At 39.9% G+C, this 72,089-nt stretch overlaps 3 protein-coding genes across 3 annotated transcripts; 1 reads left to right on the top strand and 2 right to left on the bottom strand.

Annotated features, from left to right (window-relative positions):
• Window positions 1-5,718: 5,718 nt before the first annotated feature.
• KPNA4 (karyopherin subunit alpha 4) lies at window positions 5,719-35,016 on the bottom strand. Its single transcript, XM_082487041.1, has 17 exons — window positions 34,705-35,016; window positions 25,249-25,293; window positions 24,246-24,335; window positions 24,125-24,154; window positions 23,988-24,040; window positions 21,649-21,744; window positions 21,436-21,521; window positions 17,957-18,043; window positions 16,109-16,278; window positions 15,969-16,013; window positions 14,640-14,771; window positions 14,281-14,409; window positions 12,552-12,656; window positions 10,875-10,946; window positions 10,000-10,162; window positions 8,749-8,843; window positions 5,719-7,637 (listed from the first exon to the last, which is right to left on the bottom strand). The coding sequence occupies exons 1-17, from the start codon at window positions 34,771-34,773 to the stop codon at window positions 7,539-7,541; spliced, it is 1,566 nt and encodes a 521-aa protein (XP_082343167.1). The 5' UTR covers window positions 34,774-35,016; the 3' UTR covers window positions 5,719-7,538.
• A 21,908-nt stretch (window positions 35,017-56,924) lies between these two features.
• ARL14 (ARF like GTPase 14) lies at window positions 56,925-57,509 on the bottom strand (the record flags this gene model as incomplete). The annotated part of the gene is made up of 1 exon (XM_082487028.1): window positions 56,925-57,509. One exon carries the CDS (start codon window positions 57,507-57,509, stop codon window positions 56,925-56,927), a length of 585 nt encoding a protein of 194 aa, XP_082343154.1.
• A 6,790-nt stretch (window positions 57,510-64,299) lies between these two features.
• B3GALNT1 (beta-1,3-N-acetylgalactosaminyltransferase 1 (Globoside blood group)) lies at window positions 64,300-68,391 on the top strand. The gene has a single exon (XM_082487363.1). It carries the CDS (start codon window positions 64,384-64,386, stop codon window positions 65,344-65,346), a length of 963 nt encoding a protein of 320 aa, XP_082343489.1. The 5' UTR covers window positions 64,300-64,383; the 3' UTR covers window positions 65,347-68,391.
• Window positions 68,392-72,089: the final 3,698 nt, after the last annotated feature.

Genomic DNA, 72,089 nt, shown 5'->3' on the forward strand with positions numbered 1-72,089 from the left:
AGGAGCTTCAGCCCTTGGACCTCTCCTCGGCTTTTGGTTCAAGCTGCTCCTTCAGCATCCTTGAGTGCGCCCTTGCAACTGGCTGGAGCTGCACTGCCTTGGCACAGGTCAAACCTGCTGTGGCCCTTTGCCTTGCCAGAATCAAGCAGCAAAAGACAAACCCCTGCCCTACAGATGAGTGAGATGGCACTAGCAACGTCGCTGGCTTTCCTTCCCCACTGTAAGAGGAGACTGGACTACCCAAGGCGACGTGTGCCACCTTCCTCTAGGGGGGAGCTGAACACCAGATAGAGGAACATCTGCCCTTCAAGCAAGCAGCAGCTGAACCCCAAGCAGAGGAAGGTGTCGAACTTCATCTGTAAGGAGACTGACCTTGCAACAGAGAAAGATCTTTCTCCCAAGCAAAGAGATACAAGCTCGAATGTCACTGACTCTCCTTATCACACAGAAGACAGCTGACTCCAAAATGGAAGAGGGATATTCCTTCAGAACAGGGAAGACAGCAAGAAGAAGTTTCCCCATGAATAAAGGAAAAGGCTGTGACACAGGGTAGAGTGCTTCCCAGAGGTACTGACCACATTCATGGCCTTGGGAGGCTTGCTCAGGCAACTATCCACACACCACACAGCGAGAGATTTATCCAGAAAACCTTATAAATTAGAAAGTTTCAGTAAAATTCTCATTTTGCCATAAAAGGGACTTAAGATACCGAAAAACAAATCCTTCCTAAAAAACATGGTTTGGAGAAACATTAGGTCATTCCTAACTTGAGAGCAGGATTTGTGTCTTTAAAATGTTCTTCTAAAAGAAGGTAACATCCTTTCCAGAAGAGATGCAGTAGCAAAGTGAGAAAAAAAGTCCAAATACTTCCGTAATTCTAAAATTTGAGATAATTTCATTCTAAAATTAATTCCCAAATAATAGATATGGTGCTTTACATAACCAATTTCAGTTTAGGTTGTTCTTAGATTTGTGGAACCTAAAACCAGTTAATAGAGATTAAAACAACTTCTTACTCTGGCTTTACTTCCATGCTGGGACAATTCTGTGTATTGGTAACAGCAGGATGGAGAGTACTTTATATATTTGTATATACAAGTCTTCATATTCAGTTTATTCTGCTTTTGTGCCCAGTTTGTGGAAGAGGCTGCAACCACATGGATGTTCCATTGTTAGCATTACTGCACTACAGCAGCAAATCTTTGCAAATGAAATTTTGGGAATAAGTATATTGTACCAGAATTCTGCATCTGGCAGAAATTGCAATAGGCAAGATAATGGGTCTGTGTTCAATCTGCACAGCTGACAGTCTGTAAAGTACTAATGCCAGAGCTGTTCTGAAAACATTGGCTTAAGAGACAGCCCCCTTTTAACTGCATTCACAGGGTCTGCTGCAGTAATAACCTGCTAAAAGGTGTTTCTGCAATTTAAGTCAGGTGAAATATGAAAATCACAAACAAGAACTATGTTTTGAAGATGCTTAGCTAGTGCAAAATAGGTATCCCACAAGTCTACTAACATAAACCAGAAATAGCAATATCGGTGTCATTTGTCTCTCAATACAAATCAAGTAATCTGGAACACACTTCAGAGGTTCACCCCACTAAAAAGAAAATCTGCATTTCTGTATTTATACAATTCTGGAAAGCTTAGAAAACTATCATGTGGCAAAACACACAGAAACTTGCAGCAGCTAAAAACCAGAAATGCCAGATAGCGAAGATAAATCCATAAGCAGGTCAAGGTTTGTAACTGAGCATATTATTAGAACAAGTGATACAGTTAGAGAAAAGACAACATTTTAGGTGAGGAAAGCCTTCTTCAGGTCCACAGTACAACCAACCTGCAAACTAAGGCTTTGTTTCCACCACACTCCTCTTAATTGCTGGCTGCACATTTCTGGTTCATTATACTACCTTGTCAAAGGTAGTAAAAAAATGAGTATGAACTGCATAGTGCGAGCGAAGGAGTCCAAATCTGTGACAGATTCCAAACAGCTTAAATGAGAAAGAGGTAAATTGGGTATGTAGTTAAGGAAAAAAACCAAAAAGCTTGTAAGGAGGGAAGTGACACAGTAGGACAGAGTAAGATTTTACTGTCATAATATTGCTCAGGTAAAGGTTTTACCCATGATAGCCATGCACAGAACTTCACAGGTTGGATGGGCAGCCACTTAAGAAAAAACTGAGGCTGACAAAGCACTCAGATTTTTGCCTGAATTTCAATGCTGGGCCATTTCCTATGGTTATAATTTCTTCTCATTTTAATGTATTTGAGAGAACTGCATTTTTCAGACTACGAGTCTGTAGCTGTCCATGGTATCGCACTACTCCCCTCCCTCCCCTACCCCAAGCTCACCAACATCTAATCTGTTTCAGGATTCTCAAAAGACACTTCTCCAGCTCATCAAGACTCTAATTTTTGTGGTGGAGGACTGATACTTTACTCCAGGATCTATACCAAGTACACGGCAACAAGAGATAAGATCCAGTAAACCACAGTGCCCAAAAGAGTCCAAAAGGCACAGGCACTCAGCCTGAGAGTAGTTTTGTTTCTGGGGTACATGCACTACATAATACAGAATAAAAATTGTTATAATCCTTTCCCCTCTACTACTCCCCCTCAACACACCAGGAAAGTCTCAAGGAAAAAGCTACAGAAGCAGAACAGGAACTTTTGACAATGATTTACAATATAAATAAATTATGTTCAGAGTAATAATTCTTTTTTATACCCAGTTTATTTTTATGTACTTAAAAGAATCAAGAATTCAAGATGAAGCAACATTTAATCTGAAAAATTGCCGTTCTAGGAATGACATACTTGCTTCATACCATGATTCGATGTTGTCGATATGAAGTCTGACTACTGACCATCTGCCTTTCCATTAAATTACAAAGCTACTGTAACACATCTACTAATAGCTAGCATTTAAAGTTTCCTACATTTGTTGTTTTCCAGTAATAGTAGCTTTCAGTATTGTTTTCTAGAAATATAAAGTATATCAAAAGTATTTATGTATGACAGCTTTAGTGACAGCTTGAAGAAAACTTTTCCTTAGCTTTGGAGCACACCAAACCAGCAGAATAAACACAGGACCCTCATCTCAAGGAATTTACAAGAAAAAAAAAAGGGGGGGGGGGGGGGGAATTTAATGGAAATTAAGTTTCCAGACACTTTTCTGCAGGTATTGAAGCAATATTAACTCTTTCAATTAATTTTGTGTACCTTCTGAGTTCTACTCTGGCAGTAGCTAAAACTTACTTATTGGGAAGAGTTTGTAAACTTTACACATTTTCTGCTACTGAGTTTCCTTTCATAAAGTCTATTTGATCCAGATGCAGGACTTCTGTAATTGTTTCCAGCCTCATGACCAGCATTCCTGCCAGTAATTTGGTGACATGCAGAGTTGAGGAAACATTTATAGTTAAAAGTGGCAAAGAGTCTACAAGTAATATGAAGACATTCTTAATTATAAAGCAGCAATTTATGCAACATACTGTATGATAGGATGAGTGAACAAATACATACAGGTTTTTTTGCTTTCAAGCAGAAAGTCACCCCTCCTTTCTTCATGGCACATCCACTGTTTTCCTTAGGCTTTTGAGATGTTTTAAGAGCAGAGCCCTGATTACTCAGAAGTCATCAGGTTTTCTTGCTCAGGGCTGGCCGAGCTGCCTTAGCCAGAATTTCATTGTACTCAAAACCCTTTTAAGTTGGTTGGTGTCTTAACACACTATCCAGAGATTATATTTTTTAAACAGTCAGACCACTTCGTTCTGCCACCAAAAGAGCAGAAGTAGATAACTTACTGGGAATGCTTGTGGTCCACCTGAAGATACTGTTCTGAGAAGAAAGATGAAAGGTATGTCCCTGTTCAAGGCTCCACACATCCTGCAAACGGCTCTCCTAGGCTGAAAGGCCCCACACGATCAGTGGCTCTAGTCCGCTTCCAGTAGCGGGAGAGAAAGAAACAGGGTCAACTTCTCTCAAGCTCTCCCTTTCAATTCAGCATACTATTCTTCCCTCCGTAGAACTACTCCTCCTAGCAAAATCAGCTAATGCAACCCCAAGATCCTAAAATTTCAATTTGGCCCAACAATGCTGCTCCTTGGAATAAAAATCCTATCTGGAATAGTTTATACTATGGATTAACTTTTGTGCTTTCAATATTTTTTGAAATTGAAAAGAATTTGAAAAGAAAAAAAGGTATTTTTTCTAGGTATCTGCTACCCTAAGTTTGACTGATAAGCTAGTTCTCTACTTCAAAATAGAAAGAGAATAGATTAAGATACAACCTGAGAATAGATTAAGATACAACCTGAGAATAGATTAAGATACAACCTGAGAATAGATTAAGATACAACCTGAGAATAGATTAAGATACAACCTGAGAATAGATTAAGATACAACCTGAGAATAGATTAAGATACAACCTGAGAATAGATTAAGATACAACCTCACCTCCACATCTTTGGTTTTTATTAGGATTGAAGAACAGTGACCAAAGCGTTACCATCTGCGTGGGTACAGACAATCTAAATATCACAGAGCAGAGTTCTGCTACTGAACAGCTTGAGAAGTACACTCGATGTCACAGCTTTAATATTAAAAGGGAAACATCTGAGTTGCTTCTGTTGATGACCTAATTCCACTGCTCAATAAAGTCAGAGGCTAAAATTTATTGGTCTTCACACGTAGGCAGAAAATCGGGCTGTGACTTCCATTGCAGCAATGTAAGGTTCTACTCATAAGTAACTCTGCCTTTTGACTTTCCAAAGTCTTAATAATCTGGTTAGTACTCCTAAAGTAAATCCTTATATTATTTCCCGCTTGTATCCCAAGCCTCCCAAACAACTCCCCTTCCCCCCAAAATGTAATTAATTACATTACCTCAAACCGCAGCTTTTGGAGAAAAAATGCATTGGACAAACTGGCTTCAGTTTTGCTCCTCAAGAACTCTGAACACTGCCACCCTGTGGATGCTGAAATGTTTAAGCTTTCCATATTTTGGTAAACAGTGACAGGATCTGCTGTGAAGCAGGTGAAAAGAATTTTCCACTTAAAAAACATACCAAAAACAACAAAACACCACCCCTGACCACATAAGAAAGTCCAGGTTGCAGCTAGAACAGCACCAGCTTAAGGTAATTCTCCAAGTGTGTCACATCAGGGGACATACCAAAAAAAAGATATTTATGGCAGTAAACACAAACCTTGCCATGGTGGTTTTTGGTTGTGGGTTGGTTTTTTTTTTAAATATAAAAGTTGCTAAAAACATCTCCTCTTAACCCTAAGAAAGGATTTCAACAATAACACAATTTTCTACAGTACATCCTTCAAAAAGATATTTTTGTGAAGTTACTAATAGTTTTATTTATGGCATTGCAACTCCCTTAAAAACACCAGTTTAAGTGTTTTACCTCCTCTAAGGGTTCCCTACATTTTACATGAAAACAGCCCTCATTTATTTAGTGTAGACATACTATGCAATTAGGTAAATTAGTTATTTCTTAATAATTATACCAAAATAGTTATTTACCTCAACCCTTCACAACATACCACACGGCACACTGACATTTGGCAGGGGGGAAAAAAAAAGGCAAACCTCAGACAAAAGAGATTCAGAAATTTCACTGTAACTGTCTTCAAATGATGTTCTTCAGGCTTTGATGAAAACTGAAGCGTATATACAAAAAACCACCAAATACAACACTGTTGCAAGTTTAATGTTTATTTCCCCAAGACAGCCTAGCCTGCACTCTACTTGGATAAATTTCACAAGCTAGTTTCCGCTGCTTCTAGTTTTAAACTTTAACCATGTTTCTGATGACAAGGAATGCTGCAAAAATACTCTAGTCCAACAAAGAGTTATGATCACAAAATAATCTTTATCCATTCTACAGTGTTTCAGAATTACCAGTTGATTTTAAAACACAAGGTAGATATAGATGCTAATGGTGGCTAATCTGGTATGTTTTATTATAGCAAACTGTTGTTCATGCAACACTTGTGCTCAAAGGGGAAGGCACAGCATTTCCTACAATGAGCCACCTTATAAAGAGTTCATTTTGTACAAATTTGTAACATCACCTTTAATTTAGTGTGCAGAACCTCAAAACTGAGGTATTATTCCAATTATAAAAACACTTGCATCCTTTTTGTGCAAGTTTTAAAAATACAAAGTTTTCTCTCTAAAGTGGCTCAAAATAGATTGTTCATGGCTGCCTACATCTAAGATAAAAAGAGTCTAAAACAATTGGATTAGGCATATTAAAGGTGTTCAAACCATGACTTGATTTGTACATCTATTCACACCTCTTTTTCGGTCTTTATTCGGCAGTACATATGCACCAAATTTCATTTTTAGAAGTTTCCATATCATTTTCATAGAAAACAAAGTTTGAAAACAAGTAACATTGAAACACAGCACGGTATTCTACCACAACGGAAACATTTGGTTACAGGACTCAACAAAATCTAAAAATGAACTATGCTGTAGATTACCACATGCAAAGGTCTTCATGTTATCTTTGAAAATGAAAAGGATGAGATTTTATTACCACATTTTACTGCTTTCTACTATTATGGCAACTTGTGTACTGCAACACAGTCTATTTGAAGGGAAATGTATGATTTTTGCATGCAAAAATCTACAAATTAGTTTTGATGATATGGAAAGCTTTTCATAACATCAAACATTCATCTGGTGCAAATGCACAGGGAAGCCTTCCTGAAATTCTGACTTTACAAACAACTAATAAGCCATACAGGAAAGAAATTAAAAATAACTAAAAGAAAAAAATAAGAGGGAGAAAAAAAAACAAAAACAAAAAAGAAACACAGGCTGCAGGAGTAAACCAGAGTCTGCTGCTAAACCGGTCTTTGTTTTTGTGTCCAGTGTAAGTTAACACTTATGAACTCATTTTGATGATTTACTAGGTTTATTATCAGCCCCCTGAAGGCGAATCAAGCTTGCATGCGTTCACATACAGCATCACAACCATACTCTCGTACACACGCCACTCCAGGACTAGGAGCCTGCTTCAGGACTGAAGAGCCCCCTGTTTGAAACGTGAGCCTGGCTCCACAGCATTGAGTCCAGACATTCATTCAATGTTGTCCATTCACACGGTGCTTCATAGCAAGGCCTGGGCTCATTCTCCTTGGACTTATATGGGCATCCTATTCTCTTATGCTTACAAGGCTTGATGATGATAGTACTGCATTTCCCCCCAATTGCTCTAGTAAGTCATTGTTCCTTCTCAGGCACTGAAGATCTTTGACCTGTAGCCCTTTTTCTTTGAACAATCTAAATAAGCATTCAGTGTGAAGTTTTTCATTACATTTTGCCACTCATTCTCACTCGCACCCACTCGCCATCTTGACTTCATTTGGGCTTTTCTGTGATTCCAAATGAAATCTTCACATTTTCTTTCCCGATTTAATGCAGCAGCGGATCCCATGAGCCAAGATTGATGGATCAAACCTTTTTTTTTATTCAGTGCTGCATTGTACCTAACTTCCAAAATACCACTCTAAAACTGGAACCCTTCTGCTGGTACGTTGGCAGATGAATTGAAACCAAATGTTCCGCCTTGTATTGCTTCTGGAACAAGGCTAGGATCTTCATCAATCTGTAACATAACGAGAACATCATGAGTAGGAATGGAAAAGACAAAAGCCTCACTAAGCAGCGGCCAGATAATCCTAAAGAGCATCTACTGTTCAGCTAATCTACTTCCTTGCATCAAGTCTTGCCATTCTTCTCCCCCATTTTATTAAGAGCACTATAATGACAAAGTAATTTAGGCCAAAATGTTTTAGCTTGTATTCTGCAGGTAAGCTACATGGCATTCAATAGTCTCTCTTGTTTAGAGAGTTTTCACTCTTGGAAAGTACTGTCAGTCATGCCTCATCCTTATTGCCAGTTTATAAACTGTCACAGTTCTTAAGAGAAGACCAATACCATTGAATGAAGTAAGGATTGTGCCGAAACTGCAATTCCAGTTTAAACAGGTAGTATACAGGTTACCAAATTGACATTAGATTAAATTCCAAAGTCCTGCTGTATTAGCAACACAAATTTTGCATAACAAGACTTGTGTCTTATTGTTCATATAAAAGTGGAACTCTAGCACAAAATAAACTTCCATGTGGACAGTAGGGCATGAACGCAACTGAGCTCTACCACTGTTTCAGTAATCTGCTCCCAGAAGTTCTTCAATCAAGTAGAAAACCCTCTCACTTCGTGACACACACACAATTACGTTTCCATTATATGCACAACTAACTTTTATGTTTTAAAGTGCGTACAAATCTAAAACCTTACTTTGCTTTACGTTACACTTTTAAACTGAAAACAACATTGTGGATCAGCACATCCTACCTCTGAAATATTCAAAATAGTTTGCTTCTTAAGAAGCAGAATCTCAGATGTGGTACTCAAGTCAGCAGGGAGCTTATCAAATGTGAAATGTCAAGCTTAGTCAGAAGCTGACAGTTAAGAGAACTACTCAAAGCCTAGTATTTTAGTCCCTAGAGATGAGACTTAAATTAGGCATTAGACCTCTAGATACTTCATGAAGAATGGTTAGATATGCAACAGGTTCAAATAAGGGCTCATTCTTCACTGAAACACCAAACAAATGTCACAGAGCAGGCCTTACAGCTGTTGCCTTTATCTTGAACCATATTTATGAATATAAACAATTACAAAAGCAGATTGCAGAGCTATTACACACTTACATCATCTGAAGAGAAGAACTGATCAATGATCTCATAAGCCAATTTGTAGATGTCTTCATTTTCATGATTCTGTAGCTGTTCAATTTTCTCCAGGCCTACAGTAAGCACACAAGAAATGCAATAGTTAAAATACTAAGTTTGGGCAAAACAACCTCTGTCTCCTTAAGGCATCATCATACAAAGTACTAACAAACAAATCTAGGAATAGAGTGACTATGAATAAGATGCTGTTAAACTCATTTTAAACACTTAAAGCATAAAAGCTTCTTTGAGATTTGTGGAACTATATTAGATTGAGGAATACATACCAGGACAAAAAAAAAAACTGTATAAAAAGCCAATTCCAGCAGTGATAGTACTTCCCTTTGCTCCTTGCTAAGAGTGGTTAAGCTAATCTGTGGAAATATGGCAAGCAAGGGCCAATCACTAGGACATACTCCCTTTTCACAAAACCACTTCTTCAGCACCTGGTGAGATAGCCCCAAGCTGTGACATTCCAAATCCACATACTGTTGGTGGCACTCATGCTATCAGTTACTGACCCGTAGCTTGATTATATAGCAAGTAGCTCCAGTACAGTTTAAGTTATTGGCAGACGTGAGTAGAGCATATATATAAACATTTTTGAAGTTCTGACAAGGAGAGCTTCAGGCATGAACACCTCTTTCCTCCCTGCCCTGCCATCACCGATCAACTAAGCTCCCCATCCCCTCAAGATTTTGTATTTTAAAGACTATGCAACTCCATGTTAATAAAATAACCACAGTTTTTTACCTGTGCCCAAATTTAATATCACTGCTCTTTCATCCTTGAATATTTCAGTCAACTTAAATAGCAACCAATAAAAAGTCTGAAAGCCATTTGGAAATTAAAGCTATCATATTTCTGCAACCCTTGTATCTAAAATTTTATTTTTTCCCCAAATTCACCTGGACATGACTTGTGCGTGATTAAGGTAAGCGTATCATCCCTATATTAACAGAAATTGATTTGTCCAGTACACCAGACTGTCAGAAAATTGGCACCTAATAAACTTTATTGCCACTATCCAGCTCCTCCACATTTTACTTGATCATGAACCTAATCAGTTAGGAAGTGCATTCACCTGACAGGCATGAAAAGTTCACTTTTAAAAAAAGGTTTGCTTAAAACATCTGTGCCAAAACACAATAAAGCCAACAGCATATACACACAGTAGGAAGCCAAACTACCAATTTCAGGAAAAATAGTACCAAATATTAAGCATCATACCTCCACACTCTTCTATAAGATTGGCTATGGTTTCTGCTTCATCTTCAGCCATTTTTAATATATTACTTAGTCCATCCAGAACCACTTGCACAACTTGCGCATCTTTTACTGTCAGCAAATTGCAAAAGGGAGGAATTACATTTTGTTGAATTAAGTATGCCACCTAAGGGGAAAAAAGCAAATAGTTAGATCAGGAACATGGCAGAATTAAACAATGCACCAGAAGCACACATGCAGACAAGCTGAATAATGTCAAAAATACTCAGAGTTCCCCAACAAGGTAAGAGCATTCTGCAGCAGTCACTTTCAGAAATTGTTTTAGACCATAAAAAGGTAACATTTATGAGTTATGTTACACATATATTTCAAGTCTAGAACACACAAGTAGCAGATACCGTGAATTTTTCAGTATTAGAAAAGGAGTTTCAACCTCATCTTTGAAGAATGACACCACCACCCCAACACTGCCACAAATGTAATACTCTGGGCTTACAAGAAACTAGCATATTTCTACTCAATGACTATTATCATTATAATTATCAGACTCTTATCCATAAAGGATAAGAAGTAGAAAGACAGATGTCGAATGATCAAGAGTCTCATCAGAGCCTAAATGCAGTCTTTCATAGCTACTAGGCCATCCTAACAGAACAGCTTCCATCCAAATCCCCATTGATACTCTTAATCACAGGTCATTCCAGAAACGACAACTCAAGTCCACTCTTAAATCCCTTGTGGAAGCGGGAGGAGTTACTGAACAGGGGAGGAACCCAGACATTCGTAATCCTGGCACAGAAGTCTAAACCAGTCAGCTGATGTACTCTCTCAAATGTACCCGAGAACAATAATGGACCTTTTTTTAAGGTTTGACTCACTTGGTCTTTTCTTCCACTGATCGTTAAGTTGCTTATTGCCCAAGCAGCTTCTTTCTGAGTACCAAAGTCGCCCTAGAACACAACCATAAAAATTGGAATGATTGTTTCTATTTATGTTATATAGAAGCTTTTACTGGACTATACTATTTGTTACAGTCCATTCTGCACAGTATCACCATATCAGTTTTCAGTAAGTAGGGAAAGTAACTAACAAATCCAGTAGATGTTTGAGTCTACTCACTGAGTGTTCATCCCTTCCCTGCAGATATGTTTTTAAATTCACCTTCCAGAGGAATGGAAATTTGTTTGCAAAGTAAATAAGAACCATAGTACTCCACTTTCTCACGTTCCTTATCAACAGCTGTCATACATTACAGTGAGTGATAAGCAGTAAGTGTCGATTTTGATAAACCACTGTACATACTGTAACTGCATCTGCCTCTGAAGTCAGTCAACATAAGTCTGCTTACTAAATTTAAAGAGAAAGGTTTCCAACTGTGTTCTCAGTGATCAATAAACTGTCAGTTACCAGAACTATTTGTGAACAGCTGTATGTTACTTAGGGGAAGAGACAAAGTGTTTCTTCAGTCTCAACCCCAGCCTCTACACTGACGCAAGACACTGCATCTTTGTCGTGGCTGAACACATCATAAGGTTGGTATTTCTGGCTTCCTTCCACACTTCAGGAAAGAAAAATCAAGTAATGAATAAAGAAAAAAGTAGGAAGTGTTTGAAAGACAGAAGTGTCATACTGTTCCCATTTAAAAACATGCTTTTAGCTACCCTTCTCTCAAGACAGCAGATCCTCGGGAGCACAACATGGTTTGGAAACTAATGTTTTAAAAAACACTAATGTCCAACAACTAAAAAGAAAAACAGGTATTTGAAGTCTCAATCTCTAGTAGTCAAAGAGCATAAGAAAAGCATTCAGAAGTGTTTGCAAGCAACTATGACTTTACTATTTAATAAAAAAAGGCAATAAAAGCATTCATCTCAAGTTTCATCTATTACTGAGAAGTATGCATGCATACAGCGTGTTGATTTTCTACGGCAAAAAACTCTGAACACGCAAAAAGCTCTGATTATTTTCTATGGCCACCTATTTTTTTGTTGATGCTGTTTCACTTGTTTAAAAAAAAGCAATAAACGGAACAATCCCGGTCCATAATCTAGTGTCACAGGATCATTACTTGGATTATTCTCAGACTAGATAAATGCAGTACCACAAACAGGTTAATAAATGGCACTGTTGAGCACTTCCTTATGTTTCCAGATAACTCAGGGGGCGAAAAAAGATGAAGTCCTTAAGCTCTGGCAAAACGCCAGGAACTCACTCAATGCTGTTCCCACTCAAACCTCTGCACGCTACATACGAGCGTAAAGAATTATATCCCCATTGTTTACAAAGTAAGAAAATGAATTTAAATGAGTTCTAGAAGGACCTGAGAAGGAGCTTCACCTGATCTGCTTCCTTTCCCCAATACATCTGGCACTCATCATATTCTTTTGTGAAGTGCTGGGACATCAACAGTTACATATTTTATCTTGCAACATATGAAAAAATGCTCAATGTAGTTTACCCCTGCCCCCCACATTTACAGTATGATGTAAAACATGAAGGAATTCAATGTCACTTTCCCCAATTAAGGAAAAAACGTTAAATCCTTGTTATCTAACCTTATCTAGAAGATGTATTATCATTGGAACAAGGTTTGCATCTATTACTGCCTGAACTTGCTGCTGATTTCCTGCAGTGATGTTAGATAGGAACCACACTGCTTCCTGCAAAATAAATGGATGTGAGAAATCATTAATTCAGATAGTCTTCTATATCATATTTTATTTCTACTACAAGGTTTTATACAATCACATTTTTAGATCTGCAATTCATAAACTAGTCAATCTTAAATACAATCAAGTACTGTATTGGTTTGATTGTATATAGCCGAATTCCTAGTAAGGAGACTAGGCATACAGACAACAAAGCGGACAGTCTCGCCTTAGGAGACTCCATGAGACTCTTCAGTCTTTTGTTGTTACCAAGTTACAACCAAATACTCCAAACCCAGAAACTAAAACAAAAAATTATTTGGAGACAAAAAAGTCACAAGGCTACAAATGAGCACTCATAACCGCTTCCGTTACTGAGAATGAATGCTATAGCAGTCCAAAATGCATTACAGCATCACGTTTTCCAGACATGAGCAGTAGAAGACAATATGTTCTTTACCTACTTCATAATGTTTCTCTTAGCATCACTCATCAAGAAAATGCAACACCTGTTACTTAAATGCTTGCTTTTCAAGAGTACTCTAAAGTTATATGACCCCTTATGGTCATTCTGTCCATAAGCCCAGGGCACTCTCCTTCCAGCGAGAACCAACAGCAGGGGCCGAGGAAAGTGTTTAAGAGGAGATCTTCTCCACAGTAGGCCCTCCTGGTCCTGCACAGCTGAAATTCTGAAGTAAGCCAAAGACTGTACCTGGATTCTTATCTTAAAGAAGGATTGAGCGCCCCCCACCCTCTTTTTAAATGGGAATCTATATTTTAGTCAAGAAATAACACATGCAGGTCCACATAAAATTTTCAGTATATTCAGAGTATCATCTATTTTTAATCTTACAGTTGATAAATTTCTCCCATCTTAGAAACCTTCCATCACTCCTCAATTCCCTTCTCTCAACTTATCTGGCATGACAACTTTTTAGACAAGTATTTCTCTCAACGCGAGATTCAGAAATTCTCACATTTCATTCAACTGAGTCTCTTGGATCAGATCACAGGATCACTTTCATCAATGAACCTGTTAGAGATTTAGGATGCCTAGGCTTGTCTTGGTGGGCTTGTTTTGGGCTTTAATCATCGGCAATGTTGTCATGTCACACCCTAGAACTTAACAACATGCCTCAGATGCACTCCGGAATCAGCACTGCATTATCAGTGCCCCCGTTTGAAGCCTCTTCTACACATGCGCACACGCACACACACTCCCCACCTCCCACCCCCCCTTGGCTTAAATTCCATTTATCACACGCATCCCATTCAAAGAGACATCCAGTGATCTCTATTTCATCACTTCCAAGAGGGTCAGTTTAACTAAAGTGACAGTTCACACATTCAAGAACTCTAACTTTTAAGTCAACAGCCAGAACGATAAGATAAAGCTTTAATTTCATAAATATCCAATTAGAAGAACCAGGAAACATTCCTGCCAAGTACAAGTTTGCAGCTCTTAGAAATGATGCTACCTTCAAGAAAAATTTCAGCACCTTGCCCGCTCTTGCCATAAACTGGTATAATTAGTCAATTACTCAGAACTCTACCACACTATGCCATGTGGAATCCGAAACAGCTAACCCAAATATAAAAATGTTATCAATCAGGTGCAATCTCTGCAGTTACTTACCTTATTAATTTTTTCTTTGGGATGTGTCAGAAGTGCTGGAAAATGTGAAAGAGCTTCACAATTCAGAACTACCTGCGTCTGTTCATCGGTACCAGTGACAATGTTTCCTACAGCCCTCAGTGCAGCAGTCTGAAACAAAACACTTTCTGTTAAGTTTTTAAAGATTTTTCTAGTTGAGCACATTCTGAGCATATACTTTCAAGCATAACAGTTACAAAAGCAAAAGGTTTTATGCAAATACTGTCCCACAAAGGAAAAAGTAATCTTTCAACTTCAATATGAACTACAAAAAGAAATCAGCTACTTTCTCTAGTATTACATTTTGAGCAACACCTCCTTAAAGTTATCCAAAAACTTACTTGCACTTTAACTTCTTGATGACTGAGAAGAGGAACCAAATGAGGGACTATTCCAGAGTCTATCACCATCTGGATCTGTTCATTGCCAGCATCCGTTAGATATGAGAGTGCCCAGACCGTATCTACCAATATCTAACAGTAAAAACATTTATTTGTAATTAGTACAGAAGTATCAAAGTAATACAAAAAATTAATATAAATTAAAATATAAAACTATTATCATTGTGAAGCCAGAATTGATGCAATACAGCAAAATCCCACTTTGTTTTACAAGCATGATACATTCCACTCTTCGGAAGTCTGAAATACAACCGTTGTTCAACCTGTTCTAGTTCCAAAAAATACACAGAGATTAAAAAACAGCTAAACAACAGCTAAACTGCTAGCTACAGTTTACATAATAAGAGTAAATCAATTATATCTGCTTTTTTCATGATGTACTGGTGGACAATGAGAGATATGAAAGACTCAGCCCTGAAAGGAAGATAAAGCCCTAGTAAATATTAAACAATGGACATTTGACACTCTCAAGCCACTGAGCTGTACATCATATGGCATCAAGTTATTTTTTTCTTGACATTCCCCCACAAAATTTAAGAAAAGCTTAGACTTTTTTTTTTTTTTTTAAATCTGGTGCAGCAGCACTTAGACTGTATTCACACACAGAAAAGCCGATGTAAATAGCAGTAAATCTGAACATTTCAAGTGACAGCTTACAACAAAAATTGACTGAGCATTGTTTCAGCTGATAACTCCTGACTGATTCACAAATATAGCCATTTCAAGAAATTCAAATAACCAAAGAAGTAGCCTTAGACAATTCTGACTTATGTTTAGGCAAAAAGCTGACCTATTCCATAATTTCAGTGAAGTCTCCCTCACTTTCTTCACTATTAAAATAACATAATGTTCATATTTAACACCTTACAGTTACACCTAAAGCTAACATTTTATATATGCAGACATTAATTTTTCTTTCATAAAGCTGATTTTTGTTACAACCTCCAACTTCAATGAGAGTCAAAAAAATCCTGTATTTATCTGTAAATGAATGTTCACAGCAATACAACTGAAACTGCATTTATTTTTAAGTGTAGGGAAAGAACATGCAAATAAGCACTTGCAAAGATACAGAGAAATACCAGGTAAAATTCAAAACGGATACTTAAAAATAAGCAGTTAAAGATATCAAAGTTTGCCATAATGAAAGCAAACATCAGATTTAAATGTGGGTTTTTTTGTTAGAAAAAAGTTAATTATGACAAGCTTTATACTTCAGCTAAAAATCTATACCAGAACACAAACCCAGCTCTAAGTGGTGTTACTTACATTTACATCTGTGTGGTGAATTAAAACACAGAGCGCTGGAAGGATCTATGGAGGAAAAGAAGCATCTGACAGTTATTTTTAAGGCAGACAGATACTCAACTTCAATCTAGTTACACTGAACAGTGAGTTCATTCAGTCACCTCCTGAATGGTTTCCATCGGCGGAGGAGGATCTTTGTGACGGCACAAGTTGACCATGACCCAAGTAACATTTCTTAAGAAAGTTATGGGAATAGATGGGCTGATGAAGGACAGCAGTGGTTTCACTACTCCAAGACTAATAACGTAATCTCTACACTGGGGTCCATCACCTGTTTAAGACAAAGAATGATGCAGACAAAGATCACCCCATGCCATTCACAAGAAGTCTAACTTCTACACACTTAAAACTTCAGTTATTTAAAACACATACAAAGGTAAAGAACATGGGCCTTGGCAAGATGCATATAAACATATGGAGAGAGATAAGTATCTCCATAGATACGTCTATCAAAGACACTTGTATAAAGCTTTAGTAGGACCTGGGGCTGCCTGCCTAATTGCTTCATTTGGAATTACTCATTAAAAACAGTTAAACTCTTAGCAGAAAAGCATTCCATGATTTATAGCAGATGTATGGGCTGGGGTGGTGGTGGGCAAGGAAAAAGGGGCAGTAGACAATACCAAACCACCAGGAACAGTTGATAGCCCAATGTATTCCTGAAGATGCCTTCACAAAGTTTATAATCAATACTAAGAACATTCCAACAGTGGTTCAAAATTGCCTGAAAACAGATATTGTCATCTTCGTATCTGAAAGATAATCACTCTTTTCATCACTACCCAGGTATCACTACAGTTGTCTCAAAAGCAGCACCCGACTTGTGCTGCACATATATATCACTAACAGCTTCTGGCAGTGACAATACTGCACGTTTTGTTAGTTTGCTCCTTAAGAAGGACTAGGCATTTCTAAAATATCAGACTGTAGAAATCTCAGTGTATCAGAACCAGTATTAGTCCTCAAGCACTACAGACAGAGTCAGAGCTCTAAACCACAAAGCTAATGCTTGCAAGAGAAGAAAAATCAAATGAAAACTCAAATGATCACACCTTATCTAGAATTCACCACAGTGTATGTAAGCTCAGTCAAAAATTCCTAACTCGATGCAAAACAGTTTTTATTTAAACAATCCGCGTGTCTGTTTCCAGTAATTTTTTCCTGTACCTGGACTGTGAGTGCATACGTATGTAAGCATGCAGGTTTGGGTTCACACCATTGATACACAATTAAGAAAATAGGAATAAGCTAAGAACAGGGTAATTGCCAGTCTAACAGCTGCCTTTTGTCTCATAGTTGAACATCTCCAAATTCTAACACACAAAATCCTACCTAGTTTATTCATTCAATACCAAAAGGAACTTTATGGCCAGCAGAAGTAGGGAGACAATTGTGCCCCTGTACTCAGCACTGGTGAGGCCACACCTCGAGTATTGTGTCCAGTTTTGGGCACCTCAATACAAGAGAGATATTGAGGTGCTGGAGCGAGTGCAGAGGAGGGCCTAGCAAACAAATCATATGAAGAGCGGTTGAAGGAGCTGGGACTGTTTAGTTTGAGGAGGAGGAGGCTGAGGGGAGACCTCATCACTCTCTACAACTATTTGAAAGGACACTGTAGAGAGGCTGGTGCTGGTCTCTTCTCACAGGTAGTTAATGGCAGAACAAGAGGGAATGGCTTCAAGCTCCACCAGGGTAGATTTAGACTGAACATTAGGAAAGAATTTTTCACAGAAAGAGTGGTCGGGCATTGGAATAGACTGCCCAGGGAGGTGGTTGAGTCCCCATCCCTGGATGTGTTTAAGAGACATTTAGATGTGGTGTTGGGGGATATGGTGTAGGGGAGAACCTTGTAGAGTAGGGTAGATGGTTGGACTCGATGGTCCCAAGGGTCTCTTCCAACCTAGACAATTCTATGATTCTAAGCTTTTAGTGGCAGGAATAACACAAACCTATGATATTTCCTAAAGCCCACACAGCTTGCTCACAAACATTTTGATGAGGTGAATGCAGCAGTCTCAGAAAAAGTGGCACAGCATCTGAAAGATACAAACAAAAGCCCGTGCAATTGTTAAGAAATACAACTCTCAAAAGAAAATAGTTCACATTATCAGCTCTTAAATAAAATTTCAGTACTGCACAAGAAATTTTTCTCCTCGTTAAGTATCAGTCAAAACTTTACTAACTTCCCAGATGATACTGAAATACAACATACTGTCACAATTCTTTCTTCATTGCACCTTCCCATAGAGCTTGCACTTCAGAATATTACGAAAACAACTCTTAAAATAACCTGACATTTAATTTGTCTGTAAGTCCCACAAGTTTACTGAAGCCTATCAGGACTCCAAATTTAGTTGTATTTATTGAACTTAGAAATTCCGTGCTAAGTTATCTATCAGAACCAACTGCAAAGTAGTTACTGTTTAAGACCATCCTCACCCATTCAAATTCGCCAACTTAAGAGTCAGTAGGTACACATCTATACTGACTGGCAACGCAGTGAGAGCAAAGTACAGGGGTTTGATTTGTTTCAATCTTACTAATTTACAGGACCCTATATCCCCCATCTCATCTTTACTAGTAGTGATGTATGTGCCAGCTGCTGGTCGCAGCATATGCAGAAAGCCAACTACTGTGGGATCTTCTGCACACGTTGCCAGTGTGGAGCTCCAGGCAACGCTTTAGTGTGTAACATCACCTGTGGCTCTACAAGAGGAAGCCTGGTTGATAAAGCACACCAAGCAGACATGCAAGGTAAACTACACCAGAAGAACTCCCACTGCCAACAGATGCGCTACTAAGCGCCAAGTCACTGTGTACTTCTCACTAATATTTCCAAACTCTGCACTGAATATCTTTTGATAACCATTATGAAGGTAAGTGTACAGCAACAGCAGCTGTTTCTACAAATCTAGTCAGCTTGGCCTCCTGAAAGCTAATACAGATGCAGACTTCAATGTGAAGTCTCCTTTTCTATGACAAAGTTCTGACTCTACTTAATTTGAGACCCATGACCTAACATACCAGAATAACCTAAATGATCACCGCAGAAGAGACTGTCTCAAATGCTACTGCTATGTGACCAAAAATATATATAAAAAAGCACCAACTGACTGAGCAGTAAGAAAGGGATCAAAAGGCAACACACCAAATTCCACAACTGCTATCAAGGCAGCTACTTCTCTACCCTATGTTGGTGTCAGGCAGGAATATTTACTTCTCTACCCTATGTTGGTGTCAGGCTCCCAATATTTAGAACTAAAGCTAAGCCAGTGTTTCAAACATATTCTACATGCACCACATTTAGATAACCAATCCTTTTTTTATCATCCCCAGCACTAAGGAGCTTGCTTACATTATTTGCTAATGACAGTTTAGGCTGTAAGAAACACTCATTTACTTTAGATCACACATTTCTAGGGAGGCTGGTATTTTTAGTTAAGACTATCAGTGTAAAACACTTTTTGCTGGAGAAATAACAAATCACAACAGATTTCTTCTTTCCTACTAAATAAAGGTATTTTACAATGCTTGTATGCAAGGAGAAAAAAACATCCCCAGTAAGCATATTAATAAGTATTTTTGGAAAGATTACAACAGACCTTCTTTTTCATTGAAATAAGTCATTATAAGAAAGAAACCATACTTTCATATGTTATAGCTATTAAATCGACTAATATAGTGCATACATGCAGATCTAGCCAAATCAGAGATCATCACTGAAAGAAATAATTTCTATATTTGGCACTCATCTTCAATCCATTGATAAGCTAGATTTAAGTAAAAAGAGGTGTCCTAGATCAGAAGTGTGGGACAGACTATATATTTATTAGATTTCCAAAAGAAAACTCAGGATGCAACTGGGAAAGGAAGATGGAAAAAAGAAAGTTACCAGTATTAGCAAAGATACATACTATAACAGTCAAATCCAAGCTATATCAAAGTTAACGGGCTCTTAACACTGAAAGTTTGTAAGAGCAAAGGGCAACTGATCTTGCAACCAATGCAATCTCAAAACATACATTCAATTAAAAACTTCCTTTAAGCTGAAGTCACCTGCCTTAAATTCCTTCACATCTGCTGTGAAGAATTACCCTATTTTTCCACTTAAAGATTTTTGAAACACACACAGCCATTTAAGAGAGGAGGTAGTGCTAAGAACTTTCTTATGAATACATATTTTTTTCCAGAATATAAAGCAAATAATATACAGTTTGCAAGAAGCCTGTTAGCATCAACAACGAAAAAGAAACAACCTTTGATCACTGAAGTGAAAAAGTCAGTCAGGGAATATACTTAAACCCTGACATTTCAACACTTAAACACCACCACGCACCTTAGAAACTATACTCACTACACTGAATACAAGTTGCAAGCAGTTCTAAAAGAAGTCAATATACGATGGTTGTGGTTGTGCGAATTACACAAAAAGATAAAGCATAATTCCGTGTCTGTTTGTTGTTGGATGCACAGCATGTTTAATAGTATCAGCAGCATGCTCTGCAATACAACACTGATTCCAACCATTAAAGCTACCGGTATCTGAGGTAATCAAAGTTTTGTGACTTTTTTTCCATTAAATTTTAGTCAAAAACTTGTTTTAGCATAGGTTTGATTCTTCCACAGGTCTCAAAAAGCTCTGCCGTTTCATTCACTCAATTCAAAAAGCCTGCAGACACTTCTACTTAGTTCTGCTTTACCAACAGAAGTACTACTTCAACTCAGGACGTGTTCAGAGTACAGAAGAAAGTTTGCTTTGCTTGGCAACTCAGATTCCAAGTCCAACAACAATTCCCTTCCATGCTTCAGATTCCTCAAAATATGAAAGACAGCATTTTTTCTTCAACTTGATTTTGGAAGAGTGTTCGACGTCAGGTACCCTCTGGACTTGGTCCACATCTTTTCCTCCCTCTTCACAATAAGACAGGAAATCCCTTGATGGGAGGCTTTTTTAGTTTTTTGGTTGGTTGGTTTTGTTTCAAGTTTTTTGTTGGGCTTTTTTTTTTTTTTTTTTTTTTTTGAAGTTTGAAAACTGGAAACAAGCAGATATCAACTCTGCTAAAATAGTGTGAGTTTCCAGAAGAGATTACTCACCATTAGGAAACCCAACTGAATTTAAAATATGAGAAAATGAAGAACAAAAGCAGGTGTACGCTTCAACTGATGCTGCTTGCCAGAGAAGAGGTAGAACATCTGGCAGGAGACTTCGTGGGCAGGTCCTTCAGCGACGTGCCTGTGATTGACAACTCAATTTCAACCATCCTGGCTATCGCATGAAAGGACCAACCCTAACATGTGGATTGGTGAACATGCTTAAGATAGAGAGGAACAGGAGTGTGGATGCTCTTTACAGTATCATTCAGATGATGTTATTTTTGTGGAAGCTACAGTGAGTGCTTTATCAATGAGCAAATACTGTTGGACTTACTAGATTGAACTACGGCCTGTGTTTGTTCAGAGGTTCCAGAGGCAATGTTTGTCAAAGCCCATGCAGCTTCAAACTGTAAAGAAGGACTGCGAAATAAGAAAAAAAATAATTATGATTGTAACACGAGTTTTCAAATCAGATGCCATAGGCACATTAGCTAAATACCAAGATTTCTTGCAACAATTAAACATTTTGAGTTTTAGAAATACTCACTTGTCATCTCTTTCAAGACAGTGCACTAAAATAGGTAATATTCCTGATTTTATTAGATCGTCAATTGGTGGATTGCGATCGCTGGAAAGCAGCTTTCTGTTTAGGAAAAGAAGAAAATACAAGACTTAACTTCTTGGTTTGTGATTTATCTGTTATGACTGGAAAGGATCTCTGGAGGTTGTTTAGTTCTGCTCAAAGCCGGATTATTGCTGACGGTAGATCAGGTCAGAAATGAGTTTCGGAAACCTCCAAGCACAGAGATCCAACAACTTCCCTGGACAAATTACAAACTGTTCCAGTGCTGCACTACCTTCTGGGTTGGGAACTCCTCCCCTCCATGTTTCTCTCATAGTATCAAAGACCAAGCAGGATTTGTTTTCTCCACTTTAAGTGAAAATAACTAATCCCCAAAACTGAAATTACTGCGCTACTTAAAAACTCAAGCCATTACATTCATTGCCCATTTCAGCTGCCATGTTTTCTCTGACTACTTCTGAAGTTTATTACCAGTCAGTAAAATAGAGATCAGAGTTACTCAGTTACACCCTCCTGCAGCTTCTTCCTCCTCCACCCAACAAGGGAGGAAAGGAAGAAACTTGTTTCTTCTTTATGAGAGATAAAATGTCAGAGCAAGGACTCACACAGTACCACTGCAAAGAACAGAAATGTACAAATTTGTTTCAATTTTTCATCCTTATAGCTTCACCTTTCTGCAGCAAAGGAATTCAGGAGAATGAAGGAAGCTTCCTGGAGGGGACAACTTGGGCTGCTGCACCAAACTTTTACTAGCAGTAGGAAGGGAAATTATATATAGTCATCTCTTCATATACCAGCCTATTCACAAACACGTGAAAGGCTTGACAGAACACAGTAACTAGAAATCAACTTCCCACCACTGCTTTATCCTGAAAGGTATCACTGGTGTGTTAAAGGGTGCAACATAGGGAAGGAGAAGAGGAGATACCCCAGAAAACTAAGCAACAGGGAGTGTTTTGAACACACGGATTACATGAAGACTCTTGTAATAATCAGATGTGCATTTTCAACTTCCAACTAAGTAAAACAGACTCCTTGTAGAAATCAAGAAATTTTACATCTACAAGCTTATAAAAATTAAGGAACAAGAGTGTACTTATAGAATCTTAATACTGATTTTTGGTCAGTGACAAAACAATCACAGTGCAGTCTATTCACAGACCACCTGCTCAAACAGGTAGAGAACTCTACTACAAGAATCAATTAAAACTTCAGGTTTTGGGGGGTTTGATGTTTTTTTGTTTGGTTTGGGTTTTGCTTTTTCTTAAGCATTTCTGATCAGTTTTCTGTTCCTCATATTCCAGTTGTGTGTTTTGAGGGTTAGACTTAGGTTTTCCTTCCTGTTCCAGCTTCAGCCCAAAGGATGGTACAGATTCAAGCAAGACTGAAAAGCATTTGTTTTCACATCTAAAATATACTTAAATGCCTTTCCAATAATGTAAACTGCACTGCTTTAATTTTAAATCAGTTTTCAATTTTAAAAAAATAGTTACAATGGTAAGAAATCCACATGGATATTCCTGTTTCATTTTAAATCAGGCTTGATTCAGTGTGCTTTACTCTAAGCAGGTTTAGATCAGCTATAGTAAATCGGGTGCTCTACATGATGCTACCCTGAATTGATGAAACTTTGTTTAACAAAGGCAAGTTGTCCAACGGAAACGGGCACAGAAACCATTCTTTCCCGTCAAAGACTAACTCCCAAAAGTCAAAGTGACTTCGAATTCACTCAATTTCGCTTTGATCTGGAATTCTTCCCCTGCACTTGAATCAATCCCCTCAACCCAGACGGTAAACAAATACAAAGTTGTAGCTTTCTGCTACAACAAAAACACACCCAGTAGTTTGTGAAACAACAGTTAAACACTAAATTTCTGCAAGCAAAGTTCATAAGGGTATTTTAGGATCACTTATTGAATATACACACCTACACAGAATTCCTCTTAAAGTGAAAAGTGGTTTCAGTGGCCTAATCCATGGCAAAACTAGAAATAGGATTAGACCAGTTCTTTTTGTATTTAAAGCTAAAGACTTTATAGTCCTGCTAATTATATATTTTACTCTACTTGTAAGAAGCATCAAGTATTGCGCAGAGATCATTTTTTTATTTTTACATAACGAAAATCCTGACTACTTAAAAAACCTAGGTATTTTGATATTTTTTTGTAAAGTTCTATTTACCAAGTTATCTTATTTTTTTAAAAAAAGTGACAAAACGTGTTCTAGCTTAACTAGAAAAAGTACCTGAATTTAAGACCATGAAAAAATAAGAAAAATAGTATATTTGAGAAAAGTGTACTTACCTTGCAGCCTGCACAGCACTTAATTGTATACCCTGGTTGTCACTTGAAGCATTCTAAAATAAAAGAGAATTTAGACTTGTCACGTATTTGTCACCATGACACAAAGAATGTTCAAACAATTATTATTTATTTTTTACCTGTACTATTGCCTCCAAAGAAGTGTTTTGCTAGAAAACAGAGACAAAAGCAGTTAGAAATTAGAGATGTCTTTTAAGTACATAAAAAGAAGACATGCTTGTGAGTTAAGTTAATTCTTACCACTCTAAAGTCTCCATCTATGTCAGAATCTTCACAGATATCTTCATGGGGAACATTCCTCCTCTTTAGAAGATGCTCATCTCTTTTGTTCTTAAAGAGAAAAATTATTTAATACCTTTAAAAGTTTGATTTAGGGGGCGTGGAGGTGTTAGAAATTAAGAGGCTTCAGTTGTAAACAAGCATCATAAACATGCTTTCATTGATACTGTTAAAATTTCCAACACTCAAGAAGTTGGAAAGGGCTGCAGAGAAGCACATTTTAGAAATCACTTCTTCCTAGAAAAATCCTCCATCCAACTTCATCTACAGCAGTAACTATTTTTCCTGCAAGTTTCATGTGCACACATCCATCAGCACTGACATTACAACCTATTTGCCATTATTTATAGCAACACAAGGCAATTCCCAGAGGCTAGTTTTCTGTTCATCCGAGAAGTAAAATAATTCAAGTTATGATTACTTAAAAGCTAGTTTTCCAACAACTCTAAACAGTGTTATCTTCACACATAAACTCTTCCACTCTTGTGCACTGAACTACTGTTTTGGGAAAGAAAATAGCTTTCTGTCTACAAATTAGCAGGCACATCTGATTTTCAAAGGAAAAAAAACATATGATTTTTATAAGTTTTTAAAATTAAAAACCTAGAGAGAGAAGCAGGAGTTATTCCCTTCAGCAGACTACAAATAAAATCCAATTTTACAAGACAAAACTATGGAACTTCTAGTACCAGGTATGGTAGCTTTAGAACTTCCTTCTAAACCAAAGTACAGACTTAGTAAAGACAAATAGATAGTTTAACAATGGTGTTCTTGGTGGACTACAGAAGAACACACAACAGTACCTATTTGGGGTTTTTTTGTTTGGTTGTTGTTTTGGGGGGGTTGTTTTGTTTTTGTTTTTAAAGCCTTTAACAAAAACTCTGTTTTTGTTAAAGTTAAAGTTTTACTGAAATACCAACATAGCCAAATCCCATTTGGTAAAAATAATGCTAGGTCACCTCACCTTTCTCAACTCCACAACAACTTCATTTCTTTGTCTTCTCATAGTCTGAAAAGAATCAAAATCAAAATACATTATATTCTGAATCTAGACCAAGTAATTTAAAAAGTTCTTACACAACTATTTTTAAGTTCATGCACTTCAAACAGTACTTGCACATACAGCATTTAATTTTTATTATAAAAGTAGAAATCCAACAGGAAATGGAGATAACTATATTGTTTCTGCCTGTATTATTTCATAGTAAAACAGAGCCTCCTAGGTCTTCATGTTGAACAAAAAAGGGTATATGGAATCAGGTAATAAACAAGACATGTCTTTGATAAAAGGGCAATGTTGAAAGGAGTTGTGCATAAAACGGCAGCACCAAAAGCATAAACACCATTGCAAACTAACAGAAAGCATACTAAGTTTGCCCAACATTTATAACCTTTTCTTGACTAAAGGCTTTTTCTTGAAAACCTTGAACTTGAAAACTGTAAAGCCAAAGCCAAGCATAACTGCCTATCAACGCATCTAATTAAGACCTGGCATCTCTTACTTCCTCAGGTTAGCGGGGGAATCGGGCGATTCCCCAGGCAGACACACAGCTCCTGGGGTACACTACCAGACCCGCCAAACCACCAGAAAGTAGCAAGGAGCACAATCCATTCCTGACAGGTAACTGCCACCATACCGCTACGGTGGAAAACAGAGGCTGAACTTCAGACTGTGCAGGTGATCCTTCATCACCTAAACAAAGTACAACTGCTAAAGCAAAAAGAATCTCAATAATGTAATTCTTCAGAATAAACAGATCTGGACAACACCAGGCTCTTTTCTGAATGATGCCTACCAGGCTTCTCATACAAGCGCAGCACCCTAAGTGCACCCTTCCAGGCACAAAAGGTGGGAAAGCTCCACAGCAGCTCTTGCCCGCCCAACCTCTACAGTGCTACTCATTTCTCCCAGGTATCCAAGTAAACTTACAGCTTTCACACATTTGTGATATGCACACACTTCTATTACTGTACAAACACTACTAGCTTTGTGGAATAGCTTCATAAACAAGTTTTAATTAAGAGACCCAGTAAGCAAAGCTGAGTTACAAAAATATTATTTATAAGTGAACACCACATAAACCCCCTGGCATTGTAAGCGCAGTATTTGGGGTTTTTTGGTCATTTTCTCTACAGCTCCCATTGAGAGCATTCAGAAAAAAGCAATTGCAAATATACATAAATTGCTTTACTGCTGCTTGTGTTATTACAGTGCAAAGTGGAAAAAAAAAAGTCTATAGTGATTTTAGTCTGTACTTTGAACTTTACAGTGAATGAGAATAGGAGAGTTAAACAATTGCATTTTTATTGTGATAACCATTCACAAGCCCAGAGAAAGTCTGAAAACCCAGAGCACAAGGGACTGCATTAACACAGAACACAAGGAAGAGGAATGGCTAAGAGAGCTTCTGAACAGCAATAAGAAACAGCTCTGGAGATAAGGATTAAAAGCTTTCAGGAGCATAATTATTTTTATCAAAAGGAATGTGCATTTCATCAGAATCAAATTTCCATCCCTGAGCAAGAAAAAGAAACAGACAGGAAAGGAGGCCAGCGGAAAAGAAGAGATGGTTCCCCACTGCTTTGGAGGTAGAACTTTTTGTCACTTGAGGACCAAAATGCAGTTCATCACAAGAAAAACAGACAGAGGGAAAAAAACACACCCCCACAACGATAGCTTCCTGCTATATAAAAGGCAAAGTACACAAGCGTACCTAATGCAGCTGCAGCACCTGCAACGACTAGATAAGAGCCATAATAAGCACGTACAAACTGTCCCACACTAAAAAGCACCAAAGCAAGTTTCCAGGAAACACGCGCATCTTTACAGAATGTTCAATCAATTGGTCAATCAAAACTAGAATTAATAATGCAGTAATGCAGCTTTTTCAGTTTTAAACCCATAAAAAGCCATGTCTGCTACACGAGGTCAACAGTTAACACTGAACACTATTAGTATGCAGATAAACTTTATTCCAGTGCTAGGGATTTACTCTCCATAGCTAGATAAGCTTTTCAAATATTTCTTAGAATTCTTCCAATGATAGTAAGAATCTCACAAGTATAATCTCTAAACACAGGAAAAAACATACTTTATTATTAAATCTTTATTAACACTTTTCTTGCCCAATAGGTATGCTCTGAATTAATAAAATACTCCTAAATAGAGAAATGAGGTTTTAATGTTTTGTAGTAGCTCAAACTCAAGTTTCTACACTGACACAAAACAGAAAAAAGTTTCTCCAGCAGCTATCTTCCTACATGTGCCTTTGTTAAACATCCGGTTACAGACTATTGGCATTCAGCATCTCCTGCTTCAGCTCTCCAAAGTGTGCATCACTTGACGGCTGGGCAGCCCACAGCTGCACACACCGCAGGATGCACAGAACTGCAGGTTAACGTAATGTAACCAGAGCCCAGGAACGCATAGCCTAGGATTCACCAGTGAAGACACACATCCCACCTGAATGATGAACGGTAACTCTGAAGAACAGAGCTGAAGGCAAGACGCATTCAACAGTCATTTATCTGTGCTCAAAGTGCTGTTCACTTTCCAGAGAAGCTGACACACTACTGGGTATCACCCACCATTTTGGGGCTTTGCAAAGATGCTGCAGCTTTACCACTGACTTATCTGCTACAGGCTCTGGCTGTCAACCTGTAATGTAGCAATCAGTGTAGCTTCTCCAAAGCCTGCTAACCTGAGGTATTCAAGAAGAAAATAAAATGAGTAAAATACCTGATAAAAAGACTGCAGAATTATACCAAGCCCCTGATGATCTCTCAAGACTGTTAATTAACCCCTTCCCAATCCACAACTGTTACTACAACCTAACAAAACAAGCATACCTACAGAAAAGCTGTTCTGCAAGGATGTTTCTTCTTGCCACACTTCAATAATGACATTTCTGGTCACAGAAAAGCTGTTGCTAACCAAAAGCAAGACCCAATGTACATTTTTGAGTGGCAGAAGGTTGAATTGCTGGAACACCAACTATAAAGGGGCATTAAGCCATAAAGGATATTAAAAAGTAATAGTTACCATTACTAGGGAGCTCAACAGGAAATGTACTCCAGCTCAGGTGGCAACACACCTTCGGGACAAGCATACATGCATGTGGGCATGACAGATGTACAGGAAGCGGTGAGTGGGATCAAAACAAAAACTCCAAGAAAAAAGCCCCAGACATGCAATTTAAAAGTTTGACTTGAAAAATCATATACGCAGTTTATCAGGCTTAAAAAAATCCTGTAACTCAATCAACACTCTGCTGGAACAAGAATAATGTTCCCCCTGCAGACAAAGGTTGACAGGATCTTGGTTTTAATTCCTGCCTGCTTCTGAAGAGGACTTGCCTACCCCGCACTCAGAAAAGCCTCCACGTGAAAGACAAGCAACCAAAGAAGTCACTTTTAAGAACAATTTACCAAAATAGGGCTCCACTAAAATAATTTTCTGTGTAAACAGCAGTTGGTCAACAAAGTAGTTATTACTGGTCAACCTGTCACTGCTCTTCCCCCTAGGAAAATGCACAACAAGTAAGAACTGAAGTTAGTTCTGTCAAAGAGTCTCACAGCATCATCACCCCAGCCTAGAGATGGAATAGATAATTTGGAGAAACTAAAATGACAAACAGACTCAAGATCAACTTCTGTCGTCTTTGGAAAACAGCTCAAAGGGCAGAAACCTAATGGTCTCTTTGGCAGATGGCACTGCAAAGCCCTTCTGTTCTGTAGAAGATTTGACTTGATTGTTAGACTCTCAGTCAGTCAGTTCTCAGCTTGCATTAATACAACTGTGAGTAGGAAACCAATCTCAACTTAGAAGTTTCTAGATACAGAATTCAGAACGGTCCTTGGAAAGTGTTCCAATTTAAAAACATGCATCACTTCAGTATGAATTTATGTGGTGCTCTCCGTCACTCTATCCTGTTCTTCATTCGCTACATTGAAAAATCAAAGGATCAAATCTATTTCTGTCATCTTATGATTGCTACCCCTCCATCCTCCTTTTTTTCAAATATATTTAACTTAAGTTTTATCACAAGGGGTATTTTCTGACCATTAGTCATTACTGAGCCCTTCAGCTTATCATTAAAATCTTGTGTTAGCTGATGCTTACAGGATCCCCATACTTTCTAGTGTTTTTTCACAACACCACCAGATACAGAAGTGTTCTGCACTCCACACTCGGGAACAGCTCACCTCTACCAGCTCTTTCTAAGTACACCAGCATATACCTGGAGCTCGTGCTCAGCTAGTATATCCTGATCCCTCTTCTACTCTTCTCTGAATCACTGCTTCTCAGAAACTCAGACCCTATCACATACACAGCCTGTCTTTACTGTTTTGCAGGGTGGAGTGGGTTTTTTTGCTATTATAAAATATTTCACTCAAGTAGCTGGGTTTACACATCAACAACAGGAAGGTCTGACAGCATGCAAATGATGGTAGAGCTTTACCTATTCCTCTCATTTTAGTGAATGGTTTCCAAGGCACGTTGTTTCGGTTGTGGAACTGCAAAGGCAACAGTTACTTTAAGGCAGAGCTGCTTGAGCCATCCTTGCTTCCTAGAAAGTTGCTACTCTACACTAGAACCAGTCTGGTCTGAGATTCACAATACAAATAAAAAAAGGGAGTGGGGTGTATGTACAGAAACAGAGTATTATTTACCTCCAAAACATTTTGTGAACTGTATGGCACATTAATTTTTTTTTAAATGCTACTTATTATGGCTCTGTGCACAAACTGCTTACTCACTACACAAGTTACTCAAAGCACCCAGTCTGCAGACCACCACTGGAGAAAATTAATCTGCAATCCAGAACATCTACTACAGTGACCACGGCAATGAACGAGAAACCGTGTCTTGTCCTTCACAGGTATAAAAGGCACTGAACTACAAAACAAGGGAATAACCCACCAAAGATACACACAAGTTCATATTTGGATTTGGTAAACACCCATACTCTTCACATTCCATTTAATCAAGTGATTTAGGCCCTCCTCCAGCCATTACTTCCCTCCTATGCTAATGTTGGGTCATTTGCAGATTGGAGCAATGAAGTCTACTCTCAGGATCACAGATAAAAGTGCTATGGGATTTTTAAAGCCAACGCAATCTCTACAAGACACCACCAGAAATCACATCTCAGCAACTTTTCCCCCTTTAGAATTATAATGGGACTCTCAGTTACAAATAAATAAATAAAAAAAAAATAAGTATGACATTGCACATGCTGCCATTCTAGTTTTTCCTGGAGAAGCTGCGCATGCCAAATAAAATGCCTTACACAAACAAGTATCTCAATATAATTTTTAAATGCCAAATGGATAAGCCTCACCACAGAACTACAAGTCAGCTTAAAGAAACCTATTTTTAACTAACTCAGTCAGTGAAATTCCTGCCCTCCTTCAGTTCCTCCATATTTGAATCCCAAGTAAACTATTTTGTGTGGGATACAGAAAAGGCTGAAAAGCTTCTATCTGTGATATCCAGCATATCTCATAACATTCCCCTGATGCTTCCTTGGTGTTCTAAAACATATTGTTAGCATTACAAGTCCAGGGAACACTACTGGCAACTCTTAGAATGTTGACATCGTTGATCTTAAAACATCTAGATTCAAGGCTGCTCCAACATTCGTTTTGAAGCACCCTGCATTACAATATTATCATCATTCCACATCACGCGTCTCTCAATTACAGAGCAGAAATATCTATTTGACACTTCTCCTGTGCTGGCACTATTAAAGCATTTCTTAATCTCTCACCCAACTACACAGGCAAGTCAGGGAAGAAAAGGCGAGCAGAAACTCATCAGTTTCTTCCAGTATTTCCAGACAAATAATATGCACAAAATATTTTTTATTTCATTTCAGAAAACCTAGCAGGCAACAATCACCAGGAGGAAATGAAATGTTGAATCACCCGGTCAAACAAAACAAAGCAAACAAAAAAAATCCACCCAAAACCTTCTAGTCAAACCCTCCCAGAAGAAAGGCTGCACTCAAGACCCCTAACATGCAGCAGCACTAAACGGCAATTACTCAGAAACAAACTGCTCATAAAAGTATGTCTATTGCAGACACAATGAACAATTTGCACCTATCCTGATCTCTGTATAGTAAAGACCTAGTATTCAATGCCAAGGTCCATGCTACCAAAAGTAAAAACAAATGTTGGAAAGAAAGCTGGGTATCATCACAGCCATACCCACAATAAACAGAAAAAAACAGATCATCTTTTCTTGTTCAAGCAAAAAAAAAAAGCCCAAGTAAAACCTGTTCCTCATTGAAGACACAAGATGAAAAAAAGTCAACTTAACTAGCTTTCCTACTAGATAAGCATTTGCATAGTTTTAGAGAAGAGTCCAGATAAGCACTTAAGTAAGATTTTAGGTTTGGATGTTCAAAACATGAGTGTGACCACTTCTGTGGTTCCATAAGGCTAGCTCCCCTCTGTGCAGTAACAACACTGATGGTTTTTTTTTTTTTCCACAGCTCTAACAACTCTTAAATCTTGGAAGACCTTAGACTGCCACATTTACTAGACTAGAAATCTAAAACACTACATAGAGATACTGCCTTAGTATTAGCTACAAATTATTGCTCTCACAGTACAAATGCTTCCAATATTAAAAAGTTTATTACACACTATTTATTTGAGCAGTACTATAAATAAGAAAAAAGGACAAGGAAGTATTTTATATTTCTGGTCACAATGAATCCCTCCATTCCCAGTGTCACCACCAATCTATCTTAAAACACATGGCAGCAATTGTTTACAACATAACATGTCCATGCATGCATGTTTACCCAATGCTTGAGCATATGAAGGAATTTTGCTAAACATCTTATGTAAAACAGGTGTGTGTGGTTTGATTTTTCTTTTTTTTTTTTCTTCCCCTTTTTCAAGGCCTGAATTTGTATTTTTAAAATCACATGGATATGGACTGGAAAATGAAAGTCCAACTTAACTCATTAAGTATCCAAAAAGCTAAACATACGCTTTGCACTTTAGGAGACAAAATGCAGGAAATTGCCTGTCTTTTGTTAGATATACAATAACCTTCTATGAAGATGTAAGACCCAGAAGGTGAGTACAATGTGACAGCAATGTAACTGTCAATGGAGTGATCTGAGCAACATGGAATCATGTATGTACCATTTTCTTAAAAGTTTGTAATTTGCAACATGGCAACACTTCACAACCTCTAGAAGCATCTATTAGTTTGGGATACACCAAACCTAAAGTGATTTATTCTTTGTCTGCTGAAGGCAGATGGAGGTAAAGTGTCATGGAAAAGAAAAAAAGACCACAGTTTTGTAAAAGAAACCAATGGCTAAATGCACTATTTCAGCAGAGATAAAAAGGGGGGAGGAGTGAAGGAGGTGGGAGGAGGGAAAGAGATAAAGATCAAATGTTGGCTTCCTATGTGAAGTAAATAGACATCTTTCTGCTAAAAGCAGCACAGGAACACAGGTGTTATGAACTAACCGAATACTCATTAGCGACTGTTGCTACCATAGGATATGTGGCTATAAGTGGACATTACCAACATCTCTCACACTAATGAAAAATGTGATGTGTAAGCAGTTAATGAGCAAGAATGAAAGCCATAAGCCTGAGCTATTGTATGAAAAATAGCCATCCATGGTAGTTATTTTAGGTACCAAGCATATGTTCCAGGATTTGTTGGATAGATGTCAATATCTAAAATTTAACATGGCCTAGCAGTGGCTTTTTCACTGTGTAAAAGGCCATTTAAGTGCATCAGCAAATTCAAAAAATATCGAAGAGAATACCTGCTTCCTGATACACACACACATGTTCTTTTTACTTGCACGTGTTCATCTTGAACCTCCCCTACTTCAGCTAACTTACCTTAAAACTCAGTATGTAGGCACCAAAGGAGAGAAAACGCACATGAATTTCAACCCATATTTTCCCATTAGTTCCATTTTTTACTATGAAAGCACATGCTTTCCTATGCACCTTCCTAAAGATGCCTTTCTTCTACAGTTGTCTATTCAATGATAACAAAACAATTTATACAAAAACAAATTAACATGAGGCAAGTAGTTACTTACAAAGCTAACAACCCTATTAGTAAACAGCACAATCACTGCAGTAGTTATTCCCACTTCCAGCATTTTTGGCATCACCAAACTTTGTACATAACTGAATAATAAACTGTTTTATCAATATACTTGGGTAAGTTAAACATTGAGGTGTTATTAACTTCCGAATTACCCAAATTGGAAACTTAGCAGGTGTTTTTATGAATGACTGCAATATAAATGCATCTTTTACTTTTGAAAAAGAAATACCATACAATTGTCTTCACATGAAAGAGTAGAATATTATGCTAATCACAGGGACACATATTGAGGCTACGGAAAAGCAGAAACGAGAATGCTGAAGTCCATTTCTCGATCAGAACCCTGACAATATTACGATGTACAGGTTTCCTCAATCAGCACTCCCGGCCAAGTGTTTATGGATGAGGATTGATACCTAATTTTAAGATTTGAGTATTTACTAAGGAAACTCGAAGTTAATTATCTCTTCTGCTGTGTTGAGGAGGCACCTTCACAGCTCAAATAACGTAGGTAGCAATCCCGCCACCAAAAAGTTTAGAGGCTCTATGCTACAAGCCACAACTGTTTCCACACTTAACTAACTAAACGGTAAAATAGCAATATTTGCCCTATTTAAGAAAATAAAAATTTTGTGTTTTTTTTTTTTAAATAATTATCTTTAGTCTAAAGCGTAGGCAATAACTAATTCATTTATCCACTTGAGTGTCTTACAGCAGAACACCCAACTGGGCCCTAATCCCTGACTCAGGCTTTTTAGGGGCTACTCAGCGCAGAGAGCGATTATTAAGTGCGAGCCAGAAATTAAGGTAGAGCCACGCGAAAACGCCACCGCTGCCGTAGCGAGCACAATACCGCGGCACCACCTCCCCCAACCCCGCGTCTGGACTGAACGACCCCAGATAAGCGCCCTAAACGCCCGGCCCGGCCCCGGCTCCCGTCAGCCGAAGGGCGGCGGGAACCCCCCGGGCCGCGCTGCGGGGCCGGGCCGGGCGGCGGCGGCCGTTGCCCCCTCAGCTCCCGCCTCCGCGCGGCGCCCAACGGCCCGGCCGCGCCCGGCCCCTCTGCGCGGCCTCCCCTTCTTCTTCTTCTCCTCCTCCTCCTCCTTCTTCTTCTTCTTCCTCCCTTCCTTTCCTTCCCTTCCCTCACAGGGCGACGGGGAGCGGCGCTCCTGCCTCTCGGCGGGGCGGGCAGCGCAGGCCGTGGGCCCCGCCGCGGGCCCCTCGCCGGCGGATTAGGAAAGACGCCACACGGCGGCGGCGGTCCCCTCCCGCCGCCATGGCCGGCCGGCCCCTCCCGCCAGGCGCCGCGGCGGTTACCTCCAGGTCGCGGCCTTTGTTCTTGAAGTTCTTCAGCCGCTGGTTGTCCAGTTTCTCGTTGTCGGCCATGGCGGGAGGGGAAGGGGGGGGGGGGGAGGGAGGAAGGTGGGAGGGAGCGCGGCTCCTCCGCCTCCTCCCGGGCCCGTGCCCCTGCCCGCCGGCTTCCCCCTTCCCGGTGCCGAACCCTCTCACGCCTCAAGGCCCGTTGGGCTGCGGTGCGGCCCGCGTGGCCCAGCCGAGGAGGCGCCGGTGCCGGCCTGCTCGGAGCGGCGCTGCCCGCTCCCCCGGCGGCCGATCGTGCCGGTAGCGAAGAACGGCGCCAGCGGGGGAGGGGAGGGGAAAGAGGGGCAGCCTCGCTCTGGGCCGGCCGGCCGCGCCCGTCGATTGGCTGCCGAGCACGAGCCCGGCGGCCAATAGGAGAGGGGAAGCAGAGGGGAGGGAGCTGCGCGGGGAGGTGACGCGCGCGGTGACGGAGCGGGCCCTTCGAGGTGTTTCGGCCCGTTCCCCTCAGCTGCCGCCGCCATTTTGGGTGGTGGTTCGGTGACGGCCGGGTGGAGGAGGCGGGGCGGCGGGCGGCTGTCTCCGCGCCCGCGCTCGCTGTTTTCTCAGGCCAAAAGCCTATCTTTCGCCCCACTTGGCTTTGCATTCGCTCCCCTCAGGGGGCCGGAGACATCGAAGCGCCCCTTTAAAAAAAAAAAAAGAAAAAAAGGTGTTTGTTTGTTTGTTTTTTTATAAAACTGTTCCACTTGCGGGCAGGGAGGGGGTAGCCGGGCTGGTGCGGGAAGGAGGTGCTCGGCTCCCCCGAGCCAGCTGAGAGGAGGGGAGGGGAGAGGAGAGGGCCGGCGGTGGCGGTGGCGGTGGCCCGGCACCGCGCCGGTGCTCGGCGGGGTCACGCCTGTGAAGTTTCTGAAAAGTATTTAGTAAAGCCTGAGCAAAAGGAGCCACTGCAGCTGTCACGTTTGGCACGGTCCGGATTTTAATCCAAACCGCTTTTCTTTACTAGATGTGGCCCTAAGCACAACTGATTTTGGAAAGAGGAGGAAGTAGTGCACAGCAGCAGGTATTTTGGCAGCCTGTTTGGAGACATGGGTAAGCCCTCCTCGAGAATTAACATCATCCATATGCAGATGTGCACACAGGATTCCGCTGTATTGTGCAATATGCTCGTTTATGCTGCACAGCAACTGTGGACCAAGTTCACAAGCAAGACTCAGTGGGAATATTTCTGATCGGGATGATGAGCATTGGGAGCAATATTATTTTTCATAAAGATTGGATTTCATGCATCTTTCTAGTTTCTTAGTGTGACGGAAAGAGGCCCAACTGGCTTATTTGGGTTCCAAATAGGTTGCTGTCATCTTTTGGACTCTGCTATCTCAGAATTTTTGATAGGTGAACGTCTTACCAGTTTGATGATGACAGTCAGGTTTAGTGGTGGTGGATTTTGGCCGTTAGTAACTGCTGTAACTCAATGTCAGGTGATGTAGGTGGACACTGTTTCCAAGCTAATTACAAGCTTTCACCAGATAGGCTTCTCACATTTCAATATAGTCATCAGTGTTACACATGCTTGTAAACTCCCTTGTGGGACTTAAAGCTTCCTTCCAGGGTGCTTTCTCACAAGCAATGTTACCAATGTGTTATACAAACTATGGTGAGCTGCAAAAAGTCATTCCTGAATTTGCACTGGACACACCGGAATGGTGCCATAAAAATTCCATACATGTGCTTTGTTTGATCATAGCCCAAGACATTTTGTTTACACCAAATACTGTGGCTATCAGAATACGTCCCTGTGTTTATTCAGGTAAATCCTAACTATAAAAAAGTATTTATCGGGAACTCACATCAGATAAACTGTTGCCAGAGAATTGTGGCAATAGAGAGACAGTGACTTCAGAAATACAAAAGAAATCTCCCATTACAGAGCTTTTCTGTGATGCAGGCGATTAGACTACAGAAAGTTTCTGGAAAGGTAGAGATATCAACAACTGCCAGAATAAAAACCAATAAATTTACCAAATAGCTAGTGCTTTTTCTTCTCAAAGCTCACTTGGTAATGCCTGTGACATTTGGGCCTCAACTTGTGAGGAAAATATGCTCAGAGTAGTACCTGTCCCTTCCAGTCTTCCAGAATATTAGAAAAAAAAAAAAGCTGCTGTCCAAACCATTTAAGATAACATGGTAAAATTTTATTGAAATGAAGTAAATGAAGTATTGAGTATTGAAAGGAATAGATAGATACACTTGCAGAGCAGAGGGGATGGTAACTTTTTTTCTAATACTATCCAGAACATAGTACCTCTGCACATAATGAGAAGCACTCATGGGAGTGCATACTGCCCTGATCCTTCCTGTAGTTTGTACTGACTCTCAGTGATTGGAAAATTAAGTCAGGAGTTGTGGGGATTCCTCTCTGTTAAGTCCTGTAAGTTGAAAGAGCTCTCATTTCATCAGCGACCTTATGATTTTCCATGATGCTTGTTGAGAAAAGTCAAAGCTGTGATGGGAGATGCAGTCTCCCAAGTGTGTAAACTAAGTCACTCAGAGATTTATGAATATCAGAAAGGAGAACTTCATTTGGTTCATTGTGAAAACATGAAGATGATGATCTTTCAGACTAGGGGCTACCGGGTGTTTTATCTCCAGGAGATTTCTCAGAGGACGAGGCTCCGTTCTAGCTAGAAGGAGTTCTTATCAAGACTGAAACTGTCAGAAGTCTGAGTCACCACATCTGTTGCATAAATGTAGTAGTGATGTCACAGCAATATGGGTAGGGTAAATTAGTCAGGGTTAATTAGTCCTGATGATATTCCATAGAGTTATAGGTACTTATCTACCAATATGTAAAATGTTTTGTTCAAAGCTGTTATAGGTACAGCAACCCCTTCACATTGCAGTATGGATATGCAAAAAAGACTTTTTCTTGACATGGCTATTTACATTTTAGAAAGTAATGCAGTTTGCCCATTTGGTAATGTTTTAAAAAACTACATAGGGAAAAAGAAAAAAGAGCGTCTCTTTAGCTAGTGCTCTTACTTACTTTGGTTGGTATCACAGTGCGGCTGCCTTAAGAACATAGGATATTATAGAAGTACAACCATACCAATATCATACCTTGCTGTTTCAAAATTATTGTATTTCAAATTCATGCTGTCATTTCAGAAGGAAGTCTTTAGTGAAGAAACAAGAAAAATATTAAAATATGTAAGAAGTAGAAATGTGTGAAGTCTGGGAAACAAATTCTATCAGCATGTTCAATTTTAAATTGGTTGGATAGAATTGATATGTAGTTTCTCATTGCTTTTAACTTCTGCACTTGCTGTTTAAGGAAATGATCAGCAGGTAAAATATTTTATGTTACCAAATTGGAAATGTCTTACATTTGCTATGGCTTTTGTTACATTGAGTTTATTTTATAACCCTGTATTTACATCTGAATGGTTTGATTTAACTGAAGTAACTCTCTACTTTTGATTTAATTTTCAGACATATTTTAAGGCTGCTTTCTTTTGTGATTAAAGATTGTGTTGTATGTTTCACAGGGACATGCAAAATCCTTTGTATTTTTGATTCTCTGTCATCTTTGAAATTGCCCTAGCTGAACATACCTATTGTAATCACATAGTTGATATGATGGAAATAGTATTACACTAGCACCCATGCTCTAATACTTTTTGCTGAACCACAGCTTTTTACATAATAAGGGTATGAAATCCAGAGAGAGATAGCTAAAAATAACAAAGGTTTAACTAATAACTATTACAGGAGATGTGAAAATTCAGGATGCAGCACTATGAATCTGTTACTCTGACAGGCTCATCTAGTTGTACATTTAATGTTCAGCTCCTGCTGAGGAAATTATGCACAGGCTGGAGGAAATGAGAGCATTTCAACAAGTAAAATTGTGCTGCAATTTTATCTAAAAATATAAATAAAAGTATTGAAAAGTTACTATTACATAATGGCATGAAGTCATTGGTCTCAAAATTAAAAGGTATTTTACAGATCTATCAATAATTTGCTGGTTAGTTGTAGTGTCACTTCCTTTGAGGAATAATTTTAGTGTCTCTGAAAAACACTTTTGCAGAATGAGTTTTAAAATTTTGTGGCCCCAAAAAGGTTTCTTTGTGATCAGTCTTTTAAAGCACAACTGAGGCTCTGTCTTAGCAGAACGTGGTTATTGATAATAAAATTGGACTCTAGTACATGGGTACTAGCGTGCTACATTCCTGACCGTGTCTTGAGATTATAACTAGTCAGGCTATGAAGGTAAAAAATATATGGTGTCTAAGACCCAACCCAGTAGCTCATGAAAGGAATGAAAAAAACACTTTGCTCCATCACTGCTCTTTTCATAGCTACCTTTTCCGTGTCTTTACTAACCCAAACGTATATATGCTCATCCCACCTCTACCACCTCCTACTGTCACCATGCTTAGCACTGACTCATTATGTAGCATGTGGTTTGGGAAAGGTGGCATCAGAAAGCCAGCACATTCTCTAGTGACCAGAACTGACTCAATGCCCTAACTAGTAACAATGACCTTTTCATGAAGTCATCTCTCTGTTGACCTTCCCTCTGTGTTCTTGGAAAAAGATTGACAGAGACAAGGGACTGAGCAATAATCATGTCATTTTATGAGTAACCATTTGAAAATAGCTGAGGATCACTGAGGTAGTGTTTCTTGGAGAACCCTCCTTCAAATCCAGACCTGTCTTAAAATCACATTGCCACATCATCAGATCTAATGTACCATTCTGGTGTGCATAGTTTTCTTACTGTGTACCTTCATATGAAATATAAGCACATGCTTCGCTCTTGTTAAATTATGTATGTTCGGAGGAAGACTGTCCTTCAGTGGTCTTTGATCTGTACTTTTCATCTGGTATCATCTGAAGAATAATTTATAGTGTGACTTCAGCGAAGACATAATCAGAGATTAATCAAGTGCATTTTGTTTAACTGTAGTCTAATTAATCTGTTTAGCTCTCAGAGGAACAATTACCATGTTATTTTTGTATTGGTTTGATTTTACCTCAGATCAGCAGCACAAATCTCCCAACACTTGGAAGACGAATTTTGAAGGATAGACCAGTTCCTTTCTGAATTCTTGATCTTGTGGCATTGAGCTGTCTTTAAAAATAAAACAATGATATTTTGATTCTAAATTAGTTTCTCCTAGAAGGATATGTTTTGGCTAAATGTAGGTGCCTACAACATGATGAATTATGCATAAAATGCAAATTTTCTTAGGATTATAATGTTCAAACCTCACATGATATATTACAGTACAAACCTCTATCTTTTTATATTTTTGCATATTTCTCAGATTGGAAAATAATAGTATTGCAAATATAAAGATGTGAATTAGGTTCTGCTCACCTTCTGATCCTTCAAGCAATAACAGGAAAGATAGTGAGAGTTGCCTTAACCTCTCATTAAGGAGTGGTTCTAAATTATTTGCTGCTGGCACATGAACATAGAGTAGCTTGAGGTGGTTATAATTTGTGTAGGATTTGAGCTGTGTAGGTGACGTATAGGTGCTAGAAAGGAGATACCATTTGGCAAGGAGGAATTTTTTTGCCACAATACAAGTTTCCAGTTGATGTAAGGAGCCAATTTTGTCACTTTTCAAAGTTTCTGACACAGAGGATATGCTCCATGGGCATTGTGCTTGGGCATATGAAAATTCTGGCTTGTGAAGCCGCTACATCATAGACAGACCATTCTGATTTCAGAGATCATTTGGATCTCTAAAAAAGAAAAAAAAAAAAGAAAAAAAGAAAAAAAAAAAGGAAAAAAGGCAGCATATGTATGTTTGAAATGGCTTTTAGCCACTGTTGTCCCTTCTGTATATGTATACAAAGCTAGATAGATTTGTGTTACAAATAGTTTACAAACAGGTAATGTGTTTATAATTTGTGAATTTTGCACTTGATTATGCAATTAGAAAATGTGTAATTATCGAGTTATCTCAAAAATCTCTTTCAAGGAATATTGTAGATTGATCTGAAATATTTGACTAATATGTTTTGCCCTAAACATACATTTAGGTAAAATGAGTTACTGCAAATGACTTTTTGTAGACAGTAAACCCATCTCCTTAGTATAAGAAACAAAATATTATGTAAAGCTGAGAAGATTTGTGTTGCACATAGAAAAATTCTCATTAATCCTGGGGTTTATCTGCCTTTTCAGACTCAAAATGGAATAGCTAGTATTAACAAAAAAGTAGACCACTGGACTGCTGGTAGGATATTTTATGATAATCTTTCATCTGGTATGCAAACACAGCTATTTGTTTTCGTTTTACACAGAGCGTCTCCAAGTCTGGAATTCAACTGCACTTGCTGGACATTGAAACAGACATATCAAATAATACCTAAACTTAAACTGGGGTCGGCTGTGAAGATTGCGCGAGGTGAAAAAGACATAAAAATGTCACACACAAATAGTAAATACACAAAACTGAGCTTCACAGAACAGGGACTTTATTTTAACAGGGACATTATTACAAAAAGTAACCTACATAAGATTGAACAGGACCAATCCAAGTAAAGCACCATGGTTTTCCTGGGCTGCATTAACCAACTCAAGTTCTTTTGCACTCCTTTTCACTTTTCCCTGAAGTGCTGTGCTGTAGCTCCTTAGCATGAAAAGCCTTTTCTAGAAAGAGCTAAAGATGCCAACAGAATTTTGCTGCTGAAGGAGCAGGCAGGTGGAGGCATAATGATCCCAGAGGCAAGTCAGCACAGAGCCCTTAGCGTGAGCTAAGCAAATCCCACACCATGCGGCAACAGGTCACGAGCAGCAGATGCCACGCTTGTGTTTCAGGCTTCCCCCACTGAGGTGACAACAGCCACAGGCTGCTTTCAGGGGAGATAACTCAAAGACACATTTTTGCAAAAGACAGCACATTTTGAAGGTTAAATCTAGGAGAGAATTTGCTTTCTACTCCCTGAACCCTATTTTTGTATTCAGTCTTCTGTTATGTCAGTATGTTAGAATAATTTTTTCAGATGTGCCATTAAGCACAGTGCCTGTTTTTGCCTCAGCCTCTATATTCTTTTCTGCTGTTTTCTTATTTCACCCATTTGAACTGCTTGATCCAGACAGGATTTTTTTCTCTCTCAGAAAATGTTCACACAAAGTTGAAATTCCTTTCTGAGCAATAGCTTTGTTACTGGTTCTTAATTAGTTGCTCAAATGTGCTTTGCCCCCATTGTATGCCATTTTATAATAAAAGGCTGTTCTCTGAGTATCTGCAGCATCTACAACAAATCCTGCTATCGCTGCTGACATTTCCTTTACTCTTTCTGATGTCTAGAGGCACGTGAAACCAGCAGTGTGATGGACCATGCATTGATGACACATATGGCATGGATGCATGTCATTCCTTTTGAGCTAGAAAGATATTAATACTGCTATCTTGCATAAATTATTAACTCCTAAATTACATCCAGCCTTCTGCTCTGCTTCCCTCCTTGCTTGAAAAAAATATTTATATGCAATCATTTCAGCTAATTTTTCAACTTGTTTTTCAAATTGTTGCCCTAACCTACTGGTTTAACGTTCCTTTCTGATGGAAGCTGGCTGAAGTCCTTTGGATGACAGTAGGAAAAAAAGATCTGGACCACAAACTCTTAATTAAACAGCTCTTCTGTCTTTTGGTTACATTCACTCTCATGCAGGGGTCATTCTCTTGTGCAGTGGGATGCTTGTGTTGTATTCAAAAGCTGTAGAGTTCTTGTACATGTGTCCCCTTTATATTTCTATGTCCATTTAGAACTATTGGTTACACTGTATTCTAGCTTTTTTGTACTCAGAAGAAACTTTATGTATTTATACTTAGAAAAAAATACTCTTTAATTGGAGTGGTACTTAAAAACTCATTCTATAGCATTGCTGTTCCTCAGAGTAATGAACTGCACAGAATTGAAAAAGAAAATCAGCCTAAAAACCCTAAAATGTCCAAAACATAGTAGGATTCAATGCCTTTCCATTTATAACACTTTAATCATGTTGTATGAGACACTAAAATTACTGAGAGATGTTCTTGATCTTGGTTTCAGTGCTGGCCTGTATCAGATGTTAACGAAGCCAAAGGCCTGTTGATGTCACTAGGCCGATTTAGTTTTAGTGCTCTCACTCATTTAACACTGTCCCTCGCCAGCCTTGCTTTCCTGTCGCTTATGTACAGCCTGACTATTATAGATGCCTTGAGGATCTCCTCCAGCAAGGCCTGTTTGAATTTGAAACACCACATAATGAGCATTTTTTTTTCTAGTTGAAGAGCTCTAGATATTTTTCTTTTTCATTTTTTTTGGAAGCTACTGTGTGATTAGCTATAAGATAATGCACAATATTGTGTTTCTTCAAGGAGAGACTGCAAAACAGATCTCCAGATGGTGCAAATTAAAGGTAGTTCCTCTGGCTTCAGTGGCCGTTTGCTGATTCACATCAGCTGAACATCTGCTCCTGTGATTAGAAAATAAACTTAGGGCTCCCACATGACTGCAAACATTAAGCAGGAGGCAGTCCTGTTAAAATTTATGATCAGAGGTTCAAAGCTATCTCTGAAATAGTATACGGGCCTACTTCTCATCTCAGTTATTCTGATTTAATACAACTTTTATACTTAATATAACCTTTGATTTTGGAGTTGCTTTTAATTTACATTTGTGACGTTTTCTACAGTTCAGCCTGTATACATTCAATTTTTAATGTATTAGATCAGACCATCTGAAGACAAATTTATAGATCATGAAATGACTATTGCCAAAAACATTTCTTGGTACCGGAGCTGATCACAAAATCTATCAGCTGCAAATAGCCTAAGAACAGGAATCAGTGGTGAATCAGCAGATTGCGGAGCTGCACTTTCCTGCCTTTGTCCTAGCTGCTCCGCCTTTCAAACAGAATGATTTCCTAATAAAGGTAAGGGAAGAAAATGTCATTTGAGATAAAAAAGTGAGGAAATGATTAGTGAAATGAGCCATTTCAGCATTCCCTGAAAGATTCAGGGATATATTGTTTCCATGCAAAAAAAAAAAAAAAATCCTTCTTAAGAAGCCCCTAGAACAAAGTCATCCTCTGGTAGGACCACTCCCTGATGGCAAGACAGTAACAGAAAACTTTTCTGTCGCAGCTCCTTGTTTTGGGTGAGTTCCATAAAAGGAAAAGAAAACAATATCTGCTGGCAGGCCTGGGAACTTCAAATATTCTGGACTGTGTTTCACTTGGCTGTCTGCAGAAGGGGAAGTCCCTTGCCCTCATATCCTTAGTTCCTCATGTTTTCAAATGGAAGGATGATTCTCAGAGCTGTATTTTAAAAGTTAATATATACAATATGCTTAGGTAATGAAATGCTAGTATGGAGTGTTAGGTAATATGTGTTTCACATTGTATATAGAAACACTAATAGGATCACAAAGCTAGGCACATTTACGGGAGCATCTAAAATTTAAGCTATCTTATTTCTGGCTGTTAACACTGCCAGTAAGCAGATTTTAGCATATAAAATGGCATTGAATCCAAGAGGCATCTTTTATGCAGCAAAAATGTAAATGTCCAGATGCAGATTGCTATTGTCAGTACTGTGTTTCAGGCTAATTTTGCAAGAAAACTAGAATACATAACTGAACAAGGGATTTCTAAAGGCTGAAGGACTGATGTTGAGTAGAGATGTGAAAATACCCTAAGTATGCATATCTCTGTTACGCGTTAATGAAGAAAATGAGTACTTCTGAGCAGCAGCACTAACAAGGCCCATTCTTGTAAGGCTTTCTGACTGGGCTCTCCTTGTTTTTCTGATGTCTGACAAAGGGCAATACTTCTGTTTCAGCTTTTCTTTTGGGAGAGAATAATGGCCACATAATTTTCCTGAAATATATAGGATTTTAGTAGCTTCAAGAACTCTACGCCTCTGTCAGATCACCTAGATCAACTCTTTACTTTAATGATCATTACTTCTATTTATATTAAAATTTTCTTTTAGTTATGAACTGGTGTTCAGGGTTGTTATCAATCACTACCAACTTAATGTGAACAAAACATTTTCATGGTAAATGGCAATTCCAGTTTAGGAACACATAATTATAATCTAATAAACTATGGAGTAACTTTTTTCCTTTCTCCATTGTGATAGTCTGAGCCTGTGAGACAGATATGATGGGATTTTGTAGTGTTTCTGCAGGAGAATAATGCTGCTGGCATGGAGAAGGGAGCAGGGCAGGGGTGAAACTGCTGAGGAGTGGAGTCAAACTGGGTGAATGGCACTCTGGCTATCCTGGATACTGTAATGACTGACAGTATTTTTTACAGTATAATATATTTGAGTATACTATGAGTAACACTTGCCTGCAACTTAGGAAATAGAAAACTGATGGAAAGCTGGTTTGCACTCCCATCTGCTGCACAGAAGATGTTGAGACAGACTTACCTGCCTAAAGATTTACTCTTGAGCCATAACTGAGAGTGTACGTTTCTCTAGTGGTAAAAATTGCTTTTCTTAAAAATAAAAAGCAAAACCACAGAAATAAGGAGAAGGCAAAGGGAAAACTCTCCCCTGGCCAGCCAGGAAGAGAAGCAAGGGGGTCCTCAGACAAGCTGCCTCCCCTGGGCTCCTCACCAGTGCAAAGCATGTTCCCTCATAGTACCTGTCCCATAGTAATGAGCTAGTTTTCATTTGGATCCACTTAACCCACTATTGATTATTCCTGCTTGTGATGCAGTTAGCACGCACTTTAATCAGAAGCATATGTTGCACGCTAACAGGTTGTTAAGCTTTGGACATCTGTATTACTGGGTTATGTTTATTGAATGTTGAAATAACTATTGTCTGCTTTTTTTTTTTCAGCCCTAGCATGCACCAAAGGCTACAACCAAGAGGTAGGAAAAGGAAGGAAAGAACGAGGTCATTCCCACGCTGGTGGCAACTGCCTCCCTTGAGAACCCACCATAACAGCTATTCACAGCTTGTAGGTGCATGGCCATGAGTGGGGCGGCACAAGGATTTTCTTGCTGGGGAGGTAAGTTTGGCTGCTGTCACAGGGGGCAGCAGGTCAGGATGAGTGCCATTACAGAATTAATCTTGAAGTTACTAACATGAAATAGTACTACGGACCACCGGCTTAAGAGGCGAATATTATACCAAGTTTTTTTTAGAGATATTCAATTGTCATTAACTTCAAAAGAGGTTTTGAGTAAATGACAGGCTTGTTGGTTTGTTTACCATGGCTCACTATTCATCTTAAGCTACCCATGATATGAAAATCACTATTTGTTCCATAGAGCAGATTGCAGGAGAGATTCCCATGAGATACAAGCACAGTTTTAAATCCTCTCAGCATTTACATGCTGTAAATAAATCAGAACCCTGTGAAGGAAGTAGGAAAAACTTAATACAATTTGTTGTATATTTGAATTACATTGCTAACATATTTAATGGGGTTTTAATTACAGTTAGTGAGGCTGGTAAGACCAAGACCTCCAGAGCAGAAGAAAAAGCATAAAGAGGGGAGGTCCTGTGGTACTGATGTAAATAATTGCATACGGAGGGTCTCCCTGTTCCAGAGACAGTTCTGGCAGCGGGGCGCTGTTGTTCCTCCCCTTTTCCTCTCTGGTGCAACAGTTAACCCAGCAGGTTGGAAGTGCTGCGAAAGGATGAGATGATCCAGAAAAGAAAAAGTTAAGGTCAGAGGCTGTACTGCTGTAGTACCTTCTTCACAGTGAGGTACTCCTTCAGTGTGTGATACTGTTTGCATTAGTTAGCTAAACAATTTTAGCAGAGGAGTTACAAGTACTTATTTAACTATGGGTCATCTAGAAAATTTTTGCCTTTTTTTTTTAATCAAAGACTGAAGTACAAATGAACAGAATAATAGGAATTAAGTTTTCATTAGAGAAATCTGTCAAATAATTTTTTCAAAATTATTTATCGTTAGAGAAATCTTCTGATAATTAAAAAAAAATATTTAATTCCATAGAGGTTCAAGTTCAATTGGAATATTTACTTTTTAAGTGACTCAAACCAGCATTTTTTTAATCAGATAAATGCAATATTAAAGTAATTGCATTTCTTTGTTTTGACACATTTATTGAAGAAACAGCAGTTTGGATATCACTTCCTGTTATGAAATTTCTGTTCCATAAAATGATGTACTTTTGAAATATTCATCTTAATGTGGAATGAAAACAAATGTGGGTTATACCTCAACTACAGAAATTTTCGTTTAACAAATTGTTACTGTCAGGTCTGTAAATACTTAATATCTGCAAATAAGTCCCATCAATGTAGTGGTTAGCTAGTTTTTGAGTTTTTGTTTGAAAAAGTGATGTGCAAGGTTTTTGGCTGTGTGATTTAAACCTTAGAACAGAAATTTCTCAAGCTCATGTCACCATTTGAATTCTCAACCAGATGTTTCATTTTTATTAAGTGCAGTATGTCTTATACGCCACAAGATGTCTCAGTGCAGAAATGCTAAACTTTATGTGACTGTTTATGTAATATTACTCAATTTAGGTATATATTTTCTAGTATTTGGGTTGGGTTTTCCATAATACTCGGCAGGGACTTTTTAGTAGCACATGAGAAAGAAAAGCGTATACAAATTTACCCATTAGTGTAGGCAATAAATTATTGTTTTAGATGGCCAAAGAACTGAATGACTCACTGAAAAATCTTAATGTTGAAAAAGGAAAGTCTTAATGTGGAGCCCTTAGTAAGCAGGTGATAGCTGAGAAATATGAATAGCTAAGAATATGTCTTCCTTTTTAGGTTAAATGGAAGAGCTGTTTTAAACTACTGTATTTAATTTCCATAACATTTGATTTTATAATATGGTATACATTTTTAATTATTCATATTCAGGATTAATATTGTTTAGAGTTACTGTAACTCTAAAGAGCCAGTTATTTGCATAGTAATTTATCAAAGGTTACATTATCTTTGGGGCCCAATGCTACTAAAATCTATGAAATAGTTGCCTTTAGTATGTAATGCATGTTCAGAGAGAATACACATGAAATTACATATGTGAGCACAAGTAGGAATGCTTGCCTTCATTAAATGTTTGTTTTAAAATAAAAGAAGGCTTCTTAATGCACTGTTATCACAGGAGGGGAATGCAAAAACCACTCAAGAGTTGATGGCTGGAACATGATTTTTTTTCTTTCTATTGCTTTTGTATCTGCATACACTTAGTACTACGTTTGTCCTGAGAATTTTTCTCACCTGTTTTAGTTTTCTCTGTCCTTTTTCCATTGTATTTCTTTAGCTTATCTTCTCCCACTTCCCCTCCTGCTTAACTCCTTACTTTTTCTGTAGCATACAATTTCTTATTTTGTTTTACCTTTTTAGATGAAACAGAGTAATTCAAGCTGGATTTGTGTGCACTCGTGTGTCTGCAGTGTGTAAATAACAGATGAGGACATAAGCATTCAGATTGTGAACAGCTATATACATTTTGGGTATATCGAACCTTACACTGTAAATTCTCAACAAAGGAAAAAAACATGTGAATTTAGTCAAAAGCCATTGCATTGTGTTGTGAATACATGAATCAACAGCTCCCAGCAGTGGAGGCCTGGGCACAAGACCCAGCCAGTGAGGAGACATTAATTTATCATATAGTAGTTAAGCTGTTTACAGAATGCCTTTACATTTTGTTTTTCATCCAAATGATATGAGGGATTTTCACATGAATTTGTGATGGTCCTAAACTAAAATAGAACTTTTCAGAATTATGAATCAGTTAAGAAAAGGCTGAGGCTAGCATTCTTCAGTGATTAATGTGTATGCTTTAGATAAAGTAACTGAAACCTATTGATTAAGGCACAGTTACCCTTTAACAGCCAAGCACAATTGTAAGCAAGATTAGCCTTTGGATCAATGACATTGTTGCTACAGTTCCCAATTATATTTGCTAAAAAAAAAAAAAGAATACACATGGCGCAGGTTTCAGAGCTAGATGGTTTATTTAAACTCAAAAATTACTTACTTTAGCAGATATTCCATGAAATTCAGGCTGCTTATAGCAGTAATATAAGATCTAGAAACTCTTCTCATCAGTCAGGCAGTATATGAGACACAGAACAAAAAAATTAGCTTTGCACCAAAGAAAGCATATTCTCAGGCTAAAAGGGAAGAGATGAATAAATATGGGGAGAACAAGGAAATAGTAAAAGAATACTCATCACTGTGGCCTTGTCATAAAACCCTAACAGCTATTGTCAGGATTTTGAGAATCAGAAGGCCCACCACTCCTCAAGGGCAAAAACTACACACTCATTGGCTTTTCTAAAATGCCTGTACACCAATGCGTGTAGCATGGGGAATAAACAGGAGGAGTTAGAGATCTGTGTGCGGTCACAGGACCATGATCTCATTGCAATTACTGAGACGTGGTGGGGTGGCTCACATGACTGGAACACTGTCATGGAGGGCTATGTTCTCTTTAGGAAAGGTAGGCTGGCGAGGCGAGGTGGTGGAGTTGCTCTTTATGTGAGAGAGCAACTGGAATGTATTGAGCTCTCCCTGGGAGCAGATGAAGAGCAAGTTGAGAGCTTGTGGGTAAGGATCAAGGGGTAGGGTAATATGAGAGACACTGTTGTGGGTGTCTATTACAGGCCACCTGATCAGGATGGGGTAGTTGATGAGGCCTTCTACAGACAGGTGAAAATCGCCTCACAATCACAGGCCTTGATTCTCATGGGGGACTTCAACTACCCTGATACCTGCTGGGAAGGCCACACAGCTAGGCATGTACAGTCCAGGAGGTTCCTCCAGTGCATTGATGACAACTTTTTGACTCAGGTGGTGGAGGAGCCTACAAGGAAAGGTGCTCTACTGGACCTGGTACTGACAAACAAGGAGGGACTGGTGGAGGATGTAAAGGTTGGGGGCAGACTGGGCTGCAGTGATTATGAGAAGATAGAATTCAGGATTAAGTGTAGTATAGACTAAATGACAAGTAGAGTTGAAACCTTAAACTTCAGGAGGGCTAACTTTGATCATTTCAAGGAGTTGCTTGGAGAAATCCCATGGGAGAGGGCTCTAGAGGGTAAGGGGGCTCAAGAGAGCTGGCTGCTATTTAAGTGTCACTTCCTCCAAGCTCAGGATCAGTGCATCCCAAAGAGGAAGAAATCAGGCAAGGGAAGAAGGAGACCTGCATGGCTGAGCAGGGACCTTCTGAAAAAGCTCAGGTGGAAGAAGGGAGTTTACAATAGGTGGAAGAAGGGGCTAACTGCTTGGGAGGAATACAGGAATGCTGTCAGGGTATGCAGGGAGGAAACAAGGAAAGCCAAGGCAGCCTTGGAATTGAACCTGGCGAGGGATGTCTAGGACAACAGGAAGGGTTTCTTTAAGTATATAGGAGACAAAAGGAAAACTAGGGAAAATGTGGGCCCGCTGTTGAACGAGACAGGTGCCGTGGTGACAGGTGATGCAGAGAAGGCGGAGTTGCTAAATGCATTCTTCGCTTCTGTCTTCGCTGTTTGCGCCAGTCCTCGGGAAACCCAGACTTTGCAGGTAACAGAGGAAGTCTGGAGGGAGCAAGACTTTCCTTTGGTTGACAAGGAGCAAGTTAGAGATCAGTTAGATAAACTGGATATCCACAAATCCATGGGGCCTGATGGGATGCACCCTCGAGTGCTGAGGGAGCTGGGGGAAGTCATTGCTGGGCCGCTCTCCATCATCTTTGAAAGGTCCTGGAGGACAGGTGAGGTGCCTGAGGACTGGAGGATAGCTAATGTCACTCCAGTCTTCAAAAAGGGCAAGAAGGATGACCCGGGAAACTACAGGCCGGTCAGCCTCACCTCCATCCCTGGAAAGATGATGGAACAGCTTGTGCTGGGTATCATCTCAAAGCACCTGGATGAAAAGAAGGTTATCAGAAGTAGTCAACATGGATTCACTAAGGGGAAGTCGTGTCTGACTAATCTGATAGCATTCTATGATGAAGTGACTAGATGGGTGGATGAGGGGAGGGCAGTGGATGTTGTCTACCTTGACTTTGGCAAGGCTTTCGACACTGTCTCCCACATCATCCTCACATGCAAGCTTAGGAATTGCGGGCTAGATGAATGGACAGTGGGGTGGATTGAGAACTGGCTGACAGATAGAGCTCAGAGGGTTGTGGTTAGTGGTGCAGAGTCTAGTTGGAGGTCAGTAACAAGTGGTGTCCGTCAAGGGTCAGTACTGGGTCCAGTCCTGTTCAGTATATTCATTGATGATCTGGATAGGGGGATAGAGTGTACCATCAGCAAGTTTGCTGATGACACTAAACTGGGAGGAGTGGCTGACATGCCAGAAGGCTGTGCTGCTTTACAGCGTGACCTGGACAGGCTGGAGAGTTGGGCAGGGAGGAACCTAATGAAATTCAACAAGGGTAAATGTAGGGTACTGCATCTGGGGAGGAATAACCCCATGCATCAGTACAGGTTGGGGGCTGACCTCCTGGAGAGCAGCTCTGTGGAAAGGGACCTGGGAGTCCTGGTGGACAACAGGATGACCGTGAGCTAGCAATGTGCCCTGGCGGCCAAGAGGGCCAATGGCATCCTGGGGTGCATCAAAAAGAGTGTGGCCAGCAGGTCGAGGGAGGTCATCCTCCCCCTCTACTCTGCCCTGGTGAGGCCGCATCTGGAGTACTGCGTCCAGTTCTGGGCTCCCCAGTTCAAGAAAGAGAGGGATCTGCTGGAGAGGGTCCAGCAAAGGGCTACGAAGATGATTAGGGGATTAGAACATCTTTCATATGAGGAAAGGCTGAGGGACTTGGGTCTCTTTAGTCTAGAGAAAAGAAGAATGAGGGGGGATCTTATTAATGCTTTCAAATACTTAAAGGGAGGATGCCAGAGGGATGGGAGGAGTCTTTTTTCAGTGGTGCCCGTTGATAGGACGAGGGGTAATGAGCACAAGCTTGAACATATGAAGTTCCATCTTAACGTGAGGAGGAACTTCTTCATTTTGAGGGTAGTGGAGCACTGGAACAGGTTGCCCAGAGAGGTTGTGGAGTCTCCCACTCTGGAGACGTTCAAAACCCGCCTGGATGCTGTCCTGTGCAACCTGTTGTAGGTGACCCTGCTCTGGCAGGGGGGTTGGACTAGATGATCTCCAGAGGTCCCTTCCAACCCTGACTATTCTGTGATTTTGTGATTCTGTGATTTTTGCATACATCATGGAAAGGTGTGCTTTAAGGAAGGATCTGAAAGTAAACAATGAAATGGTTTTGTAAATGTGTATGCATAATTCCAAGTATAAGGAGCAGCATGAGAGCAAGCACAAAAACACTCTGAAAATCTAATGAAAAGACCATGAAAACTGACCACCATTTTGATAACTGGTGAAGGACAAGGAAAGGGAGAAAAGCTCTACTACGCAGAGACCTGCAAGTGTAAATATGTAGCTGGGGAGGGAGACGCAGAGGTGACAGAGGATGAGGGGAGGTATCTCCTGATGGTAACCCAACTTAGCACTACATGTGGTAAAGTTACACTGCAAACGCATCATGGATGAGTGGGAATGGTACAAGAACATTTATCACAGCTGAAGAACAAAATATTGTAGAAACTGAAACACAAGCTAATATACAATTTGTTAAAATCACATGCATTCAAAATAAGATGTGTTTGGACTTGTTACTGTTTTATGAATTTATATTTGCAAATTGTACCTGCAGTATGGTGTATGCTTTGTAAGTAGGGCTTCCACCCTCGAGTTTACATCCTAAATTAGAGACTTGTATAATCTAGCCTGCGTGATCTGATGAGATGTACATCCAGAATCCTTATGCCTGTGCTGAATAGGAATACTTGAGCTAATTACAAGTGGAGGAAGTCTAATTGTAGCAGCACAGAACTCAGCATGGGTCATTGACTTTGGGAAGAAAGCCTGCTTTAAGCAGTTTAATATGCATACAGAGCTTCAAAGTATTGTCTTCCTTTGCAGTAGACTTAGAACTTGATAGATGAAAGTCTGTCCTTTGGTTGCTTCAGTTAACTTGTTAGAAATGAGGAGGCGATGGCAACAGAGACGTTTTGAGTAACTCGCCCAGCTCTACATTACTTGATATTGAAAAAGCCTTGTCCTGCATTCCTTATACACTACACTTGTCTTTGATTCTGCAGAGCGTTCAATTATTGGGAGAGTTGTCTCCCAGGCAAAGAAGGAAGGAGTGTTACTATCCAAATTTGTGATGGTTTCTTATGCTGCTCCACGTGTTCCCTTAAAATAGCATTTCAGCCCACTGGAACTGTTCAGTGAGCTCCATGACAACTATTTCAAAACTCAGAAAGCTCATCATGATTTTATACCACAGTAATCATATCAATGAATGGTCAAAAGGACAGTTCCCCATACTCTGGATTTGTCAACTTTTAAATTGTCACATCCAAACATGTCCCAGTGGATAATCTTCTCGAGAGGGCACAGGATACAGCATGCCTCAGGTTTCCCAGATCCTACCTTTTGTGTTTCACAATCTCAGATACATACCATTTGTTTCTTCACGGATTACTGTTCTGTCAACAGAAATGAACAGGAACAGCAAATTTTGAGTAAGAAATATTAGCAAACACTGAAGGACTTGTACACTTTAGCTACAACGTAGTTGTAATCCTTCTACCACTTCATTGCGGTTGCACAAGACTGCCAGTATGCATCAATAAAAAAATGCAGGAAGCACGAGGGTGATCAGGGTGTGATTTATTTGGAAAGCTAATGAAAAAAGTTCCAATACCTGAAGCAATATAAGTAGCTGAGGGGCCTCCCAGACTCTTTAAGGCCTTTCATCCCATGCAAAATTTTCAACTCATAGATGTTGGTTCCACTGCCAAGGGGGGGGCAGCACTCTTCATAATCTGATTTTTTTTACCTTCTCAAAGCGCCCTGAACCCTTCAAAAATCCTAAAATTGTTTTTAGTGAGTAACCTACATAAATTCTAAATAAGAAAATAAACCAAAACTTATCCAGGAATAAATTATGTTTACAATGCTGCAGATTGTATTTTTAGCACAAAGAGAATTCCACTTTGTTGTGCTCTGAAATGTAAAGACAATTGTGCTCATTATCTTGTTCAGCCCAGCAGCCAAAAGATCTAAAAGCCTCCATCACAGGATGAAGCTGTAAAACGCCTTTATAACTTCCTTGCTATTGATTTCACCATGTAACACGTGATGGCATCAGATATCAAACAGTTTCCAGGCTTCCAATAGGGACCAGACAGTGCCCTGGGGTGAGTATGGGGGTGAGGGCAGAAGGCACAGACGCTGCGATGAGGGGCCCTCCCTGCTCCCTCCTGCTGCTACCAACTGACCGTCCTTCAGAACGAACCCCAGTCTGCTTGTGGGCTGGGGAAAGATGCCGCACCAGCTGCAAAGTGGGCAGCACGGTCCTCTGCTCTGCGTTCTTGCAGAACTGAGCCAGAGGTTCCCCTTCCTCTGCACCTTCCTGCCTACATAATATGCGTTTTCAGGGAACCTTCCCAAAACATGGTGAGCAGTCAGGGACATCCTTTACTCCATGTGTAGAAAGGGAATTTTAAGCAGTGGATTCTGTATCTTCTGTCTCCTTATCCTAAAGAAGCCACCAAGTACACTATTTCCTCATGCAGTATAGAAAAAGACCAACTAGCTCCAAGGAGCAGAGGAAGTAATTAAGTCTGGGACCTGTGGATTTATGGCCTCCTGTAGGCTCTCTTGTGGCTCAAATTGAACATTTCTCTCCTCAGGGATTAGTCTTTTGTACCTTATCAGCCTTGCCTTCACTGGGGTACCAGTATGGTCACTTTTCTCTATCTCACTGATTCTTTTAATTAAACTTTAAGGCATATAATTCCTTTGAGAGCCTGCGCCTCTATCCAACCTGATTGATATTTGTTTTAAAGCTTAAAAATTATGCAAAAAGGTAGGGGTCTCTGTGGGCAGATAAAATGGGCATGGTTTCACTTCTTTAGTAAACCAAGCTCTTCAAAAAATCAATTTTTAAACACTTGATATTCTGTAAAGTGAACAAAAAAGAGTTTGTTTATTTCCTTTGAAGCATGATGTGAAAGATTTTCTTCAAGTCAATGTGGGTATCATTTAATCTAATTTGATAACCTGGAGAAGGGATTGTGTGCCTGAAAGCTTATTCTCTTTTTTAGCTATATGAGCTGGTCTATTACACTACTCTATTTCTCCCTTCAGAACTTGCTTCTCGTCTAATTAGAGACCCTGGTGCACTCTCATTAAATCTCTCAAGGAGTATTATTCCCTGAGGAAGTCCTGAGGCCAGTGAACTAGATTCAGATTTATAATAGACACATGAATAGATTAAACTAGTGGGAGAATTCAATATGTAACATATGCACGCAAATGTTTATAAATATATTGATCTGAAATATTACATTTTTTAGCATCGAATTGTTTGGTTTAGAAAAATAATGTACCCATTGTTGTAGACATTTAAAACTCTTTTTTGGGACAGAGGATGGTACTTTATATTGAGCCTAAATCTTCAGACCAGGCAATGACAAGCCTAAATACTTGCTCTCCTTTTAGAAATGTAGTCTCAACATGACTCAGGATTTAGCCCATGGTAATTACTGTCAGTCTTAATAACAGTTTCTGTTGAGAAACAGTCCTTTGTTTACTATTTCAGCAAATTCACCTGATGATTTTTTTGTTTTTGAATAATATATGCATGAGACAACAGGGTACGTCTGGGTGCTTTTCATGCTGCTTCACCCTTCTGTAACTCGAAATTCCTGCCTGTTTATTAGTAACAACTAAATGTAAATTTCTTACGTGAATTACTTGGCATAATCATTTCGTCGCAGGAGAAAGGCTCACAAGCTGACCCTTGCCACAGCTTTTTCAGAGCACGTAACTGGGAAGTTCATTTTGCCAAGTGACTGTTGAGGCACAGAGTGATTAAATGACTTGGCTGTGGTCAAAGATTGCAGTAGACGTAGGGAAAAAAAATCTAAGGTATCTAAGCAAGCATCCTACCCGCTGCAGCATCCTACCTCTGCAGACATTGCTCAAGAAGGCAGAAATAATTGGGCTGGATTTTCTGGGACTGTATAACCAATAATTAGATGGTCTCTTTTCTCTTGCTTTTAAAAGAGCAGGCTCTATTAACTTTTCAGCCTCAGTGTTTAAACTGTTTTCATGGTTGATTCAGTTTAATTAGTCTTCTAGTTATCAATCTTGTGTTGCTTTAACGGTATTCACAAGACTAATTCACTCCTTCATGAATCAGGAAATCTGAACAGAATTTTCATTTGGAATTCTTTTTTTTTTTTTTTCCCTACAAACTGTAGTAATAGGATTAGAAAATTTGTGCCACTTATGTCAAATTTAATCAAACCTAAATTTCTCAGTAAAAGAATTTCATGTGGCTTCAGTACAGGCAGGACAGGAACCATCAAGATCTATAAAAAAATGACCCAAGGAGCCAATCCCTCCATCCTTTCCCCCTTTATCCCTCATCCCCCAAACAAGGGGGATCAGCGCTTTGCTGGACCAATCCCAAACTGGCTGCTGTCGCTCTGCTCTTGGCTAAGGACAGCAATCCGACAGTACGGAAACAGAGAAATGGCTACATGGAAATCTGTGACAAAGGTACGTCAGACCTACACCTTACAAAAAGCACTGGATCTCAGCTTTTTGTCTGTGGCTTGATGAGGAGCAGATCCTGTTTGTTAAAATCTATTTGGAGTGATCGGTTCTAGAATGCAATAATATCCAACAAGTATTCCAGATTCATAGGTTCTCTTGTACATAACTAAGAATTTAAGCTCTAGAATGACGATATTTTCACATGAGAAATACATCCACAGGGCATTTATTACAAAACAACGTTTTCTCTCTTGCTTTTCTTGCTGAACAAACGACTTGGCTATTTTAAGTCTTGACAAAATAACTTGATTTAAGCCTTTTAAGGACTGCTCACCTATTTTGTTTCCACTTGCTAAAGTTCGGAAGCTCAACTCCACCATTTTTATCATTCAACAGCCACACTTCTGAGCTTAATAACCCCAAGTACATGATCACTGACAAAATGACGCAGAGTAGTATCTCAGAATCATCTGCAGGTATAACAGGATAATTTAATATTGCTGAAGTTCTTTATAAATATTTACTTATAGGAGTTCCCCACAATCCAGTATTTGCAGATTTAATCTGTCCAACAAAATATGTTGATGAAAGTTCACCAGAATTTGATGAGGGAAATTCTTAAAGTGTTTCAATTGCCTTAAAGATTGTAGAATTCTCCTTTGATCTGCTGTAGTGTTTTGCAAATGTGGTTAGTCTTTGGAGAGCTTCTGACAAACCTTCTCTTGTAATAGCACAACAGGGCTGTACATACCAATTTCTGTCACTGCAGTACTTCTTCATGTTGAATCTCCTGGTTATTTCCTCAGCGTTCAAAGCTCCAGGCAAATCCTGCTTGTTCGCTAGCATGACAACTGGTACGCTTTTTAGAAATTCATTCTTTAAAATGAGTTCAAATTCTTTCTTTGATTCTTCCAGACGTCGCTTATCAGAGCTGTCCACAACATACAGCAGTCCATCTGTGTTTTCCAGGAAATTCCACCAAAGTTGTCTCATTTTCTGTTGTCCTCCGACATCCCACAACGTCAATGTAAAATCTTTCTCGGTTTCAATCATATCGACGTTAAAGCCAATTGTTGGAATTGTTATAAAAACATCGTTATACTTGAACTTGTACAACAGTGTAGATTTTCCTGCAGCATCAAGTCCTAACATCAGTATATTGGCTTGCTTGACTCTGGAGTGTTTGGTGTTCTGGAGGCCCATTTGTGCCAGGGCGTTCTCTAGAAAGCCTTTAAAGCTGGAATTCACCGTCTCCCGTGAAGCCGATTTTTGTCAGTAAGATGTCTGTCTTCCTCTGTGAGATGAAGCACAAAGAGGAAGGGGAAGAAGCAGCTTTGCAGTATGGAAAGTATCTAAAAGCTCTGTACAAATACACGCTGGTTTTTATCAACTTGATAATACGCAAACAGTATTTATGAAGGTGTACCAGTCCGTGCCAAGCCTGTGGGTGGAACTATGAGTAACGTACCAATTGGTCACAAGCACAAAGGTTACCGTTTTTGAACGTGTTTGAACAGTGAACCACACTTACCTACCATTCAAGAACTCCTGACATTGTAAACTTGTCTGTAGCGAACCAGCAGCAGCCTGGTTATGCTCCCCGATGCCATGGGCCAGGGAACCGCGAGCTGTCTGCCCCATTTCACTGTGTGCCCGGAGATAAACCCCTTTATTACTGCATCTGCAGCCGTTTTGGAAAAGAAATGAAACATAAACACAGCCAATGAGGAGGGGAAATCTTAAGGTTTGTCCATACTTACCAAGCCAAAAAATGACAAGCTGCCTGATTTATCGGTGCATCTCATCTCCCAGCAACAAATTAATCTCAAGAGGTTTCTGATGTGAGCCTACATGGGCACGCAGGCTCAATCCAGCCATGAAAGAACTCCACTTAAAAACGTGCCCTGCTCCGACTGGCTGCCTTGTGCTTCGGCGCTTGCTCCTCCTGCCCACCCACGCATGAAGTTGGCTGCTTTGACTGCAATGTCGGAGTTGGAAATGTGGTGAGTTATGTTTTTATGGACAAGTTTAACTGCACTTTGCATGGTGGAGACTAACTACAGATCTTATGATCTGGTCATTACTGAGACTCGGCTACCTGAAATTAAAAATTTCCAGTAGCTTCATTATGCTCTATTCTGTTGTTGCCCACTGAGCTATGATCAAGATGGAAAGGCACAAGAAGAGGGGAAATAACTGAGTCTCAATCAAAATACCATTTTTGACCAGCATTCTAAATAGTAGAGGAGATAGAAAATTTAGTCTAATATTATTTAATTCGCATTGAGTCTCAATTTTTTTGACAGTAGGCCTGCGCTGGGCTGGCCCAACGCATACCCAGTATTGCGGTACTTATTTGCCCTTATACCCAGATGCACTAGTATTAGTTATTACCATTTGTCTTTGCTTCAGAAAGTATATAATCAGCAAAAAGATGTAAAGGTCTTCTGGCCAAATGAGCTGCTGACTGATAGGGTAATCATTTTGATAATTACGACATTGGTTGCTCAGATATTACACACGTTGCGTAAAATAAACCCCAGTCTTGACAGACAAGTTATAATCTGGTTTCTCTTGAAGCTAAAAGGGTTATACCAGAGCTAATTGGGGGCAACAAAAGATGACAGTGACATACTCGCTGTTGTACATTTTTCATATTGAGTAACACATATAGAACACGTATAGGATTTTTTTTTTCTAGGAGCAGGTCATGATGGATTAAACCAGGGAAGAAAGTGTTTGCGTTTCTTTATAAATAATGTATATGAATGAATCGAAAGATGGGGAGTCGGGAAACTATGCAAAACACATTGTTAATGCAGTCAAATGAATCATAATTTGCTGCAAAATGGCATGCCATTTCCTTGAAATATGGTTATCCTGACCAAGGGCAAACCCTCCCTCTGTGCGGGCTGCGACAGAGTGGATGGATGGTCCCTGTCCCTGGGTCGCGCCGTCATTTAAAGATTACACACCATTCTCTGTACATTTGCTCCAACTGTATTCGATGTTTATGGTCTCAACTGTTATTTTATTACATCAGACTATCACCTTAAAGAAGTGACGAAGCAATGGCTGACTTTTTATGAGCTAATTACATTTATTTCCAGGACAGAACAGCTAGCTTCTGAAGGCTCACTGGTTTCGCAGATTCTAACTGTACCCGACTCAAACACCCGGTTGGTTCGGAGGAGGACGACGTGATGTGCAGACCCTTCCCGTAACCGTGTCCCGTATGACCGCGGAGCGTGAGCCGTGGACCGCGGCTACGGCACAGCCCGGCGCTTGCAACCTCTGCCTCGACATCTGCACCCAACGGCGAGTGCTGGGAAGAAGGAGAAATCTACCTTTGCTTTGTCCAAAGGTGTGTTTGCTTTGCCGGGGTGAGGCTATCTTGCCGGTGGAGGGTTTGCCTGTAAGTTCACTTTAAAAACAAACCAACAACCTAGAGTAATAAAACGCAACTGGGACAGCTGATTTGCCATCAATTAATCTGAACTCAAACTTTGCACAACTAACCTTTCGTAAACTATGTGGGTTTACGTAAACTACGCGGGTTCCCAAGTCGTCCAAGCAGGATGTTCCACTGCGCGCTCCTGTCACGTTACAAAACGTAATTAATAATTTAGGGAGGCCTGGGGGTGAATCCTCCCTGCCGGCTGAGGCAAGAGAGCACGTTCCATTTGAAAACGCCGTCTCTACCTCCCCGCCATCTGCAGACTTCAGCCTCACACCCGACTGCGCTGTGCTTTGCCCGGCGGGACCCAGCGGGAGCCCGGGGGAAGGCCGAGGGGCCACCACCGCCATTTGCCGGGCCCTGCCGGCGCCCGGTTCCCCGGCCGGGAGGAGGCGGAGGAGGAGGCGGGCATTTCCCGGCGCTGCCCCGCCGCCCCTTCCCGCCCAGACCCGCCGCTGGCGCTGTGAGGAGACGCGCCGGGGGTGGGCGTGAGGCCCGGCCGGCGGCGGGCAGGAGGCGGCACCGGGCACGGTAACGGTAACAGTAACGGCGGGACGGGCTCCGCCGCCATGTAAGGAAGGCCCTGACGGCCGGTCGGGGGGCGGCGGGCGGCCGCGGGCCCTGCTGAGGCGGCGGTGTGGGGCGAGGTGAGGGGAGAGCCGCCCCGGGGGTGCTGAGGGGAGAGGCGGGCTCTGGGGCAGCCGCCGGGGTGGGCACACGGGGCTCTTCTCCCACCGCGTTTCTCTCCCCTCCCCCCCCCCCCCCCCCCCCTTTTTTTTTTTTAATAGAAAACAGTTAAATGGCTTTAAATTTTGATACGGTTGCGGCAGGGGGCAGTAGATTTCCTCTTAATGAATTCTGCCGTGTGGGCTGGCAGCTCTTAATTACTCCGTCGAGAACGGAGCCTTAAGGTCGCTTGGGCAACTCGAAGCGGGAGCAAGGCGTTTGTTAAAGGTTATTTAAAATAATTTTTGAAGTGTTGTTATATTAGGTCATCATAGCCCAGGATCTTGCAAAAATTCCTCTGGTTTCTATTGGTAGTAAACCGTATGAAGAAAATGAGAAGCCAGGAACAGTAATATATTTCCAAATAATTTCTGCTGGTAGCTTTAAACAAACAAAAAAAAACAACAGAAAAGGATTTATGTTTCTATACGTCTAACATTATCAGTGTGTTATTTTTTTAATCTTTAAATTGGACTATCTGTTGGTTATTCTAGTTACTAGATTTCAATGAATATGAGAATTTGCCACCTTTTCCCTGTCAAGAATGTCAACACTCAATAATTACCAATAGTGGAGAGTGAGAAATGTATCAAAAATTTCTATAGAGCAATACTCAGTATGTGTTTTCTTACATGTATTCTGATCAGTTTTATCTGTCAGCTTCTGTGGCCTGGTGCCAGCAAGCTGTGAGCTTGGAAGCAAATGCAAATATTTCCCTGAAAGGAGTTCTTGACCTGGTATTGCTCCCGCTGCCTATCCTGTGCTGCCGCTGGAAGGCAAAAACTGCCGGCAAATGAAGTCTGGAGGTGGTGGAGAAGCTGTCCCAAGTGTAGCTGGAAGGTCTGCAACTGCACCACCTCCGAGCAAAAGCGCCAGCTCAACTTTCAGACCTCACTTCGTCAACCTCGTTACTCTGTTTTAAGCATTTGAAATAGGAGAAGGAGCGGATTTTCCTGTCAAGGGCCGTGGTTAGGGCTTCCCCTTTAATTTGCCCTTCTGTTATTCTCTGCATGTGTTTGAAAGTCAGAGTTCTGCACTTAATGATGTCGAAGGATGACTGCACGTATTTTGAATTCTCAGCGCTGCAGAAATAGCTGTCTCATGTTTTGGGGAGCGTAGTTTCCACCCCATGACCATTATAAAAGGGGTGGTTTGGTGTACCTATGCTACCTTGCAAACAGTTGAGCCTATCGCTGGAGGAATGTGACCTTCGGGAGGAGAACAGTGGGGTTTGTGGGTTCCTAGCTCCTTAGGAGTCATGCAGCAGAACAGCATTTTACCGTGTTGGTGCTGGACACCCCGTGGTGTGAGCTTTTCATAAGGATACGGCAGCTTTAAGGTTGTGTTTTGCATAGTGTGGGCAAAGGACCTGAATGGATGATTTATTTTCCCAGATTTTTCATTCTGTCGCAGATCAGGCATTGGTCTCCGCTTCTGTTGTTCAAAATGTCATGGAATCAGGCTTTTCTGTCCATAAAGAATCAAAATTCTCATAATCAGATTTTTATTTCTATTAGGTAATCAAGAACTGATCGAACTTTGATATGTTTTTTTGTTAAATTGATCATCAAACCCTGAGAAATGTTATTTATATAAAATCAAATACATAAGCACCGATACATAACTTAGGTTATTTTCTTCCAGTGTGTATTTTTCATATTGTTCACTAAAAGTCAGGTTGGGCTATAAAAAGAGAGAAGAGCTGGGCATTTTTATTATTATTTTTTTCTTCCCATAAAGCTGGGAAGTAAATACCAGATTGGCAAACCTGAGTTTTTTGCAGTTATAGTCAAATTCCTTAAATGCAGCGTAAGCAGTCCTGACGATAGTTTTCTCTGCACTTGCCAAACTTCTATTCTGTTTTACTCACATATGTTTAATTCTTGTGGAGAAAAAGAAGTGAATCAACTTAAAACCTGAGGTTCTAGGTTTTTATAAGCCAGGATATTGGTCATGTTAGGAAGTTCTTAATAAAACTTCGTTGTTCACCTGGAGTTATGTGAGGTACCTTTAATGAAGGATTGACTCCTGTTAGCCACACAGTATTTTTAGAGTAACTCAGCTTTGAGAGGGATCAGTCTGAAATTCTTCTATTGAAATAGCTATTTATATAAAATGTCTTTAATTCCTTTTAAGTGATGGGCTATGCGTCGTTGATGAATTGGGCTGCAAATGCTTTCTTTAAAGGATCGTTACTTTCACATCACACACAGAAATACAGGGCAGGTGGGCTCTGGCAAATCAAATTCATCTAAATTGTAGTGTGGTGTGTTGATTTGGGGCTATTTTTTTTCTATATAAAACATTTAGAAGCCCTGCAGTGATCTTTTTTGAAGATAAGTTAAATAGTAGTTAATTCTACTGTGAAATTGAACCTTCCATCATCCTTACTGTGTCTCTGTGGATACTTTACAGTGCAAGGTAAATATTATTACTGCAAACATTAGAAATCGTTTGGAACTCCCACAGTAAGGCATTGTAATTATTTTGGTTTAAAGATACCTAATATATGTTCGCAGTGTTTGTAGTTTTAAAGATAAGCACTGCTAAATAGAGGGTGCAGGACTGCAATTCTATTTTTAAATTTACTTTCGGAAAGATGTATTGATTGGAATATCTACTTCCAACGCTGTAGTAGTGTCTTCAGTGTGGACTCCACGGGGGTTTGTAAGTGCCTGCTTGTGGAGATTGGACTCGAGACCAAGACGTGTGTCTCTAATCAAAAGATGCCTTTGGTTCGTCTTGTGCTGATTGCTGTTTTTTCAGTTTGTATGGCACACCTGGTGGAGCGGAGCGAATCTGTCACGTTTTCATGCCCTGGCAGATGGGGGTAGGGTTTGTAGACATTTCGTGAAAATAACGCAGATGGGATCCCTTCTTTAAAACTTAAATAGATGGAAACAGCAGGTGGATTTTGTAGTGACTTGTTTGTTTAAATGGAAAATATTAGAAGAATTTACAAAACTTCTTTCATATTTGAAGCTTGTCTGCTGCAGTGGATTCTCTGCTGCTCCCATTATGTCAACTGTAAAGCTGCTATGACAAAGTTGGTTGAAACGCCTCTTTATTAAGTCGCTTGATTTAATCAGCACATATCGGAAAATGAATGATTGCTGTATTGCATGTTGTGGGAGTAGCTGTTTCTTTGGGCAGTGTAAGAGCTCAGTCTGTCTGTCAGGACAGGTTTGTGTTTGCACGCCTGCAGCTCTGACATTGTTCACCAGGAAGTTGATTTTCTCCTTCTCCCGCATCACCTACTCAGTCCATTGAGAACAAAGCTGCTCAACCCTTAAATGAGGGATGAAATACTTGCTTCTACTTCTCTTTTTAACTGCTTTTTTGGCTGATTTGCTCCAGCGTACAAAAACTAGGACTTCCTTTCTTTAAAATAAACTAGAAATTTTTGAAGCCTCTAAACATCAATTTGATGAGCACTTTGTAGCCATTAGATTTTGTGCACGGTATTCCTTCCTTGAGATTTAATAGCGCTGAAGACATTGTGCTGACATCTCTGGGATCCCCATGCTCGACATGTGATCTTTTGCAGAGATCGGGTTTGTGTAGGGGAAATTTCCAAGGTGAAAGCTGTGTGGTTTCAATCCGTACCATGCCCAGTAGCAGCTCGGTGTTCTGCTTGTACTGGTTTCTGGGATACAGCATTGATTGGTGGTGTATGGATCCTGTATGTAACAGCTGGACCACTGAGTCTCGGATTTGTCTTCATTCTATTACATCACGAGATAAGAAAAAGAGAATATTTGAATAGTAGCATTCTGAATATTACTTTTTCATTTCTTTTTCAGCAAGAAACATGCTTCAGCACTTGTGGTACAGATTTTGAAGGTCACTGACATCCTCCAGCAAAGTAGTTATTGCCCAGTTCTGGTTAGTGTCATGTATGTGTGTACATTAAAATGTTTTTTTTTGTTTCTCCTTGTATTTTCTGTCGTAACAATGTGGTATGTAACCTTTTCTTCCAACACTGTGAGCGAGCATACAAACCTTATGTATTTCTATGAATACGAACCGATTTACAAGCAACACTTCCTCTTCACACTGCGGGAGCGCTTGAAATGCAGAGACATTGATCCGTTTCTAGTCATCTTGGTGTCTTCGAGTCCTAAGGATGTGAAGTCAAGGCAGGCCATCAGGATAACATGGGGATCTCAGAATTTCTGGTGGGGACATCGAATTCTAACCCTTTTCTTACTAGGTCACGACACGCAAAGAGAAGACAATGCTGCAGCACTGTCAGTAGAGGATGAAAGCATCCTCTATGGGGACATAATTCGCCAGGATTTTATGGACACTTATGACAATCTCACCTTGAAAACGATCATGGCATTTAGGTGGGTCACTGAGTTCTGTTCAAATGCGAGATTCCTCATGAAGACTGATGCTGATGTCTTCATCAACACCGCGAACTTGGTAAAATTTCTTCTGAAGCTAAATTCCTCAGAAAATATTTTTACTGGTTACCCTCTTATAGATAACTTTGCCTACAGAGGCTTTCACAAAAAAACATACATCTCTTATCACGAATATCCGTTCAAGTTGTATCCTCCATATTGCAGTGGGATGGGTTATATATTGAATGGAAAACTGGCTCTGAGGATTTATGAACTGATGAGTCATATCAAACCTATTAAATTTGAGGATGTTTATGTTGGAATTTGTTTAAATATACTTCAGGTGAACATCAGTATTCCAGAAGATAAACAACAATTCTTTCTTTACAAAATTAATTTTGATATCTGCAAGTATAGGCATTTGATTGCAGTACATGGTTTTACATCAAGTGAAATAATCGGGTTTTGGCAGGATTTGTCATCAAACGCTTCAGTTACTTGCTTTTGATTCTGTATTAATATATAAGCTTAAACGCATTTGGTCTAAAAACGTTTAAATTCCAGGGCAACGCAAACCAAAAGCACAGCTGCAGAGATGACTTTGACTGAAGGAGGGCTGTGCTGCCGAGGCAAAACTGCAATGGCAGCATTTTGCTGCGACATTCTAATATTCTTAAAAATATTAGGCGTTCACAAAGCATTTTTCCATGTGTGTATCCTGCGCATGCAGGATACTTTGGAATACCCTGTCCTGTCTTCCTCTGACACTTCTCCACGTGGTCTGCTGTAACCACGGGATTTCTACCTGAATCTGCTGGAATGTAAGAAATGTCACGGAGGAACAATGTTTATGCCAAGAAACTAGCTTTGAAGATACTTCCCAAATTCCTAACTGGATTTTTTTAGCATTGTTTTTGCAACTGCATCATCCTTTGCCACCCTCTGCCCAATGGCCTTTTGATATATCGCCTCTGTAAGCCTTCTGGGGGTGTTAGGAGCCTGTGGATCTTGTGGGGGCTGCAGAAGCCAATGGGAAATTCTGACAACGCGATGCGCTTTGTGTGTGTATATCGAGGTATATCTATATACGTATAAAATAGAATTGCTTTGGTGTCTTTGATAACATTTACGGGCTACTAGAGGGCTAGATGCAGCAGAGTTCGTGTGCAGTTTAGTTACTAGATGTCTCTAATACATGGGGATAATCAAAACACACGTATGCACACACATCCATGTGCATCCTGACGCTTCCCGAGAGTTTTGGAACCACACAAGGAAGAGGAAAACAGATGTATTTATATTGTGACTTTATATCTGTTTCTAAAATAATTTTCTTCAAATTTTAAAATGAAAAAAGTAAGAAATTTGAAGATTCTTATTTCTTAGAGAAGACAAACTACTATATATCTGTAAAGACGGGTATTTTAATCACTTTATTCATATCAGCAAGGCCAAGTTTTCAGTAGTTTACACTTCTAATAGACAACAATACAGAATTTGCATTAACATAATTATTCTTGACACATCCACTACACAGCGAGGCTACTATAGTTACATCCTGTACATCTAGAATGACAGAGCGCTGCCACCTTATTTGTACTACAGCTAAGATGTTCTGATGTATTTACATTTGGCTGTCTTTCAGATAGTCTCTTAGAGACAAATTAGAAGAGGTGCAGAAACCTCTAGTACCAAGTTTGAGGTTTCACCAGGTTTTTTGTTACGTTGTGATTATGGTCAGTATTGAATTTTGCTATCTTTTCAACAACTGTGCGTGGTTTTGTGATGGAATTATAGGACATGTCATTTTTTTAGATATAAAAATGAAGTCTTGGGGAGAATACTCTCTAGACAAGTATTTCAGATGTCAGTGTTCTAAGAATGTATGTTAAGAAGGTCAAAGTTTTTCAAAAATAGATTAATTTTTTTTTGTAAACTAAATAGCTAAAGATTCAGTATTGCATAACCGAGGGAAAAATGCTGTTGTATTTCTAGAAACAGGTAAAACTGCAGCTGTTCCTGTGGTTTTAGGATCTGTTAATTGATTGTTTTACTGTGGTCAGATCCTGAGAGCTCTGTGAGAAATGTTTAACTTGTTGATTGTTTATACATCTTAAACCAACAACCTTTTTTTTTTTTAATAAGCGTGTCACGTTAAATGTTTAGAAATAAATTATTTGTTACAAGAACACTGATACTACAGCACGGTTTGTATTGCTTTTTCAAAATAAATGTAATTATGAAAGACGATGCGATCTTCAGAAACTGGATAGGTAAAGCAGACAGTGCTCCTGGTGAGAGTAAGGAGCGATATCACGGAGGAATGGCTGTGCAGGACTGCAATAAAAATGCAACTGTCACCGAGCAAGTTATTTTTTATATTTGTGCCCCAGAATGATAACACTTGATCATAGATTACAAGGCTTTTGCTTTCACAAATGTGGGTTTATACACAGTGGTCTGTTTATGCCACCTGAAATTGTCATCTAAAGTGACATCAGTTCTGCAAGGAATTTACATTGTAAGATATTACTGCTCCTGTTTTTTTGTTTTTTTAAAAACTCATTTCCGAATCTGGTTTGTAGTTGAGTCTGACCTTATTATTGCTTAAAAGATCATAAAAATTCATAACTAAACTAATGTTTCTGCTTAAAGCAAATACCAGGAAAGGTTCTAGTGTGAGCAGCCATGCAAGAGGTAAAAAAAGCTTAAGACTGTGAACTACTGTAAGCATTTAAGTCAGTGGTGGGTCCAAATTTTATTGCATCTGCCTACAATATTGTACTAAAAATGAAGCCTAAACCACAGGCTAAGAATTTTCCAAATCCTAAGATTTTTTCTTGTGCAGGCAAGTGGTTCAGAAAGCCGCATTAAAGCAGAATTCCAAGCGCTTGTGATTTTGATATGAAAATTGTGGAGCTTTCTGAATTGAAACGCCTCATAATAATCGATTGGTCAAAGCTGTTTGTGACTGCTGCTGGGCGGATAGCAAACGCAGTTTGCAACGCGAAGTTTCCAGCCTGCATTGCCTGTATGTTCGAAGAGTTAGAAAGTCAAAATGCTTCAATGTTTCGTGTGCATTCTAGAACAAACAAATTCAAAATAAACCATGAAATGGTACGTGCTGCAAACTTAGGGGCGTTATTCTCCATGATCAGTTCGGTATTAACAGGACCGAGACGGTCTGGGATATTTTCCAAGGTTTTATCTTAGTTTTCTAGTTACTACTAAAGCATTTCAGTGCAAGTTCATTGCAAGTAATTCACGAATGTCTGGCTGCACAGTAAATAATGTCACATCATCATATTTCTTTCAAATTTAAACTAGAAACTGTTTGAAGGTTAGTGAAATGACATGACACTGAATTCTTGATATGTGTCTGTTGGTTACGTCAGGTCTGTTGAAGGAGTTTGGGAGGCAGAGCTTGGCTCCCTGTTTTTCAAATTTTCATTCATTTCCATTTTTGTCTGATAGCATGTACCATTTTGGTCATTTATTAAGTACTTCACAGTTTGCCGAAGATAGAGGTGGTAGGTAACGAGATTTAAAGCTTTCTGCAGTCTCTGTTAAATTAAGCTTGTCAGGTTTTAATGCGGTTACTGTATATGGCATATTAAGCTGTAAACCATACCCAAACGCAAGTATTCCGTGTAGGAAGGAAAGAAAACAAAGTTAAAATGAAGCTAAGCAGATGAGTGGGTTTGGTGATGGGTATTTTTTCCACCTGTAGTTGAGTCCACATTTTAAAGAAACCTAAAATTATAAAACAAAACAACCCCCTCCCTCCCCTCTGTTTATATATTGGGTTTCTAAAAATCCTAAAGCCACTCTCATTCACAGGACTAAAGCAGGTACAGTCTCTCTGAAATGCTGCTGTTGGGTGATTCTTAGCTAAAATAGCAGGATCGACCCGCAACTCGGGTGAGGAAATGCCACCTGTGATACACTATCGTTTGCTTCACCTGCTGTTACGGGACTTTAGGGCTTCGTTTTCCTCCTATGAAATAAGGGCTTAAAAAGACAAAAGTTTACCCCAAGCGACCTCTCTTGAGATGGTTTTCATATCTGAGCTCTGTTTTCCGCTCACCTTCTGACAGCTGCCATGCAGCATGTTCGTTTTCCAGACCACGTTAATTCCAGTGAGTTTTTTGCAGCATGAGAGGCAATGGTGTGGGGGTGTCATGTCCACCCCCACTGGGACGGGGCTCAGCCCGACGTCCCAGCCGCTCCTCTTGGTCATCCCCTGCCCGCGGTGGTCGTCCACCCCGCAGTAAAGTGCAGTCTCCCCTGAGCTTGCAATAAAGATAAAAATCTTAAAACTACTTCTGGCTCTGCATGAGAAAATGTTACAGGCAGGAGCCCGAAGAGGCTGTTATCTGTGCTAACACAGCCGTGTTGTACTGAACGGAAGCCGTCTTCAACCAAGATGGATTGCTTAAACATTGCGGTTTTGTTATCTTGTGTGTTGTGTAGGATTTTTGTTAATAAAGCTCTGACCTGCCCTCACAGAGTTCTAAATGCGCGGTTCATTTTCATAATGAGTCTGTCTCAACTGATTCTTAGAGAGCATTTCCAAATGCGCTGGGTAGGAGTGGTTTTACAGCCGCTCAGTGCAATATTCACGCAGTATGGGTTTTAATGTCATTTTTCCAACCCCTGCTCCTGTTAACTTTGTAGTTAACAGTTAGCGACGGTTACAGTTTGCCATGTTAAAGGTAGATGGGTTTGAACTTTATACAAATTGTCTTAATTTGTAAACCACCGTTGCTAAGCACTGTTTACGTTTTGCACCTTATGCATATAGGAACAGTGTACCAAAGAGCAGGGTAGAGATTCAGCACAGAATGGAACTTCTTCCAAATGAATCATGTTTTCAACATAACTAAGTTTTTCTTACCAGAAGGAGAAAATTTAAAGATCACCGATGGACTTTGGCAGTTCTGTCAGGAGAGTCTCCTGTGGCCAACGCTGACCAAAGCCATCGGAGCGGGTGTGCAGAGGCACAGGAGCCGCCTCACCCTGCGTGGAGCCGGTGCCCTGGCACCCGCGTTTGCGCAGGGGATGCTGAGCAGCTCTGCGACTGTCAGCCCACGCGGCGTGGCTGCACAACTCTTGTTACCGCCAAGATTAAAGCAAGCGCGGATGAAGTACAGTTGCATATGTGTTTTGCTCTCATGCCCCTGGATACAGTGGAAGGAGTTCCCAGAGAGCCATTTTTGACAGTCCTGCCTAAATGTAGAAATTTAGACTTCTGAAACGTTATCACCGATTATTCATTTAATTAACTTGGTGGAATACAGGCTGAAGTAGATTTCTGAGCATCCGTGTCCCTAGACGTACTGATGTGTCTCCACAGGCTTAAAGGAATATAGGGTTGGCCATTTAAATGCAGAAAAAAGTGCTTTATTGCCCTATTGCTCAACTAATTTGGAGTTCTTCCTTGGGCCTGAGCAAGCCAGACGTAGGAGCTGACCTGCTCCCAAAGGTGGATTTCAAAACTTTACTCAAGAATTGCTCTTGATGTGAACCCCTACTGATGGCTTTAGATAGGTGTCACCTGCTTGGACTGCACACATTTTGCTCAACTGAGCATCCAGAGCATCGCCTGTAACTAGAGGTAACCGATACCTCACACTTTAGGTTACTGAAGGGAAAACTACAGGGAAAAGAGCTGCTTACCTAAGCCTGAATAGTCAGCACTATATAAATAAAAGTGATTTAAACTTCATCTCAGTCTTAACTGTATGTATCTTTTTAGATGAGTCCTCAGGTTTAGAAAGATCATTTATAAATACATTGACAACCCTGAGGGGCAGCAGCTCCGGTCTACTACAGTTGCCAAACTTCAACAGAACGTTCTCAATTTTAACCTTGCGATTTTGTACAGCCAGATTTCAGGATGGAGTCCTACAAACCTACTTTAGAGAATGAAAGGCCGGTGAGGATTTTCTTCTTTAGTATAGTCGCTTACTAAATGTTTCTCTCTGTAAAATAAGCATCAGATACATTAGCAATATATTATTTAAAGCATGGATGGCATATATTCTGAGGCAGCTGAACAACGAAACTCCCTTATTTTCAAGACGCAGCATTCGTGTTTATGTAGCAAACACTGTTACTTCAAGCTGATGCACTGCTTTAGTACTAACTTCTGTATTCTAAAATCTGTACAACTCTTTTTTTTTTTTTAATTTTACCTTATGTAATTTGTATAATACTGTAATAACATCGGCAGTAGTTTTGGTACTGACCTTGTGTTCACAAGTCAGTGGACAATATTTCATGACGTTAGATGGCATTTACTTTATCTATAGTTACCTAAAAAGTCTATTCAGTAAAACGGGCTCACCCATTTCAAATTTTGTATTTTTAGACATGTTAGGACCACAGTGCTGCTGCAGTCCTCACAATGTCCTCACAATGCTGTCACCATCCCTCCCCCGTCAGACAGGATCAGTTTGCCCAGACCACTATAGTGCTGGATGTCGCAACAAAAGAAGTGGTGTACATTTTATACGACATGAAATAGCATCTCCTGCCACCCTGAAACTAGCACTGAATTTGGGACTCTCCGAAGCCGATGACTGCCATCTGCATAAGCCGCGCTGCTGCCAAACGTTTGGATCCCGCAAAGAAGCGTTTAAAATGGATCCACCGATGTTGCGAAGCCACCCGCGCAGGGGCTGAGCTGGCAGGGGCTGCGGGGCAGGACTGTGGCGCGCCACACTTTCACCCAGTTTTTTTAGCAGGTGAGTATTGGTGTTACGTAGCTGTGTCGGGGGACGCGGGCGCTCGGCCCGCACCGCTCCAGCACCGCTGTAAAACTCAGCCCGAGAGAACAGATCTGTGTGAACCGCACAGCCAACTTGTGCTCAAGGGACAAGGGGGACTGTAAATCACGTGTATTTTTCACAGGGGCTAAGAGCAGCTGTTGACTTGAAGGACACCGTTTGTTAACCGAGCTTGGGGCAGGGCAGCCGCTAGACGGAGCTGTGACCCCACCGAACCAGGCTGCCACCGCCACCGGGCAACCCCACACGGCGAGGACCAACGAACAGCCCCTCCTATAAACCCCAGTGTGTGACCGGAGTGATGCACTAAAGGGTAGTCTGTAAGCCGAATGAAAAGCTAAATGGTAGTAGCTTTAAAATGTAGGACGTGAGTTAAACTGTTAGCCTGTAATACCACTGGGAAGAGCCCAAATTCTTTTAAAGTACTGGATCAGAAGACAAATTACGAGGTACGTTTTTT

This window comes from Vanellus vanellus (genome assembly GCF_965231255.1).
Source record: "Vanellus vanellus genome assembly, chromosome: 8".
NCBI lineage: Eukaryota > Metazoa > Chordata > Aves > Charadriiformes > Charadriidae > Vanellus > Vanellus vanellus.

Excerpts from the sequence above, each read along its gene's own strand:
- KPNA4 (XM_082487041.1), bottom strand. The coding sequence starts at position 34,773 with ATGGCCGACAACGAGAAACTGGACAACCAGCGGCTGAAGAACTTCAAG. Across the intron at positions 16,279-17,956 it reads GGCTTTAGGAAATATCATAG|GTGATGGACCCCAGTGTAGA; the intron begins GTTTGTGTTATT and ends TGTCTTAAACAG. Across the intron at positions 10,163-10,874 it reads TCAGTGGAAGAAAAGACCAA|GTGGCATACTTAATTCAACA; the intron begins GTGAGTCAAACC and ends TTTTCCCCTTAG.
- B3GALNT1 (XM_082487363.1), top strand. The coding sequence starts at position 64,384 with ATGTATGTGTGTACATTAAAATGTTTTTTTTTGTTTCTCCTTGTATTT.